The following is a 72,089-nucleotide window of genomic DNA, read 5'->3' as shown; positions in this document are numbered from 1 at the left end:
ATTGTCTGCAAGAAAAATATAACCTGTAACGAAAGCTTGCAGAGAAAGGAATTCCAGCCCAAAATGTCCTTCTCTAAAATAATTTTGTACACTTATGCAATAGCTGGCAATTGGAAGGACACCAGATCTGGGCTGCTAAAATCCAGAGAATCACTAGATAGCAGTAAAGAACATCCATTTGCATCCACCTGGTAGAGGTAGTCCCCAGTTGACAATTGTAGTTAGGATGAGCAGCTTCATCGGTAAGTGACATCCTCATAAAGCAAAAAAAGTCAGATGACCACACCAACTTACAATGGCAGTTCTGATTGCAGCTTCCCCATTGTTGGAAATTGTCAGTGAAGGTTGCCAACGATGATGACCATAGAATCAGGGGTGGGATTCAGCCAGTTTGGGCCAATTTGGGCGAACTGGATGTTAACTTTACATCCAGTTCAGTGAACTGGTAGTTCCAAAAGACCAGCTGCCCCTGCCCCACACCTCTCAGGAGTCCCCGTGCGCCTGGTTCTGGCTCCCAGGTAAGTGCAGGGAGGCTTGCTAGGCCCAAAATGGGGCACGGGATGTGTGGTGTGCCCCCCCATGTCCCGTTTTGGCTCTCCTAAGGCTCCAGGCAGGCTTACTAGGCCCAAAATGGGGTGTGGGGTGGAAAAAAAGAAAGAAGGAAGGAAGGAAGGAAGGAAGGAAGGAAGGAAGGAAGGAAGGAAGGAAGGAAGGAAGAAAGAAAGAAAGAAAGAAAGAAAGAAAGAAAGAAAGAAAGAAAGAAAGAAAGAAAGAAAGAAAGAAAGAAAGAGATGGGAGAAAGAAAGGGGGGAGGGAGAAAGAAAGAGAAAGAAAGAGAGATGGAGGGAAGGGAGAAAGAAAGAGAAAGGGAGAGGGAGGGGAGAAAGAAAAAGAAAGAAAAAAGGGAGGGAAGGAGGGAAGGGAGAAAGAAAGGGAAGAAAGGGAGAAAAAGAGGGAGGGAGGGGAGGAAAGAAAGGAGGAAGGAGAGAGGGGAAAAAGAAAGGGAAGGAAGGAAGAACGAAAGAAAGAGGGAGAGAGGGGGAAAGAAAGAGAAAAAAGAAAGAAAGAGGGAGTGGAGAAAGAAAGACAGACAGACAGAAAGAAAGAGGAAGGAAAGGGAGAAAGAAAGAAAGGGGGAAGGTAGAAAGAGGGAAGTGTTGTGGCCCAGCAGAGCTGGCAGCAGAGTTGGACAGTGAGGAGGTTGGGGAGTAACATGGGCAAAGCCCTTGTCTGAGGAAGGCTTGTCTGAGGGCTCTTCATCAGAGGCAGAGATTGGGCCAGGGCAGTCTGGCAGTTATCAGCTGCCTTCGGAGTTGGACAGCAGTGAGGCGGGGGAGCAGCTGGAGCCTGTTCCCAGCCTGCGCATGAGCAGAGCTGCCAAAAGAAAAGAACAATTACGAACTAAGGGTCGATGTGGGACTAAAGCCACAGGTGGACAGTGAAGGACCCCTCCCATAGGGATTAAAAGAGGATCAAAAGGGGAGGGGGCTTTTGCAGGAAACAATTCATTCATTGCAGCAGTGTGAAGATCTGTCTGTGCATCTCAGAGACTCTGTGCAGAGTCCTTCCTTGTCAGCACTGCATTTGAAAATATTTACTTGGCAGCTCTCCAAGCTACTTAAGGTCTGTGCTCCTAATTACACTTCGAAAGACTGTTTGTCAGGCCTTTGGCTGAAGGTGAATGCAAGAAATTCACCTTTTTTTTTTTAATAAAAGGGGCTTTGCTGGGATAAAGAGTCTGCTTAGTGCTTTTTGGGGAAGCCTAGGTCAGAAAAGGAAGGGAAAATGAACAAGGTATGTATGTATGTATGTATGTATGTATGTATGTATGTATGTATGTATGTATGTATGTATAGGGAGGGAGGGAGGGGGAGAGAGAAAAAGGAGAAGAAGGAAGCACTACAAACCCTGGCACTAGACGCAGCTTCAGGGTTGCTTTGAAACAGCACAGCAATCCAGGGCTTGAAGGGACCTCAGAGGTCATCTAGTCCAACCCAGCTTCAAGAGCATTGTTAAAGTGAGTTTCTTTTTTGACCCACTCAGTCGCATGACCACCAAGCCACACCCACAGAACCAGTTGTTAAAAAATTTGAATCCCACCCCTGCATAGAATGTTGTAACTACTGTAATTATCAGTTGCCTAATACCCAAATCACAATCATGGTTTTTTTTCCCCCCTTGAGGAAGAGCTTTTGATTTTCGGATGACCGAAAATCTCTACAGACTTCTCATCCAAAAAGCTTCAGCGGTTCTGGCAGGATGGTGGAAGTGATATACAGATTAATTCTGACAGAACGGAGCTGGAAAGCAGGTTAGTGGGGTGGGGAGGGAATGGAGATTTTACAAAATCCTTCCCCTGCCATGCCCATCAATCCACGCCATGCCCACAAGCCACACCCTCAGAACCGGTAGTAAATTTGTTCGAATCCCACCACTATCCAGAACTAATTCTGAACCAAAGATCTAGTGTGTGCATCATTTCTATTTTGCCCAGAAAAATATATAAAAACAAGACCATCTTTACCTGATTCTGATTCTTTGGGGGAAAGGCAGACCAATTTTTTTTTTTTCTAATCACTTTGAAAGGAGCATGTAACTTTCACAATGCAATGTGTTAATGCTTATGTAGTACCACTTAAATCCCAGTTATAACTTAAACTACCTTAAAGGGTGGAATAGGTTTATGCTTTCTGTGTGTAAATGAATATTACTGAGGGCTAATCTGCTTTTAGGAGATGTTCAGTGTTTTGTAAGATCAACTTTCAAAAGATTCCTGCTAATCTCCCCTCCTACGGGAGTGAAGTACATTCAAGCAACCTTGCCTTTCTATGCAAAATGGCTGGCTTTCTGATTTGTAATTAATGCTTCCTGCGCTTGCTGCTTCGGGGGGAAAGGAATTATAGAGGGTAATGTCATTAATGTAACTGAGGCAGTCCTGAAATGACAGATTGGGTGCTGCCCCCTTTTGGTTATAACAAAAAAGACACTAATCATAATATAGTATTGCTTGGCTTATGCCGGGCTTTCAGAAAAAGAGGGAAACTCTTATTTCATTAAATAGATCTGGACAATTCCCATTTATTTCTTTATAGAGAAAATTATGGGATTTGAGATATTATAATCTGTCAAAGTTCTAAAAATGAATTAATCAAACCTGTCTTTCCTCCCCCTCCCCAGAAATCCAAGCTAATTTAATTTGAATAATTTTTTTTTCCAGGACCTTTGCTCTTTGTAGGAACCATTATGTAAATCAGTTTCAAATAAAAGAGCCGCTGCCTCTTCTCTCCAGCATGAATCGGAGACTTTCCCCTCCCCGATATATATATATATTTTTCTATTTACACCCACACTGCTGCTGCAGAATTGCATTACAGGTTTGTTAGATGAAATTGCTCAATGCAGAAAATCAAGTCCATTTATGTCAAATGCTTCAGTGCTGCCATTAAATTATATATTGCATATTTCTCAATAGTATACTATTTGCCCCTTCCAGCTGAGAACCAGATACTAACAATAAGACAAAATAAAATAGGTGAATATGTTGGACATGAATACCCTAAGAGGGAATCAACAGAATTCAGACTGCTGGTGAACCGTGAGAGTCCACTCTGTCAAAATGCGTGGTTTGGTGTTTCTTTTTTTTTTTTTTCCAAGGGAGCAGGAAGAATTACTGGGGAGGGGTGGTTTGTGGCACCACAGAAATAGTACAAGAGAGAATTAATGCTCCAACTGGCATTGAATTGTGCTCTCAATGACATTCATCGCGCAGATTAAGCAACTAAATTGATCACAGTGAACAAAATGTGGTTGACTTTCAGAAGAAAGGAAATGGTGTGACAACCTCCCCCCCATCCTTCAGTCTGTAAAAGAGCAGGCAGCATGGTTTGAATATTTATCCTTTATTTTAATTTTTAAAAAGGCTACAAACTTGGGGGACAGATGCAGCACGCAGAATGAACCAGATGTGGTATTCAGCAGGTTCTGACCAGTTCTGGAGAACCAGTAGCAGAAATTCTGAGCAGTTCGGAGAACCGGCAAATGCCAGCTCTGACTGGCCCCGCCCCCATCTATTCTCTGCCTCCCGAGTCCCAGCTGATTGGCTGGGTCTTCTTTTGTTGCCCTGCACAGGAGAACAGAGCTGGAAAGCAGGTTAGTGGGGTGGGGAGGGAATGGGGTTTTGCAGCATTCTTCCCCTGCCACACCCACCCAACCACAACACGCCCACGAAACCATGCCCACAGAACCAGTAGTAAAAAAAATTGAATCCCACCACTGGAACGAACCATCAATTTGTTAAATAACATTCTCTTCCTTGTCAACCAGTGTCCCACAATCTTCTCCAGCTGATGGGGGATGCTTATTGAAACCTGGAAAGGCCTAGGTTTCACGGGAGATGAAGGATTTACAAATACAGTTGTTGTACAGTTTTTGAAGTGTATTTAACAGAATTAGGAAGCAACCCTGTTTAGGTTTTGTAAATAATAGAGTTGCAGATATGAAAAGAAGAAGATCAACATTCACAAAGTTTGGTCACAAATTTTTCATGGAACAATATTTTAATATCAACAACAATTCTCAGACTGAAAGGCAGTCACATTCCCCACAGAGCAGTTTCTTCAGCTTGACAGTGAAGTTGCTTCTACAGGTCTACTATAAAGGGAAGACATTCAATCAATCAATCAGATTAAAGCTGGAAGGAACCTTAGAGATCTTCTAGTCCAGCCCTTGCTCAAGCAGGAGACCCTACACCATTCCAGACAAGTGGCTGTCCCGTCTCTTCTTTAAAACCTCCAGTGATGAAGCACCCACAACTTCTGATGGCAAACTGTTCCACTAGTTAATTGTTATAAAGTTTCTCCTTAATTCCAGGTTGCTTCTCTCCTTGATTAGTTTCCATCCAATGTTTCTTGTTTTGCCTTCTGGCGCTTTGGAAAATAAATTGATCCCCTTCTCTTTGTGGCACCCTCTCAAATACTGGAACACTGCTATAATGTCCATCCGTGCATCTGTCCGTCCCCCGAGACCTTCTTTTCTCTAAACTAGCCAAACCCAAATGCTGCAACCGTTCTTCATATGTTTTAATCTCCAGGCCTTTAATCATCTCAGTTGCTTTTCTTTGTACTTTTTGCAAAGTAAAAAGTAGTATTTAATAATATTTTAAATCACTTTAACATATTATTTATTATTAATTAAATTATTAAAATAATATTTAATAATATTTTAAATCACCTAAAAGGAAACTGAAGGCTTACACAGTTAAGACCAGAGCACAGGTGTATGTTTAGTTGGAGACAATGTAAAACATTATTTTATCCTTTCCCTTCATTCTACCATATGAATCAGTAGCTCTGGATTCAAGTAGGAGAATAGAGAGTAACTCATGGGGCCTGTTTTATTTTTATTTCTTTATTGTTATTTACTTAAAACCATTAGAAGCGGCACGTGTGACCATCTAAGCACAAACATTGTCAAATGGAGTTCGAAAAGACTTTTCCATGACATGCAACCTAATCGGTATCATTATTGGCTCATTACGGAGGAGGAGGAGGAGGGGAGGGGAGGGGAGGAGGAGGGGGAGGAGGAGGGGAGGGGAGGAGGAGGGGAGGAGGAGGGGAGGAGGAGGAGGAGGAGGAGGAGGAGGAGGAGGAGGGAGGAAAATTGCATCTTGGCATTCCAATATTCTGCATAGCCCCAAAGTTGGTTGTTTTTTCAAACTTTCCCTCAAATTACAATTTTTCCCTGCTTATATGAGAAAATAAAAGGGCACTATATATTTAGATCTACTCAATGTTTTCAGGAAAATCTCTCTTAAAGTTCATTTGCAGAAAAAAGACTTCCAAGAATCAATATATCTACAAGACACTCATATCTAAAACTGGTCATGGCCAAAGTCCTGGTCAGTCTATACTTTTACTATTTCATTCCATGATGCATTTATATTATGACAGTTATAAAAGAGCATCAGTTATAGAGAGGCCAAAAATAAAGATCAAGCTATATATTGTTTTATTATCAACTATTGATATTGTCTGCCAGAAGGACTCCATGAGCCATTTTTTTTTAATTAAATCCACAAAGATCTGTGATAAAGAAAAACACACACACAAAAAAGAAGTTGGATATCCTACTGTTTAGAAGGCTGTGAGTGTGTGTTAAGGGCAACCCTATTCTGGGAAGGGGGAATAATCATCTCCTCTCATCATATTCTTGCCTTTGAATCAAGTGAGAGAAATCCCAATGGGGCACTGAATGCCCAGACCTGGAAGGACAATGTAAATGACCCCACAAGTAAGGTGACAGGCTTTGCACTACCAGGTCAGTCAGTAATGGTCAATCCTGAATAGGAGTCACACCTCACATGGTGTCTGCTGAGACTCTCTGTATAAATGGGGCCTGTTATCCTCCCCTCAGTGTGACTGTGGGGGTCCCATGTCAAACTGTAGATCACATCATGACCGGTTGTAAGCTGAGGACATATACCAGTCCAGTATCTGTTGTTGTTTTTTAAATATAAACAAAGCTGCATTTCACCAGGGGTCTTCAAACTTGGCAGCTTTAAGACTTGTGGACTTCAACTCCCAGAATTCCTCCTCTAGTCATGTTAGCTCAGGATTTCTGGGAATTGAAGTCCACAAGTCTTAAAGCTGCCAAGTTTGAAGACCGTTGGCCTAGACATCGATGTCTGAATATAGATCTTTTTGACATTTATATTTTATTGAGTTCTACTAATGTAGCTGAAGTGTTAATTTATATTGCTAGTCCAGGTATAATATGCCATACATTAAATAAATAATAAATAAATCAAGTGAGAAATTCCAGCTTAGACTAAACCAACCCCTGTTAGCCTTTCCTGAGTGGAAAGTGGATCCAAGGTGGTTCTCATCCCCATTTCTGAAGCCAACCAGAATGAAATGCACACATACAACTTTCCCACACATACACTTTCCAAATGAGCAAATTTTGCCTACTACCAAACTTTTGCCTATCAAAGCTAAATGGGGTCAAAAGTAATCTGTCCTTAATAAAAAGTGTTTTTTTTTTTTGGGGGGGGGTGCCACCAAATTCAACCAGGAAACACAATAATTCCTACTCAGTTACAACCATGGACATCTGGTTAATCCCTTATGACCACAAATAGCACTTGTGCCATAAAGGGCACAAATCTGTCTCACTATTCCTGACTCACTATTGGATAAGTACACCCATAGATGGGATGTAGGCTGTTTCATCCCTCCTCTGAGAAAAGGGAAATGGCAAAAGGAAGCCGCACCATAACGTTACTGGGGCCATATCTGCAATTTTGACTTGGCCATAGACATTTTCTCCTTTAGCGAAGGAGAGGGTGCCCGCAATCTTCATTCCACAGATAGAAAGAGCCAGGACTGATTAGGGAATTGGGCCTTGCTTGTAATTCAGGCAATGAGCTAGCCTCTTCAGCTATCTTCAATGGCTCCTACAGTCTCTCCCCAGCATTTTCTGCCCCATAGCATCTTCTGCTCAAGACAGCAATTTAACAGTAGGACCAGGGGTAGGACGCTACCGGTTCTGCCTGGTTCTATGGAACTGGTAGCTCTGAAGAGCGGCAGACACTGAACTGGTTCAGTGTCTGCTGCTCTGTTTGGCCCACCTGCCTGCCTGGCCTCTTGGCTGTCCTTTATTTCCTGCTTTTTCAACCTCAGTTGCTTTGCTTGGCACAGCTAAGGTTGAAAAAGCAGGAAAGAGGAGGATTTTCAAATGCTGTGCACCCATGTGCAGCTGTCTTGTCAGCTGTCTGGGCGGCACAGTTGAGGTTTTTAGGAAATGATCTACATGCATGCGCAAAACACACTCTCACCAGGGGTGGGATTCTACCTGCCAGAGAACTGGCAAATTGCACCACTGGCTGGCCCTGCCCCGCCCCATCCTGCCCACTCACTCCTTACCTGGCATGTGCACCATCAAGCTTGCCTGCTTTGCTACTATTTTTCCTTTTTTCCCCCTGACCATCAGCTGTTCTGCTGTGGTGGGAGATTTAGATTAGCTAGAAAACAGGAAATCATTGGATTTCTTGCTTTCTAACTAATCTAAAAGCAAAGCTGAGCCTGAAGCTTCTATTATTCAGTGCAGACTCAGGTAGCAGATGGCAGAAACACAGATCTCTGAATGAATCTGTGATTCTGTGAGCAACTCAATCTGCCTATCTGCTCTGCCTGATTTTGGGTAAAAGTTGCTTTTTAAAAAAATAAAAAATTCAATATTTACATAGTGTGTTGCAAGTTAATTTGTGAGTTTGCTTGCTAGCAAATTTTATGAGTTTGCTTGCAAGCAAATTTTATTTGACAGACTCAGGTAGCCATTTGCAGAAAGATAGATCTCTGAATGAATCTGTGATTCTGTGAGCAACTCAATCTGCCTGCCTGCTTTGCCTGATTTTGGGTAAAAGTTGCTCTTTTTTATAAAAAATTCAATATTTACATAAATATTTATAATATTTACATACAAGCCATGCCCACCCAGTCACATGACCACCAAGCCATGCCCAATCAGCAAGCCACACCCAGCCAGTCACATGACCACCAAGCTACACCCAAATTAGGTCACACCCACAGAACCGGTTGTTAAGAAATTTGAATCCCACCCCTAAGTAGGGCAGGTTGGTTGCTGTTGGCTTAAGAAAAAGTGTTCTCAAAATATAGAGCTTTTCAAGGTGAGGCTATCTGCTATTTAGAGACCATGTTTGCAAGGGTTTGCATTTGAGACTATAATATCTTTTGTATTAGTTTTTCTGCAAGTACATAATTGACCTGTCAGCTCACCCTGCAATAATAACTGTGATAGACAGGAAATATATTAAGAAGGACCTTTAGTGTCAGAGATGCTGTTAGATCCTTTGCTGTCCTTCAACTTGCTTTCTTTTTAATTAGGATTCAAGCATTTGCAGATTGTAATGCATTGTCATATTATTATTATCATCATCAATACATTTTTCTCTTCTCAAAGATTAATTCGGCAGCAGTACAAAAGACAACTTTGGGGTCCTTGAGGAGATTAGAGTTTAAAATAAGAATGCAATTTACGCTTAGAGAAATAATATTTGTGAACATCCACTTATTAAATATAAGAACTGTCTGAAAGATCATAGAAGTCACAAAAAGAAATTTCTGAGGGAAATGTTATAATTGGAATCAGACAGAAGTATATACTCAGTAAACCAGGGGTGGGTTTCTACCATTTCTGTCCACCTCTGTAGAACTGGTAGCTCTGAAGAGCAGCAGACATAGAACCGGTTCTATGTCTGCTGATGTTTTTGCCTACCCACCCACCCGGGCTTTTGCCTGACCTTTATTTCCTGATTTTTTTTCAACTTCAGCTGCCGTGCGAGGCCCAGCTGCAGTTAAAGAAGCAGGGAAAAAGGGCTTTTTGAAAGGCTGCTTCTCTGCACGCAGCATGCTGATGACGATTTACAGGCGCGCGCTGGCAGCATGCTGGGAAGTACATCATAAATCACCGAACCTTGTAAATGACCGAACTGGTAGTTAATCCTGTCACATCCCTGCAGTAAAGTATTTATGTCCATTACTATTATGTACTATAATCTACTATAGTAATGTAGTGAGAGTTAATGTATGGATGTTTTTTAGCTTCCCAATCTAAAGAAAGAATGACTGGCCCAACATCACTTATTAGTTTCTATGCCTAAAAGAGGATTAGAAACTCGATCTTTCCACTTCTAGTCCAACACCTTAACCATTACATTACAGGGAGTTTTAGTGTGCATGTATATATGTGTATGTATATATGTGTAAATCTACATGTCACAGAATAATAGATCTAGTATATAACTAATACACACTGTAAATCCTGGAATCCAGAAAAACACAAAATGTCAACAGTGTAGCATATATAGCACCCCTAAATCTCAAAACATGACAAAATAAAAGATTTCTTACAAATGAAGGCAAAATGTTATTTCTATGTGGTTATCTTCTACACAAATGGATTTCAGCTCGCAAAAGTTCCTTGCTGTAATAGTCATTGTTGAAAATTCTTGGTGCTAAACACCCCATATCTGGAGGACTGCAGCAATAGTGAAAATGGTAATCTGCCTGTCTTAAAAAATCATAAATTCCTAAGATATCAGAACGGCTCCAACAGAACAGAATATATAGAGTTTAGTGTTGAACTAAGGAGTCTTCATTGTTCTCTGGGTTTCTCTGTTTGCTTACAGATGTTTCATTATCAGATTAGATAACACCTTCAGCGCATCACCGATTATGCCATTTTAGATAACTACTGCATCTTTTCATGCAGAAGTGTGCTATATAAGATGCCAGGCCAATATCAGCAAATCATTACCACCAACCAAAATGGACATATCTGCTAATGCCGTTTGCTTGTTATATATTGCTTGTTCCATGCAGCTCTCTACTTGCCTGCTACTTGTCACCTGATCCCCATTCTCTCAATTACATCCAGTCATCTCTTCAAGACTTACCTATTTTGTCCTTTTCATGATTATTTCTCTTTTATTTTTTAGTGTCCATGTAACGCTTGTAAGGATGAGGGTATGTTTTGTGTATATTTTTATTCATAAGTTGGGAAATAATATACAACATCAATGAATGTACTACTTAAAACTCTAAAAGGCCAAGCTGAAGGTAGATCATTGTGGGGACTCACTAAGAGTTGATACTGACTTGATGGCATTTAATCCATAAATCCTTACATTGCTTACAGATCTTATAGTTTCCAGAACTTATTGAAATTAAAATTCTTTTGTTAGCCATGATGAAAGTCACAACAACTACCACTGTTTACATCTTAGAAGGACTATGTGTGGATTTAATTCAGGCTCCTTAAATGTAGCAGAATCATTGGGATGCCTTTTCCTTCCTTTCCATCACTTAACCAAACATAAATGCTATAATATTAGACATTTTCTGTCTTCTACACCAGGGGTCCCCCCAACCCCTGGGCCACAACCCACTATTGGGCCGTGGCCTATTCGAAAGCAGGCCATGGGAGAAATGGGCAAGTGTGAGCATGTAAAACTCCACTTGTGTGAGCAGAGGGCACTTGTGTTTGCACACGAAGCTCCACATGTACGAACAGAAGGCACTCGCATTCATGCAAATGGAGCTTTGTATGTGAGCACAAGTGCCTTCAGCTCATGCGAGTGGAGTTTTGTGCAGAAGTGCAAGCACCCTCCACTCACGCGTGAGGCTCCATACATGTGCATGAACGGTACGCGGATACATCGCTAGCACAAATGGAGCTGTGCATCTGCCACTCACACAACCCACCCCCATGCCAGGCCATCAACCTGGAAAGGTTGGGGACCACTATTCTCCACAACAATCCAATTTGTGGATATAGGGATTTAGAAAGCAAAACAAAATAAGAAGCTGGATGGCAGGAGTTCTCTCTCCAACTTCCACATTGCATAGTTTACATAATCCATTTACCTGAAAAAAAGCTCTGGGTTTGGAAAAGAAGAACATAAGATATAATATTTATCTTCATAGCTGTCAATAACAACTGCAGTCTTCGTGAGTTTGGTAAATAAAGAATGTGAGTGCCTTGAAAACATGATGTTTAACAAAAATCATGGACTTTTCAAACTAAATATTTTGTGATACTGGCAATCTCTGCATTGCATTTTTATATTAAACATGATGTCAATCTTCCACACGGTATTTTGCATAGTCATTATAGCTAGAAACTTTCTTTGTTGTTTAAGTATTTGTTTTATTGGGTAAATTGAGTTCCATTTATTGCAAATAAAATAAATAACTCACAGTTTCAGGTTATTTTGTTTTATGGTAGGTCTATTTATAATTCAGCAGTAGTAAACATTCAAATAAATCTCACCCACTAAAGCAGTGAGTGTGAATGTGACAGTTATGATAAAAAGTACATCAGACTGAATGATCAACAGTGTGCTTTAATGTGTTCATTGTATGTGTGTCTGTGTATTTCTCTTAGGTAAATTACAGTTGGAAAAGACCAGTTTAGTTGATATTTGTGTCTCATAAGTAATAAAGTATATTTTGCTCACTCCAAAGTAACAAATTTAAAAAAATTACCATTGTCTTTATTGAATTGATATAGTCATTTGTTTTAACAATGGCTGTATATAGCGGTAATATTTTAGGGAAGACTTAAACATTTCTAATGTTGAAATCAATAAACCAAATTACTATTTAAGAAAAGAGAATCCAGAGAATAAAAATGATATTTGAGGTGATTTAGGATTAGTGATAATGATAGGGATTTGGTTTATTTGGAGATTTTATAATTCTTCTAAAAAGGCTTTTCTTACTTTTCCTAATCAACTTAGTTGGCAAATTAATTTGGCAAATTGACAGCTGCTAAATGTTGCATATTAGACACAAAAGTTCTACCTTTCTATGACTTTTCCCATTAGATCAGTGGTGGGATTCAAATTTTTTTACTGTTGGTTCTGTGAGCGTGGCTTGGTGGACGTGGTGGGGGAAGGATAGTGTAAAATCTCCATTCAGGTGATATTTACTGGCTCTCCAAACTACTCAAAATTTCAACTACTGGTTCTCCAGAACTGGTCAGAACTTCCTGAATACCACCTCTGCATTAGATGCCAACAAACCTGTTGATATAGTGAAATAATACTTTACAAGAGTCAGCATCGGAAGCAAGATAATGGAAATAATTTTATCCATGGATTGTATCAATTATGTGTCCTTACTTTGGTCAAATTCAAAGTGTATTGATAGGATACAGGATTCCATTTGGTTTTGGTACATCCATGAAGCAAAGATATCCATTGACTTTTCTTCTTGTGGTCTTTGCTATTCGGTCCCCAGCTAATATAATGCATTCAGATAATAGAATTCATGGTATTAAAACTAAATTTGAGAGCAGATTGGATTTTTTTCCCCAAATGATATAATACCCTCATTTGTAAAACCAGTTGAGCATTTCTATAGAACCCTGATATACAGAATTACCATATGTATAAATCTGTATAAATCAGAAATAATGTGTTTTTATGTGCCTGAATGCACCTGAAACAACAGTTTGACTGTATATGAAAAATATATTTTAAAAAATTAAGCAATATTGGTCATCTACTAACAAATAACTGATAATGTATTTGAAGGTTAAATGAATAGAATAAGTATAAATCTGGAAAAGAACTGGGTAGAGTTACAGTTGACTTGCTTAGGAAGAATAACTGTTCCTAAAAATGGATATTTTACCTAGATTGATTTACCTATATCAAATTCTTCCAGTAAATTACTTAGAATATAGATTTAATAGTTGGCAACAGCTATTGAAACTGTTTATCTATGGAGCAAATATGCTAGATTGAAAAGTAGTATAAATCTGCCAAGGAAGATAGTTTAGGAGTACCCTTCTTATTTCAGTATTTTAAAACTTTTCAAATTAAACAAATTATTTGGTATTTTTACTACCAGTTTTTACTACCAAATGTTTTTTACTACCTAAGCGTGGCTTGGTGGGCGTGGCAGGGAAAGGATACTGCAAAATCTCCATACCCTTGCCACTCCTGGGGAGTTACCGCCAGTTCTCCGAACTACTCAAAATTTCCGCTACCGGTTCTCCAGAACTGGTCAGAACCTGCTAAATACCACCTCTGCCCTAGTCCTTCTTTTCTCCAGAGACAAGCCACACCCAAATCTGTCTTCATATGTTTTTGTCTCCAGGCCTTTAATCATCTTAGTTGTTCTTCTTTGACCTTTTCCTGAAGTCTGAACATCTTGTTTTTGTAATGGGGTGACCAAACCCAAGAAAAGGGGTGGGCCTTTATTTGCATTTTAAAGCAAGAATGCTGGATAAAGTATCTTTTTCCTCCTTCAAATTTGAAGTGCTTCATTGTAAAATATAAAGTGTCTTGCAAGGTGACTTTAAAGAAATAATAATCTGTAAAACACACAACATGCTGTATAATTGCTTGTTGCTATTAACACAGCTGCAGTGCATGACAGACATAGCTTGCTTAAGAGATTTTGGGCAGACTAAGATCAATGAAGTTTGAACCAGATGACTGCACCTTGCAGGCTTCCTTCAAGGTATGGGATGCTTCCCTATTCCTTGGCCTTCAGAAGACTTAATAATAACCCTCCTGCAGTTTGTCTTGTTTTGCCTATGGTTGCCTGGAGTATTTTGGGGCTCACCTTGAAATTAATTTACTAAAAAATATTCCACAAGTCTGGTGATCAATTCATGGTCAATCTTGAAGCAGCCAAGCAGCTCCCACTCATATCATTATTTCTTTACTTGTTCCATTAAAAGAAGAGATGAAACATAGGCAGACATATGGCTAAAAAAAAAGTATTCTGAAGCATGAAGGAAAATCAATACAATTATCATAGAGTAGAAGATACTTTTGGGCTATGTGTTATGTTTTATATTTAATTTTTATTCTTCTTCATTTAATTATTTTTGATTAACATTAAAGGAGTAAAACAGGAAGGGGAAAGGGAAAGCCTTCCCTTTTCTGGAGTGTATAAATGGTATAGCTAATCATTTTCAACAGTTTTGATAAAGCAGCATTGACATTTCCAGCCTCTTTAAAATTATGCAAATCATTGAGTGGTAAAGCACTGGAGCTCTCTTCTCAAACAGAACACTGCTGTTTAAAGTAGTGTTGTATGTCAAGTAGGCTAAGGTGTGGGTACTTTGATTAGAATATTCCTCTCTTCCACCCCCATCTTTTCTGCAGCACAAATCTGTGTGCCATCTGGTCTCCCCCAGTCCTTCTTATAATTCAAAATGACATGCATTCAAGTTCCTCAAGATAGGGCTGCATTTTAATTGGCGGGAGATAAAAAAAAGAAAATGCACTTCCTATGGCCTTCCCTTTTAATCTGACAGTTGTGTTTTGAGAACTCAGCCCTCTCTACAACTCACAATCATGTTTGGTTTTTTTTTTTTATTATTATTATATGAGTTTCCTGAGCTTCTAGAGTTGGTTGGTTGGGTCAGTGGTGGAATGCCCCAGGCTTTTGGTACTGAGAAATTGTAACCTCCATTCTCAGGGAATAGGTTCCAGATAAACTCAAGGGTTTGTGGTCTTGATCTTCTCCCTATAAAGCTCTCACCAAAACATTAATATAGTCCTATGCTTGACCTGGCCTTCACACTAGAGCAGTTATGACATCATCTGAACATGATTTTTTTTTTTTTACCAGTACAATTACTTTCTAATCTATCTTCTTTGACCTTCCAGATCTCTGCAGGGCTGTTGAATAGTTTAAGATGATCTAGCCCAGGGGTCGCCAACCTTTTGGACCTCAGGGGCTACCAAACTCATAATTTTAAATCCCGTGGACCACTAATATGAATTTTGACTGATGGTGGCTGCAGGAAAAAAATCCTGTGGGAAAATCCCCCATCCTGTTTTCCTACCAATCGATCATTCTTTATTTGGGATTGCAGGATACCAGCTCCAGCTCCATTCTCGGGGAGGGGGGGGAGGGAGAGGGAGAGAGAGAGAGACTTTTGGCTGCACACAAGGAAAGCAGCAGAAGCCCTCATGCCCCAATTTATACCTTCCCTTTCACCTTAATAAGTTCCCTCCCTTCAACTAAGAGTTCTGAAGGTGAAATATAATGGTGTTCACTTATAAGTGTGAACAATTAACCAGGTGAACATAACAATATAGAAAATTACGCTTGTATTAGGCAAGCAAACAAGTTCAACTCAGCTTTGCATCTTCCAGCTAAAAACACTGCCAAGCCCCTGAACAGCCATGCACATAGGGGGGGAAGCATGATTCAGATGGTCTTTTATTAATCATGCTTAATGCAAGGGAAAAAGGAGGGTGCTTAATTAGCAAAACTCCCTCGTTTATAGTGAAGTCAATAAGGTGGAGTCTCTGAGACTTGTTTGAAATTATCTCTCCTGAATAAATAAATATGTTATTTATTAATCAAATTCATACCCTTCTTACCTTAGGTGACTCTATTGAAAGGTTAACGGCTCTTTATCAAATAAGACTGAACTCTCCATCTGTTCTTTGTTTTTCGTGCTTTGAAATACTCCACTTTCTTTTCCAGCTTCTGAGAATGATCTTACAGTGCATGAAAGAGGAGGATAAGTGGGAATAGGCATAACCAACACGTATAGCCCCGTCCCCTGACATATTTAAACCTCATCAGTGGTGGAATTCAAAATATTTTACTACCGGTTCTGTGGGCGTGCGCAAAGCAGTCTAAAACGGGCAATTTTAAGCATGAAAACTTACCTTACTGTCCACTCTGCCACTCCTATCAGCTGAGCTACAAACAAAGGAAATATAGGGCAGGAAAGGGTAGGCGCAGGTCAAATGCTGACCAGCACTATCTGATCACTAGAACTGTTGCGAACCGGAAGCATACCACCACTGATCCTCCTGTTAGATAAGATCAGAGGTGGGCAACTATGGCCCTTTTATGAATTATGGACTTCAACTCCCAGAATTCCTGAGCAAGCCATGCTAGCTCAGGAATTTTGGGAGTTGAAGTCCACAAGTCATAAAGGGGCCATAGTTGCCCACCTCTGGATAAGATTAATGTCAATAGCTTGACATAGTTTGGGGAGAGTTTAGTTAGTAGAAACAACTTAGTATTTCACTTCCCTTATTTCCAAGAGTTTTAAAAGTGAGCTAGACAAACTCACAATCACCACATACACAACCGATACTTTTGCTTGCTTTGCTCCACAAATAGACTTGTTTTGGCCACCTTTGTTAGAGTACTTACTCGTTAATACACTGACCAGGTAGTAAGAACTAAAGAGCTAGTAGGAAAAGATAATATGCCATTCAATATTTGACAGTTTTCTTGGAGCATTTCAACTACTCTTAGAAATGTTGATCCCTGCCACAGGGAAACGATAGGCTGTATGAGTCTCCAGAAGGCTCATGAAACATGATTATTGAAATTATCTTGGAGGGGGAAAGCTTTTGCTAAGCCATTAAAAAAAAACATGGTTAAAGCTAACCATAAAGTTTAATATATTTAGTGGGTGCTGTCACAAAGCCTTTGTATCATGCAAACTTAGCAAACCCACAGTTTATGGGTAAGTCATTTTACAGTTTTGGAAGAGATCAGCAGCAGAGAACTGAAAGCATCTTGAAGTCTCTGTGTATGTGGGTTACAGATATAAAGTGGCAGATTGACTGTCTCATAGCAATTCCTGTTTCCTGCCTTCACTTACTTATTTTGCAGATAAGGCAAATATTAGTGAAAAGCCTCCAGAACTACCTGTCCAAAGCGACTCAGATAATACTGTCCCCCAGCATCTCACCCCCTTGTAGAAATGGAGTGTGTAAGCACAATCACGGATTGGGGGAAAATATAAACACTTTTTGCTATTTCTGTTTGGAAAAAAAAATACTAGAGTGACAGGGTGATCAGATGCTGCTTTGTGCTAAGTACAGATGTCACCCAATTAAAGAATTTTAGCTGATTAAGAAGATGCCTCTTTAATCACAATTAATTTTGATTAACTTTGCATAGGGGAGGGAGCTTTTTCAAAACGGTGGAAATAGTAAAGCAAGAGTTTGGGCAATTGCGCTGGCCACATAGAAAATCTTGTTGTGTCCACTTTTACTTTTCTCTTGTGCCAAGAGCGTTTCTTGAGAGGCAAATAGATTTGGAGTTGAAAGGTGAGAATATGGAGCTAGACCCATATTGACTGTTTCAGACCCCTAGCAGGCAGTGAAACAAAACAGGTATTTTAAGCGTCTGATGGGCTGAAGACACACTTTACAAAAAATAAAATTCACTTGACATTTCCCCAAATGAGAAGAAATGGCTGCCCTTCACCTCAGGTAATATTCTGCCCTTCACCTCAGGTAATATGAAGTTACTCAGCTGCAGAATACATGTAGTATGTCTTTATTACAGTCATATCCCTCTGTTGTTTTATACCAGTATCTCAGTATTGGCAATACCAAACTGGATCTTCAGCTCACAAATGAGCAATTACAAAATTGCTCTACTGACTCCAGATATAATGACTCCCAGTTTAACAACCACTGGACTAGAGGACCAGAGTCCTAGCCTCAGAACACTTCCATTTGTTGGAAAGAGAGGGTTAGAAATGGATTTAATCCAAGAAGATAATTGATTGTAGAATCCAGTTAATCTGTTTATAACTCATTTCAGCTAGTTAATTATGTTACTGTATTTGTTTCAATATTAATCAGGCGACTATGCTATAGTATATTTTCCCTTCATTCCTTGTGATGCTAGCTCACATAAAAGACATAAAAAGATAAGAATTTCTAAACCAGAAAAGATTTATTGATGGCCATGAGATAAATATACCCTGTAGCTATCTCCCAGACCTTATGGGATTTCACTTAATTTTTAGGAATAACGTAATAGGAAAAAGACACCACAATAAGGAGAATCAGTGACTTTGTCACCTTAAAGGAAAAATAATCTTTTAATGCATTCTAGACAGACTTATCTAGCAAGGGGGGGGGGGGAATCATGAAAATAAACACTGAAGTTAGGAGTCTAACTCCTAGGGGAGTTAGGGCTGGTGCTTGTTTGGGGGGGGGAGAGCTTTTCGTAGGAAATGATTAAATGTGATAGAAAAGCCTGCATTACTTCGATCCATTGATAGCTTGGACCTAGTAATATGCTGTACTCCATTACAGTATGAACAGAAAATGAAGCAGTTTTAAGTCTTAAACTCTATAAAAGAAAGCGAGCTCAACTGAAGAGACGGGATGAAAATCCTGAGAATATCAAGGCTACACAAGAGCCTTGCTACACAAAGACATATAATTCAGTAGCATAGAAACTTTGAGATGTAGATTTCATTTCCCAGAAATCCCCAGCTGTGTTGATTGAGGAATTCTGGAAGTTCAAATTCACACCTCTTAAAGTTGAGAAACACTGCTGTAATGCCCCAAAGAAAACCATGCAATATTAATTTATCAACTGGAAGTGATTCAGCTAACTTCTCAGATTTTTAAAAAGTGGGAATTTTTTGCATTCCGTGCAAAGTGAAAATGCACATGGTTTCTTGAGCCTGGAGATACTGTAGCATCTTTGACCAAAACTTTGATGGAATATTTCTATCAATTCCGCATGACAATTTATCCCACTTGTTGGGATCCCTTAATCTGAACGTGCATCTCAGATGGGAAGGCTGCTTTATTTTGTGCTGACTCTTTCTGCCTACCAGCTTTTAAGATCTTCAATTATATCAGTTTCAATCACCTTGAATACTCACTTAAGTAGAAAGATGAGATATAAGTTTAATAAATGGTTTACATAATTTGTACTTATTAAAACAAAAAGCAAAAGTAATTCCATGTCATATATCCTGGTTTGGACACCATATTAATAGAAGAGAAGAGAATTCTTTATTGGCTAAGTGTGATTGGACACACGAGGAATTTGGTGCAAATGTTCTTTATTATCAGACAGATTTTAAAAAATTGAAAGACAGATATATTAATCTGAACAGGAGATAAATAAAATAAAATCTTAAAAAAAAGACATGTTGATACAAATGTGCTAGCCCTCTCAAATATATGAAGAGTGCCTTACAGAAAAAGGCATAAACTATTGTCTTATTGTCTCAGAGTGCAGAAGATCAAAATAATCTTAAATTATAAGAAGGCAGATTCAGGTTGAATGTTAAGAAACCCTTGCTTAATTGTAGGTCATATAAATGGTTGATAACAATAACTTTGAGCTCATGCTTTTAATTATATTTATTCATCCTTCATGATCAACTGAAACAAACTCTAATAGAAGATAAAAAGGAAAGTTAGTTTGGTACTAGTGGTTAAGGCACCAGGCTAGACTGTGAGTTCTGGTCCTGCCTTAGTCATGAAAGGTGACTTTGGGCCAGTCCCTTTCTCTCAGACCAACTTACCTCACAGGTAGAAAAAGTAGGAGGAGAACCTACTTTGAGTTTTTGTTAAAAAAAAAAAAAAGTTGCTTAAAGTGAGAAAAAATTATAATAAATAAAATAAATAATAATAAAGGTGATATACAAATAAGCAAATAAAGTAATAAAATGCCTGTTTCTCATGTTGCCCTTTTATTTTAAAAAAATCATATTGATATGGACATTTCATTAAACAGTTATATGAATGAATACATGTAGAAATAAACTGGACAAATGGTAGGCTGAGTATTACCAGGTTACACTTTACATTGTTGTTCAAACCAAACCACTTTCATGAGAGGTTTTTCACTCATCCAGATGTAATGCCCACACACATAAAAAGTATCTGTTTCCCTGTCATCTCAACTTCAGATGGTCAGATAGCATTATATAAAAACTACCAACTCTTGAAAGACATGCTGTGTCTTGCTTTTCAATATCACTTTTGGGGACTCTGACAAATAAAGCCTATTTGCTTCCTTCCTTTGCTGGGTACAGAAATCCTCTCCCCTGGTGACCTTATTTATTTCAACCATTTTTCATTTCAGGCTGAACCTGCCTAGGCTGTGATTGAAACTTGAACATTAATCAAATTTAAAAAGAAAAAAAAACCCTAAGGCAGGAAAAATAAAATTAAATAAATGCCTTTATCAGGTTACTTCAATTCTCTTTAGCTTCTTTTTTGTAATTTCCCCCCTTCTCTCTCAGGTACGCATGACAAAATTGGATTAAAACACACACACACTACTCCTTTGAGTTTTTTCATATCCAGCTGCATTCCATTCCAGCAGTGTTAACTTCAGTTCATCTGGGGTTGTATATTATTTATTTTTTATCAAGACTCAGTGGGATCCTGATTGAAAAGCTTAGGTGAAAAATGTCAGGACAAATATTGAAGCAAAAAGTGTTTATCCCATGTGCTATAAGTCTGGGGTCTGCTTAACAACTTTTTCCACCTCCTATTTTTTTTCTCTGACTCCAAGCTGTCACCTGAGTAAATTGATTTAAAAGAAGGGGGTAGAAGGGAAAATACAATCTCTATTCCATTAACATGTCACCACACAGAACAGTGAAGTGCAGAATTGTTTTCTTCAAATAAAGACCAGAAAGGTGGATTTGATTCTCAGCTGAGCTTTCCAGCACTTGTGCTTGATTACTCATTTGGTTTCAACATATGTGAGCAATCTCAAAAAAAAATTAAGTGTGCTTAAAACTAAGTTAGTTAGAAAGCAAGGTGTGCTTCGTTGCTTGACATTACACTTGATTTCAATGGGACCTAAATAACTCTGGATAAATGCTGTTTAGCAATTGACAGTGACACCAAATGTCTGAAGGTGTCTTTATTTACTCAATAGATACTGGGCTTGCCATAAAGATTGGGATTGAAGTGCTTGTTCTATGTATACATTGGAATTCTGACTGTCCAAAGGTTCTAGAAACATCCCCAATATAAGTTCTAGAAAGGTTCTAGAAACATCCCCAATATAACCTGCACCTTGTATTGAATCATATCAAGGATATGTCTTTGTTGAGCCTATGTGATATAGAAGTGACTAAGAATATAAAAGATGGCATTTAGACCACATCATATAGGGATGTCTTATCTCTCATTGTATCTGCCTAGTCAATTTGACTTGATATAATTGGTGCACTCTGAGTTCTTTCAATTAAACAGTATCATCTATCTGGACTAGAGTTATCTAAATAGATAACTAAACAGGAAAAGGATGACATGGGCAATTGGAAAGGAAGACAAATGGGGGAAATGGAGAACACACCAGCTGTTTACTATTTGTACTTATATTCCCCGAGAAGAAATTACAAGTGAATATACAAGGACACAATGGGGATTACACACCAAGAGGAATGAACTATTGCTAGTTGTTCACCTAATTGGGTTAGGAGACAAAAGCCTTCAGTGCATAACTGATTAAAGTCTTGTCAAATTCAGGCAGCAGGGCAAGCCAGCCAGAGATAGCTAATCAGCTAAGTAAGGTTACGGAACAAAGCTTGCAGTCAACACTTATTAGGGTAATATTGTGTTGCAGTGAAAAGCTGCTCAGGGAGAGCTAGCTTGTTAAATACTTAAAAAGGCACCCAATCAGAGGTGGTATTCAGCAGGTTCTGACCAGTTCTGGAGAATTGGTAGTAGAAATTTTGAGTAGTTTGGAGAAGCAGTAGTGGAAATTTTGAGTAGTTCGGAATACCACCTCTGACTGGCCCCACCCCCATCTATTCTCTGCCTCCTGAGTCCCAGCTGATTATCTGGGTCTTCTTTTATTGCCGTGCACAGGAGACTGGAGCTGGAAAGCAGGTTAGTGGGGTAGGGAGGGAATGGGATTTTGCAGTAACCTTGTCCGGGAATGGAGATTTTACAGTATCCTTCCTCTGCCGTACCCACCAAGCCACACCATGCCATGCCCACCAAGCCACGCCCACAGAACTGGTAGTAAATTTTTTGAATCTCACCACTGCACCCAATATTTGATTTTAATGGTATGCTTGTCAAAGGAAGGACATGTAGGCTATGTCCTCCTTTTGCCAGATGTTTGGTAGCTCTAATCAGGATCTTGAAAGTGTGCCTTCTCTGTACTGCTCCTGCCTTCTGGAATGAGAATCCCTTAAGACCAGGTGGCCCCCATCTTGCTGGTATTTCAAAAATGCTTGAAGACCTGAATGACCCCCACACACACACACTTCAGTTTTTTCCCCATTCCTGTCCAATTCTTGTCATTTTCCCCATCTTTTACTCTTTACTTTTGTTCCTTATTGTATTTTTTAAACATTGTGACTTGGAAACCATCCAGAAATATTGGGAGTCAAATGGCATGCAAATCTAATAATTAAACATATAAACAACCTGATCTCTTACCTGAGGCTGGGGGTCAAGGGGAGAAAACGTAGATTTAGCCTTCAAAGGAACATAGTCTTCAGAATTGTACATGAATGTATCTATGTATTTAGTCATTTAATTATGCCTTCAGGACCAAAAAGCAGCATGGTTACTGTTGATGTAATTCCCCGTTAGGAGAATGAGCGCATACAGGGAGACGTATTTGAGAGAAGTGTTTGAATAATACACACACAGTACACAGATACACTGTACAGTAAATGTAGGTTTTTACTTCCAGAAAGGTTTAAGCAAAGTCCAAAATAAGCAGTCCAAAAGTCATTCACAGGTAAATCAGTCAGTTTTTCAATCCAGGGATAATTCAATAACAAATTCCAGTGTCAAAAACAGTTCAGTATCAGACTTACATTAAACCCAGTAATATCAGTCAATTAGAAGAAATGAAGCAATGGCAATACTTTCCAACAGAAGGAAACAGTGATACACTCACACTCTCTTCTTAGACTCAGACTAAACAACCCAGGTTTCTGGCTCCATCTTATGGTTGTTTGAGAAACCACACCCAATTGCATTATCTTGCATTCCCTTAAAGATATAGTTCTAAAATGTTTATCCTGGTTTATATATTTCTAACCCAAATAGCTGTTAGGTGACTTATATTCCTAACAGTTACTACTTCCTCCTTTAATTTATTTTCTCCAAAAACTATCCTTTCAGGTCAAGAGAAAATAATTGTCCCAAACTAAATATGGAAATTTCAGCCACCAAGTGTGACCTCTGTCACTGAGCTGTACTCCTTTGAAAAAGCCAAATTACTTTGCTCATATTAATATCATAGATGGTTCATGTCCAGTTGTACCAATCCCAAGCAGGAGTGTGGCAACTGAAGAATTTCCTTGTTTTAGTTGAGTGTTGAAACTGAGGGTGGTGTAATGGCCCAGCGGTTAAAAACACTGAGCTTATCAGCTGGAGAGCTGAGAGTTCGGGTTTGAGACCCGAGCTCTGCACAATGGGATGAGCTTTTCTTACTTACCCCAGCTCCTGCCTATCTAGCAGTTGAAAGCATGCAAATGCAGGTAGATTAATAGGTACCACTTTGGTGGGAAGGCAACAGCATTCTATGCACCTTTGGCATATAGTCATACTGGCCACATGATCATGGAAAATGTTTTTGGACAAATGCTAACTCACTTGGTCCAAGAAATGGAGATGAACACCATGCCCTAGAGTTGGATACAACTGACAGAGAAACCTTTACTGAATTGAATCTAGAATCTAGGGAATCTAGAAATTGCCTCCTAATTTTTTTCCATGCTTTTGGGATAAAATCTCACCTATTGATGATTTCAACAATTTAGAGGGAGTGCAAGGCAAGAGGAAACATTTTTCTGTAATTTCTTAAGGAGGAATCATCACATCACATCCACCTTTGTTCACAAATATCTGCTGCTAAAATTTGATTATTTATTATCCAAAAAGTTCTTGCTCCAGCATTATTGGTTTTCGGAGAATAAAACAATAGCCAACACAAAATAAATAAACTTGTAGAATGAGTGGGGGGAAATATGCTTTTTGTATGGAGCTAAAAAAGTGTTAGAAAGTTTGTTAGGGGGAAAAATAGTCTACGAAATTTCTGCTGCCTCTAGTTCTAAGGAACTGTTCAATTGTTTAATGAAATTAAGTGTTTAATGAAGCAATCTGTTTCACAGTATTTTAGTGACTAGTTTATAATTATAATTATCATAATGTATAAATGGATTTTAAAATTCATTTACAGTATGGAGCAGCCGCTAAATAAGAAAATGTTTCAACCAAAGTTATACTTTTTAAAAAGACTAATTGAACTGATGGGTTAGCGTTGAGTATCAAAGGGCAGGCTCTTCCATCAAGATTTAAGGTTTCTTTATTTCATTATTTCATTTCATCTCCATCAGAGCAATATAATTAGAATCATGCATGGGGGAAACAGAGATGCAAGTCTTGGCCATGCTTACTTCTGTGCTTCATCATCAACTTTTGCAACCTCTGTTGTGCATTAGATAAACTTTGTATTGCTGATACTTTTTAACCACTCCTCATGTACTTTTGACTCATTTATCACCATTGTTTGTGACTTTTGATGGCAGTCCTAATTGTTTTTGTCCCTTAAATAAGTCTTGTATATGGACATGTACAGGTTGTCAGGATTCCGGCAGTTACTCCAATTAAATCATGAGTCTCGAGCCACACTCCCAAAACTAAAAAGGATTTATTTGAACTTAACATTCTATGTCCGGCATTAACCTGGGCATAGCCGACTCTGAGATATGTAATTCACTGTCACCCTTGATCCTGCTTTTCTCCCCGCACCCCTCTGGGTGTATCATCCAATGAAACACGTCCATAGCCAAGAGTCATCAATCATGCTCTCCAATTAGATTTTTTTCACGGCAGAAGCTTCAGTCATCTAATCAGTCTCTGAAGAAAATATGAATGGAATGTACTTTCAATTCCACACTGCTGCCTGCTCTTTGAAACTCCCCCCTTCTTTCTTTGTCAACTATAAAATGTGTATACAAAATGTTTTATGAGTTGACATAGGTAGTAGTCCTCCACTTCCAACCACAATTGAGCCCATAATTTCCTAAGCAAGACATTCATTAAGTGAATGTTATCCCGTTGTACGACCTTTCTTGCCACAGTTGTTAAGTAAATCATTGCAGTTGTTAAGTTAGTGACATGGTTGTTAAGTGAATCTGGCTTCCCCATTGACTTTCCTTGTCAGAAGGTCACAAAAGGGGAACACATGACCCCTGGGGCACTGCAGCTGTCATAAATATGAACCAGTTGCCAAGTATCTGAATTTTGATCCCATGACCACTGGAATGCTACAACAGTCATAAGTGTGAAAAGCAGTCATGAGTCACTTTTTTCAGTGCTGTTGTAAATTCAAACACTCACAAAATGAACTGCTGTAAGTCGAGGACTGCCTGTATTTTTGTATCTTTCTTTACTGGCATCCAGGATGGAATTTATCGAGATCTGGAGATCATCAGACAGGTAGTTAGTGGACTATTCAGATACTCTGATAAGCCATCACAATTAATCCCTAATTGGAAACCTAAGCAGGTTGTAGCTTTTATTGTGTTTTTTTTAAATGGCTAATTTGAAGAGTTTGATATTCATCAGCCAGTTTCTATTCATTGATATGCAGAGATTTTCCTTTAATCTTGGAGTGAAAAACATGAGAAATGAGAAATTCTATTGATTGTCTTAGGGTCTGACATGTGCTATGGCTTAAAAAAAACCACGTTTCTCCACTGGAGTTCCTTCTATAATTATGCATTTTCTACCTGCACTTAGTCACTTACTGAGATTTAAATTTCACAAATGAGTTGAATGAACTGGGGAAGTCATTGCTGCTTATATAACAGTGATCCATAGCGCATCCCAATTTTGCAAGTTTAGAGATGTTTTAGAAGACATGGGAAGGGATCATCTTATATTCTATATAAATGACCTTTGTGATCACCTTATTAGCAACTGCGTCCTCTTCGCGGATGATGTAAAACTATTCAACACCACCGACAATGCTACTGTTCTTCAGAGTGACCTTGATTATGTGTCTGAATGGTCAAACATTTGGCAACTCCAAATCTTGACCAACAAATGCTCTGTCCTACACATTGGTTAAAAAAAAAATTCAGTTCACCAAATACAAGCTAGGCAGATATGGCCTCGTTGATGACCCTCACTCTGTCAAGGACCTCGGAGTACTCATATCTAATGACCTAAGCACTAGATCTCACTGTAACAGCATTGCCAAAAAGGCATTAAGAGTTGTAAATCTAATCTTATGAAGCTTCTCCTCTGGAAATATTGAATTGCTAACTAGGGCATTCAAAACCTTTGTTAGACCAATACTCGAATACAGCTCATCTGCCTAGAATCCGCACTGTATATCGGGCATTAATACAATTGAGCGAGTCCAGAAGTATTTCACAAGAAGAGTACTACATTCCTCTGCTCACAACAGAATACCCCATACCACCAGGCTTGAAATTTTGGGCTTGGACAATCTTGAACTATGCCGCCTATGGTCGGGGCTTAACTGTAGTACATAACTACTTCAGCTTCAACCGCAACAATACAAGAGCACACAACAGATACAAACTCAAGGTAAACCACTTCAAACTTGATTGCAGAAAGTACGACTTCAGCAACAGAGTGGTCAATGCCTGGAATGCACTACCTGACTCTGTTGTTCCATCCTCAAACCCCCACTCCTTTAACCTCCAACTATCCACTATTGACCTCACCCCATTCCTAAGAGGTCTGTAAGGGTCGTGCATAAGTGCACCATCATGTCTCCCGTCCCTGTCCTATTGTCTCCATTTATTTGTACCTATTTCCTGTATTCTTACTCATGTTTATATTTTTACCTATTATCTTGTAAGCGATTGACAAATCAAATCAAATAAAAATATATGTGGTTTACAAAGAAATAGTCCAACAAAAGTTCTTATCTGAACCAAATTTGACATTTACAGTGACTCACACAGAGGTATTGCTCACTGAAATTGCATCACTACAAATCATAGAACTCAGCAGGATGTAGATTGGATTTTGATATTAAATTTGTGGAAGAAGTCTACTTAAAAGTAGGCGTAAGAGGTTCTGTTGAAAAATATGTTTTTTCTCGAAGAGGTTTAGCTTCTCATCCAAGAAGCTTCTTCTGAACTGAAAAACTGAAGAAGCTTCTTGAATTAGAAGTGAAACCTCTTCATGGAAAAACAAAGAAAGTCCAGTTGCCTTTTGAAAAAGTACATTTGGGACAACCATTATCTGGATGACTGAGAATCTCCATAAACATGAGATGCTCTGTTTTTTATGGAGCCTGCTGTTGAAATCAAATATAGTTGATAGCTATACAAGAAACATTTAAATATCATTAAAGTTGAAATTTCCTACGTTTAAATGTAGGAAATTTCAACTTTAAAGATATTTAAATGTTTCTTGTATAGCTATCAAATAGATTTGATTCCAAAAGCAACTCTATTATAAAATAGAATTAAAGTATCCAATAATGGAACATCAATGGATGGAAGTCTTAAAACTGCAGTATTTTTTAAAAAAATTTAACATTGGAATTAATCCATGAAAAATGTTTTTATTATTTCAGGTTTATTGGACATTTCAAAAATGCATCAGAAAGGATAAACTATAGATGTTCTCTGTTTGCAGATTTTAAAAAAATTGAGAGTTAACACAGATATTTGGCCTTGGATGTTATTAGTTTCCTTTTCAAATATCTCATATAAATAGATTCAAATCTGTTCTTATTAATTTTGTGTATAGTGTCTTAAATTATATCAAAAGATTCTAGAATTTTATTATTTTTAAGGAACTTTTGTTATATCAGGCATGGAGACTATCTAAAGAGAATAATATTGCGAGACTGGAAAGATACAGCTACACTGAAAAATCAAGGATTGGATTGAAGACATATAATTTTTCAATTTCTCAGAAGGCCTTTTTCCTGCTAATATCTGTTTATTTGGGTAATATAATTTAGCAATTAGATTCTATGCTGATTGGTATACATTTCTGCTTTTTAAATTTGTTTCTGTTTTCTGTGTAGTTTTTTTTTTAAACTATAATGAAATATTCTTTTAAAAAGTATTTAGGTGATATAAATGAGAAGGTTCATTTTCTAGAAATGATTATTACAAACTTCCTAATCAGTGAATTGTGATACAAATAATTAAGCTGAGTCTTCCTGATCTCTAATTTACAAACAAAATAATAATAAATCATGCCTTAAAATTCACGATAAAAAGTTCAGTTAATATAGGAAACATTTTGCTACAATAGTTGCAGATCAGCTTAGACTCACAATCCTTGCCCAGACTTCAGGGTAGAATAAGAATTTGGTGTACAAATTCAAGACTGTGGAATACAGGATTTGTAAGAAAGAAAGTACCATTGAGCAAGCATACCATTCAAGGTGCAATAGTATGGAACCAAAGAAGTGAAACAAAGAAATGGCATCACTAACTTTCACACCAATTTCTCATTGCATCATTATAAATACTGTTTAACTCAGGATAATGCATATGATTCCAATGGAAACTTCCAATCAGCAGAAAGAAATTTAAAAAAAAAAAACATTGTAAGAAAGAACGGATTCTCACCACTAAGAATCCGTGTCTGAGGAGTGCCCATTATTGTTATTAGTCATACCACAAAAATAATTTATAAATTTTGAAAAGCTTTCTTTGAGGAACTGAGAGTTTATAAAATGAGGGTTGTGATCATTCCATTATTTCAGTTTGCATGAATCCCAGAAATGTTCTTAAACAAGGACTTCTTGAACAAAGGCTCACTGAAATTCACCCATCATTTATTTAATTTTTATGTCAATTTATATAGCCAGCCATCTCACTGGGTAGTGAACGTAGGATTAAAAACAAATACCACAATGGTATTTAAGACCTAATGGAAAGATGAGGCTGTGGAGAGATCATCAATATACTATAAATAAGGCATTTTAATAGCATTTACACCTAGTGCATGCAATCAATCAACTGCTTTATGTTCTTCCAGGGGAAAAGTCTTTGAAAAGTTGGATCCAGCCCGATCATAACAGCAACTATCATCACTCACCCTTGATTGAACATGCTGAACTAAATGTCTCCAGTGGTCAAATCTACATGGCTCCTGGATTATTCTAATACTCCATGAAAGTTCTAATTTCTGGAATCTCAGGAGTTTGATGATCTTCTGATTATGATGTCAACAATGGAGGAACTTGCTATTATACTTAGAAAACTTTGAGTCATCCATTCAGGAAGTTCTCCCTTAACCTACAGAAGACCTATAAGAAATCCACATATATCAACTGGGGTATATGGGGAACAAATCATTTGTATACCTGTTTTTAAGCCCTAATATTAAATAACTGCAACCACCAACAAACCTCTTTGTGATTTCATACACTTAATGCGTCATACTGCTAATGCATAGTACCAAACATAATTCTTTGTCACCCATAGCTGTACATCAACAATACAGTTCAGTGATGTTTTTTTAGGAGAAAAAAAACCAAGTACATCTTTGGCTGGAAGAAGTTGATTGCAACATGTCAATGTGTGTGTCCCCCCTTGCCCCATCACTACCCAAGGACTGTTTCTGTCAGCAACTTTTCTTGATTCACAGCGAAGATGCTGAACCTCTCAAGGAATAGCCAAAAACACCAGGTAAGCAACAACCACTATTTTGGAATCCATCAGTTTCCATTGTCAGTTGGTCTGCACTTTGTTTCTCCCTAATGAGAACAGGATGCAAATCAGTGGTGGGATTCAAAATGTTTTACTGCCGGTTCTGTTGGGTGTGGCTTGGTGGGCGTGGCAGGAGAAGGTTGATGCAAAATCCCCATTTCCTCCCCACCCCACTAACCTGTTTTCTAGCTCCATTCTCCTATGTAGGGCAACAAAAGAAGATGCAGCCAATCAGTTAAAACTTGGGAGGCAGAGAATAGATGGGGTGAGGCCGGTCAGAGGCGGTATTTGGTGGTTCTCTGAACTACTCAAAATTTCTTCGGAAATGGTCAGAACCTGCTGAATACCACCTCTGATGCAAATGACAATTGGACAAAACCCATCTGATGGAAAATCCATTTGAAAGGTGAAATTCAGCTTCCAGGTAAAAAGGTGCCATTTAGCAGTGTGAAAGCTGTGGGCTTAGAATAACCCTACAGCTGAGACCAGTGGGGAAAGGACAGATAAGTTAGGCATTCCCAAGTGCATGCGTTTTTAAGAATGGATTCCTGCAGCTATCAGGCAGCCAATGAGGGAGAAACTTGTGGCCTGTAGAAGCAGCTATTCAAAACTCAAAGAGGGGGGGGGAAAGCCACACAGACAGCCTACTTTTTTTTCCAGTTGGAGTACATGAATGTTCTCCAAACCCTGTTTCCTTGGCAGTCTTCTGCTATCCACTCTTTTTTGGCACCACATAAGTCTATACTGATACTCTGAGCAAGTTGGGTCTTTAATGCACAAAGGAGCGTGAATGGGAATGGGAAGTGAGCAAAGATGGGAAGTAGGTAGGATTCCTCTGCTGCTTAGGAGCTGGGGGGGCTTGAATTTGTGATCCTTCTAGCAGTGAAGAATTTTCAGGCTGAGTGGCCATAATCCCAGCTTTCTGAGGTCCTGAAGTTTTGCCAGCAACTTTGGTTGGCATCTTCAGGGGCAGAGTCAGCTGCTAAGGAACGTACTTCTCAGTAACTCACAAACAATTAACAGGAACTATATGGACTCTAGTGAAGAGAAAGACCAGGGGAGACATGATAGCACTGTTCCAATATTTGAGGGGCTGCCACAGAGAGTAGGGGGTTAAACTATTTTCCAAAGCACCTGAAGGTCAGACAAGGAATAATGGATAGAAACTGAGCAAGGAGAGATTCAACCTGGAAATAAGGAGGGATTTTCTGACAGTGAGAACAATCAACCCATGGAACAGAAGTTGCCTTCAGACATTGTGGGAACTTCATCACTGGAAGATTTCAAGAAGAGACTGGACTGCCATCTCTCAGAAATGGTGTTGGGTCTCCTGCTTGGGTGGGTGGGTGGGGGTTGGACTAGATGACCTACAAGGTCCTTTACAACTCTGTTAATCTGTATTTGAATTTAATATTTGGGAGGGCAGGTTCAGTCTAAATCTCCACTGGATAATTTTATCTTGTCTGGTTGTGTCTTCTTTATGTTACTGAAAATAAGCCTTTAAATAACAGTTCCGCATTATTGCCATAACTCCCTTTCCTCCCAAGTTATACATTTTCCTTAATGGCTTAACAAAAATTATTCTAATATATGCATTTTAATAAGCATACATTTTCATTGACTTATGTCAGCCAAGGATAAAATAATGAAATGCAAAGACCCAAAGACATCTGTATTCTGGTCCACCCCTCCATTCAGGTATTTCTTAGTCAGACTCATAATTCTTAATCTGCTGTCTTTGTTCCATGAGCCATACCCACAAAGATGGATTGATATGTAAATAAGGCAGCAGCCTAGTTCAATGCCCTTTCCTGCAGAATTAGAAGTGTTTAGTGGCCTTGGGAATCAGATGTGCATGAACTTCTGGAAGCCAGGCTACTTTAAGATTGGCAATGGTTTAAAGCCATCATTATTGTAAAGTGACAGATGGTCTGGTAGCTTCTCAATGTCTTAAACTCTCTCTCTCACCACCCGTGATAATTAACCAGACTAGCTGGGGCTGATGAATGTTCTAGATCAGCATTTCTAAAACTTTTTTGGATTACTGCCTGCTTAGTTGTACCAACTTTTTCATAACATCCCCTGTCCTGCATATATATGAAATACACTGCTCAAAAAATAAAATAAACGGAACACTTAAACAACACAATGTAACTCCAAGTCAATCACACTTCTGTGAAATCAAACTGTCCACTTAGGTAGCAACACTGATTGACAATCAATTTCACATGCTGTTGTGCAAATGGAATAGACAAGAGGTAGAAAGCATAGGCAGTTAGAAAGACATCCCCAATAAAGGAGTGGTTCTGTAGGTGGTGACCACAGACCACTTCTCAGGTCCTATGCTTTCTGGCTGATGGTTTGGTCACTTTTGAATGCTGGTGGTGCTTTCACTCTAGTGGTAGCATGAGACGGAGTCTACAACCCACACAAGTGGTTCAGGTAGTGCAGCTCATCCAGGATGGCACATCAATGCGAGCTGTGGCAAGAAGATTTGCTGTGTCTGTCAGAGTAGTGTCCAGAGCATGGAGGCGCTACCAGGAGACAGGCCAGTACATCAGGAGACGTGGTGGAGGCTGTAGGAGGGCAACAACCAAGCATCAGGACCACTACCTCCACCTTTGTGCAAGGAGGGACAGGAGGAGCACTGCCAGAGCCCTGCCAAATGACCTCCAGCGGGCCACAAATGTGCATGTGGCTGCTCAAACGGTCAGAAACAGACTCCATGAGGGTGGTATGAGGGCCCGACGTCCACAGGTGGGGGTTGTGCTTACAGCCCAACACCGTGCAGGACGTTTGGCATTTGCCAGAGAACACCAAGATTGGCAAATTCGCCACTGGTGCCCTGTGCTCTTCACAGATGAAAGCAGGTTCACACTGAGCACATGTGACAGATGTGACAGGGTCTGGAGACGCTGTGGAGAACTTTCTGCTGCCTGCAACATCCTCCAGCATGACCGTTTTGGCAGTGGGTCAGTAATGGTGTGGGGTGGCATTTCTTTAGGGGGACGCACAGCCCTCCATGTGCTCACCAGAGGTAGCCTGACTGCCATTAGGTACCGAGATGAGCTCCTCAGACCCCTTGTGAGACCATGTGCTGGTGCGGTTGGCCCTGGGTTCCTCCTAATGCAAGACAATGCTAGATCTCATGTGGCTGGAGTGTGTCAGCAGTTTCTGCAAGACGAAGGAATTGATGCTGTGGACTGGCCCACCCGTTCCCCAGACCTGAATCCAATTGAGCACATCTGGGACATTATGTCTCGCTCCATCCACCAACACCACGTTGCACCACAGACTGTCCAGGAGTTGGGGGATGCTTTAGTCCAGGTGTGGGAGGAGATCTCTCAGGAGACCATCCGCCACCTCATCAGGAGCATCCCCAGGTGTTGTAGGGAAGTCATACAGGCACGTGGAGGCAACACACACTACTGAGCCTCATTTTGACTTGTTTTAAGGACATTACATCACAGTTGGATCAGCCTGTAGTGTTTTTTCCACTTTAATTTTGAGTGTAACTCCAAATTCAGACCTCTGTGAGTTGCTAAATTTGATTTCCATTGATAATTTTTGTGTGATTTTGTTGTCAGCACAGTCAACTATGTAATGAAAAAAGTATTTAATAAGAATATTTCATTCATTCAGATCTAGGATGTCTTATTTTTGTGTTCCCTTTATTTTTTTGAGCAGTGTATATTGCACACATATCATTTCTTTGCAAACAATTACAAGTACATGCAATTAAGTCACCGTTATAGTTACACATATAGTTATCATGATAGTAACTTAGTTTGTTAATATTTAATATGGTGGATAGGCTTGGTGGAGATATTAATATATCAAACCTAGTGGATTAGGTTTAATCTCCATAAGCAAAAGTCATAAATTGCCATATTCAACAATTTACAGACAATTACTTTGTTTTATTAAAAGTTGAGATACAGTTCAAAATTATATCAAAATTCTGATATCAATTTTGAGATGTTGGCTTCATTTCAACATCATTTTGCAATTCAGTAAGTGCGACTTCTACAAAACATCTATCAATATTTTTCATTTCAAAATGGATTTCATTTATCTAACTTTCAAATTTAGATGATCCTCAATTTTTTTTTCTTTATATCTTTATGCAACATTTATAAATGATTACAAAAAAATTAATTTAACTTAAATTTCATATATTTTTCAGAATATTGTCTACATTTTTTATTTTTTTTTATTTTGCCATTAAATAAATAAATATTAATAAGTAAATGTATTTTTTTAAAAAATAATAAGCGCTAAGTACTATTGAGAAAGATGGCTGAATAAATTTTCTCTTCAGCATAATTTCTCCTGTGAGCTACTTAATATTAAAATAAGGTAAGATAACCTTTATTTTCACTTTTTCTGTGTACACATTGGCATACATTAAAATTAATTTATGATGCATGCTATCAAAAGAATATCTATCTAGCTACCTATCTATCCTCATACATATACTTACCAGAGGTGATATTCAGCAGGTTCTGAACCAGTTCTGGAGAACCGGTAGCGGAAATTTTGAATAGTTTGGAGAACTGGAAAATACCACCTCTGACTGGAGATTTTACAGTATTCTTCCCCTGCCGTGACCACCAAGCCACGTCCACAGAACCGGTAGTAAAAAAAAAAAAAAATTGAATCCCACCACTGCTTTCTTTCTTTCGGTCTCCATATCTTTTCCGTCTTCTTCTCTTGCCTTTGATATGCACAGAAAGAACAACTATGCTCAGAAACCTCTTCAAGAAAATACTCTCTGGGCAATTTGAATCCCATCACTGATACATACACACACATGTGATATATATCTTGATATTTCTCTGATATTAGGGAGAAATGTGAATGAACATACGATTTCACCCTAAAAATCAAATCAATGAAGAATCTATTCCAGGTTTGCTCTCAACATGATGAATTCCAAAGCCTTTGACATGAAAAGGAATGTCTTTCTAAGTAATTTGGGCAATAGGGCAAATCAAGAACAATATTGTCAAATTCTTTGTAGCAGGAACTTGCCATTGTTTGAAAATTCTAGTTACATTTATTTCTGTGGAGTAGATTATATCATGCGAACATTTCCCCCCAAGACAGCAAAGAAAAGAAGAAGAAAAAAACCCTAAAGAACAAATTACATGCTGATTATCTTGTTTTTAATTCAAAGTGAAAAGAAAAAGGAATTTAGATATGATTGATTTCCTCTGCTACCATTAACACCTCTGCCTATCAGTAGAGCATTTGATGATACATGTGTTTAGCCCTCACAATTCCAAAGATGCTAAATTGTAGACAGACATGCGAAGGAGTGCAACATAATAATTTATAGAATTTTTGGTCCATTGAGCATTGGATAATTTTGATGACTTCTAAAACCCTTCAGCCTAGAAGTGCTTTACTTCAGATCCCACTATAATTAGCTACAAAGGTTATTTGAGTAAGACGTGAAGGGAGGCTGGAAGGTTATTGTTAAATGAAATCAATTTCACCTACCCTGCTTTCTAGCTGCAATATTTTCTTCTTAATCTCAGTTGGGGTGGATAAGTCATTTCCCCACAAACAATAACATCTGACAGTTTAGCAATATCTTCAGTGATTTCTAAATCTTTTTTTAAGTAGAATTGGGTTGTTGTTTCTCTTCAAGACAAGATAGCTTAGAGATTCATTGCAATTTTGTATGTGCCAACTGAGAAAAGCCTCATGCAAGCTGCATAGCTATGCCCATGCACCCAGGGAGTAAGGGCCATTTACTTGTTTGTCAAAACATTTTAACTTCATTTTCAAGACAATATGCCCTCCCAAAGCAGTTTACAAGGTTATAAATCAACGAGACTCATGAATATGCATATCTTTGTCTGTACCTGTATAAATTTGTACTGTAAATAGGCACACGGTTTTTTTTTTCTTCTCTCAAATTATCTTTCTCTCCCCCCATTTTGTGGGGTTTTTTTTTTATGATCCAGCTAAAGATAAAGCTGCTTTATCTCTTTTTAAAATGAGAGTTACTCACACTTTGGTGATTCAAAGTAGAAAGGCCGTAATTTACAATTTTGGGACCATTAACAAGTACCCCTGTACTTTTAATAATTTCTGCATTGCATTGTTGAAAGGCTGTCAAAATGCCTTTCTTCTGAGGATTCGATTTTCCTGCTGGGAGAGCTCTGGTGCAAGGATACAGACAACTGCTTGAAAGCTGGATCTTTTTATTTTTCAGGAAGGCGAGAGATAGCAAGAAGTCTGCGTTCCTCGGCTAGCTAGCTTTGTATGATAAGTCCCTGGTTTTTAATACCTTTTCTCCTTTTGTGTGTGTGTGCTTGTGTTTGTATTTCTTAATGTTTTAAATCCTGTCAGGGGTTGTCTTCATTTCCGCCGGAGGGTAAACTCCGCGGGGTGCAGAAGGCAAACTTTGCGGGGTGGTTTGATTGGATTATTGGTTTCATCCTAATTGTTGTTTTGCTTAATGGTTTCTTATATTTGTTTTGTGGCAATCTCCTGTCTGTCTCCTTTGCAATATATTTTGTGTCTTTTGTCTGTTTGTTTTGCTGATTTGGCATGTCTTGTGTTTGTAAGGGTTTTCTTTTCCTGTTTCCCTAGTTTACTTAATTATTTGGGCTTTTGTCTAAGGGGCTTCTTTAATACCTTTTATTTGATTTCTTTTCCTATGCAAGTTTGTTTTATGGCTGGCTTGATGTTCCCTTTGGGCTTTTCCTGCTTGGGTGACACCACTGTCCTCGTGAAGTTCCCTTTCCACAGCATTTAAAACATAAACAAACACACTCATGGAATATGGGTGGCATACCTCCTGAAAGTAATTCTGTTTGCTCATACATAATACATAATACAATAAATACATAAACTATGATATTCCCTCCCATACTACCACCTCCCCCTCCCATACTACCACCTCTTACAATACTAGACAACACAGTATCAACAGTAGAGACCTTCACATTTCTAGGTTCTACTATATCACATGACCTAAAATGGACACCTAACATCAAAAATATCATCAAAAAAGCACAACAAAGAATGTTCTTTCTGCGCCAACTCAGAAAGCTCAAACTGCCCCAGGAGCTGCTGATCCAGTTCTACAGAGGAGTTATTGAGTCTGTCATCTCCACCTCTATAACTCTGGTTTGGTTCTGCAACCCAACAAGACAGACACAAACTTCAGAGGATAATTAGGACTGCAGAAAAAACAATTACTACCAACTTGCCTTCAATCGAGGACCTGTATACTGCACGAGTCAAAAAGAGGGCTGTGAAAATATTTACAGACCCCTCACATCCCAGACATAAACTGTTTCAACTCCTTCCCTCAAAACGACACTATAGAGCACTGCACACCAGAACAACTAGACACAAGAACAGTTTTTTTCCCTGAAAGCCATCACTCTGCTAAACAAATAATTCCCTCAACACTGTTCAACTATTACAAAGTCTGCACTACTATTACTGTTAATCTTCTCATCACTCCTTATCACCCATCCCCTCCCACTTGTGACTGTATGACTGTAGCTTTATCGCTTGTAGCCTTACAATTTATATTGACTGTTTCCTAGTATGATTTGTTTGCTTAGTGTACCCTATAACTATCATTTAGTGCTGTACCTTATGATTCTTGACGAATATATCTTTTCTTTTATGTAGTCTGAAAGTATTTGCACCAAGACAAATTCCTTGTGTGTCCAACCATACATGGCCAATAAAGAATTCTATTCTATTCTATTCTATATATGACAACAATAACCAAGTATTGGGACATCACCCTTCTCCTATGTGGTTTTCAAATGTCTAAAATCACTCTTGTATTAATTTTCAGAAAAAGAGTCACACAGAAAAAGAAAACATACACTGAAACCTGAATTCAGAGGACCAAATGAGTAAAAAACAAGTCAAACAAATACTAAATTATTAAATATGTAAATAAAACCAAAAGGTCCAACAATCCTGGTCCTATTAAGAATAAATTTGAAAACCGGACTTTTTAAATATATCATTATCCTTTTCTGAACCAGATCTGGCTGGAACAAAAAAAACTGTGTTGAAAGAAATTCAGAAAGTAGCTGCTTCACCTTTCCACTACAGATAGTTCTCGACTTACAACAGTTCATTTAGTGACTGTTCAAAGTTACCACGGCACTGAAAAAAGTGACTTATGACCGTTTTTCACACTTATGATCATTGCAGCATCCCCATGGTCATGTGATTTATATATCCCAGAGTCATGTGATCCCTTTTTGTGAACTAGAAAACATGTCCAGGAGAAAAAGATGGGCGTATGGTAACTACAAAACACCAATTTTTCCCCAATTCCATCCTAATTCTTCTTCTGCAGCTTTTGTGGAGTTAACAGTATTCTGGAAGTAACAAAGCACAATTTCCTATTCTGTGCTTGTCTAGCATTGGCCCTGAAGAAAATTCGGAGGAAGCCGAGTCGAAGACATTTATGGATGATGTTTGTCCTTTGTTGTCATTATTGAACCATTCATAGCACGTAGTGCAACAGATCACCCTGGCAAACAGTTGTATTTTTGATGAGGTGTGCAGCCAAGGTCATTAAAGCCTGTGACCATTTAAGGCCTCATTATAATGATTGAAAGAGTAAGAGGTTACTCCTAGAGAGGTTTGCTCTGTTAATGATGTAGTTCCACCATCTATTTTATTAGTTTCTCGATCTTGTAACCTGGCTGCAGCAATGCAAGCTACGTAAGCAAACATTCCTATTATTTTTAATGTGGTGATCATTATTATCAAAAGTTATTTACATGTTTACATTCTTATTTATATAGCTTTCCTAACCGAGTGCATAAAAAATACCTCGGACATTTGTATTGATTTATTTATTATTATTTTAAAATTTTAATAATTGTTTTACTTTCAAAAATAATTGGATATGTCCAATCCATTGATCTGTATTCTTAAAATACTAAAACAAAACAGAATTGTTGAAAAAAAATTGCCCTATCATTTTCAGGAGCAGGAGGTAGTTGACCTTAGCAGCTCTAATCTTCTGTTTAAAACTGGTAAAATCATTGGAGTTGTCCCTCCTCTACTTCCTGGAATAAACTTGCATCAGAAGCTGAGCATCAAAGAACATGAAACTCTGGAGCCTAATGATTGTTCCCAGTGATGTAGATGTTTTAGCAAAGGGGACAGAATCGAAACCTGGAACATCCCACTATAAAAAACACTGGCAACCATTGAGTAGTCTCTCAATACTAATCCTTGAAAGCAAACCATAATAAAGTTATACCCAGACTCTCAACACTCTACAGTAGTCCATGAGGATACCAAGGGCAACGATGCCAAAAGCTGCCTAGATATCCAGAGGCATCCATAGGAATACATAGGCCAATCCTACTCACTCAATAGTTTGCCCATTGGGGTGACTAAAACCATCTCTTTGCCTAAAACTTACCGAAAAGGAACCTAATAAATAGGGGTGGGATTCATTTTTTTTAACTACCAGTTTTGTGGGCATGGCTTAGTTGGTGGGTGTGGCTTGGTGGTCATGTGACTGGGTAGGCAGGGCCAACTCGACATCACTCATGTCAAGGGGCGCTTCTCCTCGCCTGGCCTCTCATGACAGTGGGGATGCTGCAACGGTCATAAGTGCAAAAAATGGTCATAATTGTCGCTTTTCAGTGCCGTTGTAACTTTGAATGGTCACTAAATGAACTGTTGTAAGTCAAGGATTACCTGTACAAAAATACAAAAAGCTTCTTTGCTTGCAAAAAGCTGCCCTAAATACCAATCATTAGATTAAAAATATCTGCAAGCCGGAGTTACAGATCAGGCAGGGTGCCAGAGTACTTTGAGGAATGAAAATCGTTAAAATGCATTGATAACTATCAAGCAGCCATCTCTTGCTCATAAAGTGAAACCCTTTAGCAGAGAGGTCATTTAAGCTTTCCAGAAAAAGCACACCTAGGAAAAGCAACACTTAAAAATACCAGCTGGTCTCACTCACCTCACAAGATATCCTAAGGAAATCATCCAGATTTAAGGAAAGGACACATGCCTGCCAGAAAGACAGTAAAAAAAAATCAGTGCCAAGCTTGCATCCTGCCTCTTGGAATTATACCCAAAAAGGACAGTGCCAGATAGTACTAAAGCAGTAAGGAAGAACCCCCTCCCCAGACAGAAAAAGAAACCATGAGGCAGGAAAAAAATTCAACACAATACAAATAATTAAATCACAACAGTAGCTGTTGCTTGTTGAAGCTGAATAGGGAAAATTATCCCATCAGTAAACACAGGATTAAACTTCACCAAGCACAGAATTAACCTTCTCCAAAAACCAGTTTTAGACCAAAACTCAGAAAGGGTATGTAAACTCAGGTTTGAATGTCAATCTTTCTAGCTAGCCAAGAAGCCTTGCTGAATGTCACTCATCTTGGTTCCCTGTCACTAAAAGCTTTGCTTCATTAGTCAATTATTTCTTCAAAGTGCTGATTGTCCAGGGAAGTATTTCCTCTCAAAAGCAGCGTAAAAAATCTTAAAACAACCCTTCCCCTTTAAGAAAGCCAAGCCCCAAAAGCTCCGAGACAGTAAGTCTAGGCTGTCTGCCAAGAATGTAATAAGGGTGGAAAAAAACAAAAGGAGATTGCTTCTAACTGGGTTCTCCGAACTGCTTAGAAAGTTAACAAGGGGTTCTATAGAACCGGATAGAACCGGTAGAATCCTACCCCTGCTAATAAAGTAGAATATTTGTAGCTCAGCATTGAAATGACGGACCCTTGGTGCTCTCTGAGCCTGGTTGTTTGCTTGCAGACATTTCATCACCCAAACTAGGTAACATCATCAGCATTGATGGTGTTATCTAGCTTGAGTAATGAAATGTCTCCAAGAAAACAACCAAGCTCAGAGAGCATCAAGGATCCTTCATAAAAAGAACCCAAATAATCCATATTAATCAGAAGCACTCAAAGTTGTTCCACCATCCCCATCTCAACCATCTGGCCAGAAATGGCAAGTTTGATCTTGCCCTATAATTTTTTTTAAAAAAGAAGATATATAAGCATGGTCTCCTTAGGAAAGTATATACTTGCCTCCTTCAGCGTAGCCAGCACTTCTCATTCATCAAGAGAAGCCTTGATAATCAACCATAACACTTCGTATAATTCTTAGCCATGTGACATGTCTGTTGATGCACCTCTTATGGCCTAGTTCATCTTTTTCCAGCACCAGGTGTCCTGTCCACCCCAATCTAGTTACACTACAAATCTTGCAGTCCTGTTTCTCGTCACTAATATTTCACTCAACTTGAAAACATGCTTGAAAGCATCTTTATGCTACATCACACATCTGACAATGTGCACCCACATGCATGAATAAAGTCTATTAATAATTCCAGAGGGGACCATTACTTAGGGAAGACTAGAGAGCATATACTTTTAAATCAGGTTCTCAGATATTTTCCAGCCCAATGTGTTCAGGGCTGAAACAACATTATCTTTCTGAGCTAAGCCACACAGGATTGGTGAGCTTTGCGGCTTACATTGGCTGCTTGCAGTTTGTACAAGCAAATGAAATATTCCCAGCACATTACGCATAATCAAAAATTAAGCTCAGTACTCTATATTCCACCTCATTAATTGCAACTCCTAAAATATAACAGATGTGATTGCTGTGGGCCATGAGTTAAACACAAATTTTTCAGTTACGCACTTACAATGCAACCTAAAAGTTACATGAAGATTTAATTATTACTTTCATTTTCATGACTTCCTGTAAAAGCTCGTTTTTTACTTAACCGAAGTAGTGTTCGACCACAACCCTTTGCAAAGAGTTTAGTGTTGCATGCTGCAGTAAAAAAAAACTGTATGTATATGTATATGTATATGTATATGTATATGCATATGTATATGCATATGATATGCATGACATTATAAAAAGCAAGAGTATTCAGGAAATTCACAGTAATTTTCTACAGACTGCATGGGGAGCCATTTTACCATTGCTTCAAATTCCATTATCAATGAAGGAACACCGGACGTTATCTGGTGTACTTGAAGACCGGTATGATTCAATGAAATTCCATGGAGGGTCAGGTCGCCATGAGTCAAAGGACAATGCACAATCTGATGACAACCTTCTAGGTTTTTTTCTAAAAAAGCTTCTGTCTAAAAAAACTATTCCAATCCAAGAGAAGAATCCGCATCTTTGAAGTTGCCCATTAATAGTATCATGACAACAGATTAAACAGATTTCGGAAACTCTCTTTTCCCATTATTTCTACTTTAGTTATTGCAACTGTTTTTGACATTAATTATAAGTACAAGTTATCTCACATACATGTTTCGGCTTGCACAGCTTTTGAAATTTGGATCCTATGATGCCCTTTTGCTGGGATAGTGGGACTACTGTAGGGATGGAGCTTCTGGATGTACATTTTTTATGTGAAAACTTTTATATATTACAGTTTAGACAACCTGATAACCTCCCAATATTTTGAACTAGTGATCTTGCCTTTGTCACTTCCCCTGCTGACTGGTTCTAATAGGAATTGAATTGAAGCCACACTGGATATTTTTCTGTAGCCTAGAGTATACAGGTAGTCCTCAACATATGACTGCAATTGAGCCCAAAATTTCTGTTAAGTGAGACATTAGTTAAATGAGTTTTGCCCCATTTTACAATCTTTCTTGCTTCAGTTATTCAGTGAATTGTATTGCAGTTTAACCCACAATTTTCACTGAAGGAATCCACAGCAAACCACTCTGATGTGACATTTCCCTACCTCAGTAAGACTGTAGTACAAAATCAAATGAAAATAGACAAGCAACTATACTGACGGTGTTTATTACTGAACAACCACAGCTGGTTCTTACTCTTTTCAGTTGACAAGTTAGTAACCCAGTTGTTAAGTGCAGTGTTGGGATTAAAAAATTTTTACTACTGGTTCTGTGGGCATAGCTTGGTGGGCATGGCAGGGGAAGGATACTGTAAAATCTCCAAACTACTCAAAATTTCTGCTACCGGTTCTCCAGAACTGGTCAGAACCTGCTGAATACCACCTCTGATTAAATGAATCTGGCTACCCCATTGATTTTGCTTGCCAGAAGGCCACAAAAGATTTTATGATTTTTTATTTTTATTTATTTATTTTGTCAAAAGCTTACAATACAATAGGAACAAGAATAAACATAAGTTTAAATATAAGAAATAGGAACTAATAATTGGGGACAATAAGACAGGGATGGTAGGCATGATTGTGCGCTTATGATCACGTATGATGATCACATATGATGATCACATATGATGATCACATGACCCCAGGACACTGCAACTGTCATAAAGATGAGTCAGTTGCTGAGCATTTGAATTTTGATCACATGATCCTGAGGATGCTGGAAAGGTCATAACTGTGGGGAAAAAAGGTCATAAGTCACTTTTTTCAGTGCCATTGTAACTTTGATCAGTCACTAAACAAACTGTTGTAAGACAAGGACTGTCGACTTCACTTTGGAATTCCCCTTTGCTCACTTTCATTTGTGGCATAAATGAACTCCAGAAACTGTCTCTTCCTATTCACTCATCACATGACCAGGAGAAGTGAGAAAATGTTTAAGTGCTTTTGTTTCCATGACATTGGAACCTTGAGCATCTTTTTTTTTTTGGAAGGGGGGGAGTTCAAGGGAGATAAATGATGAAGCGTGAGGGATGATATCATTAATAAATGCTTTCACTTAAAATACTTGCTTCAGAAATTTGGACTTAAGTAACCAATGGCAAATATTTGTGATTGCAACTTTCAATTACAGGTAGTCTTTGACTTGCAAGATTTCATATAGTGACTGTTTGCAGTTACAATGGGATTGAAAAAAGTGACTTTTGACCATTGCAGCAACCCCATGGTCCTACGATCAAAATTTAGATGCTTGGCAACCAGTGATGGGATTCAATTCTTTTTACTATCGGTTCTGTGGGCAGGGCTAGGTGGGCGTGGCCAGGTGGTCATATGACTGGGTAGGCATGGCTATGTGGTCACCTGACTTGGGGGGGGATCAAAAGTCTTTTTTTCTTTTTCACCACACCCCCTCCCGTGCCCCATTTTTGGCCTAGTGGGCCTGAGGGAAGCCTCCTGAACGCTGAAAAAAGAAGCATTTTGAAGCTTTCTGAGGTAAGTACAACAGCGAGGAGGGTGAATCAGCTGTTCCGCGCGATTTAGATTAGCTAGAAAGCAAGAAATCTGATTATTTCCTGTTTTCTAGTTAATCTAAATCGCGCAGCACAGCTGATTGTCGCCCAGCTGATCGGTGGAAATACCAGTTCGGCTGAACTGGTAGCATTTTTTACTACCAGTTCATGTGAACCAGGCTGAACTGGCAGCATTTCATCTCTGTTGGCAACTGACTCATATTTATGACAATTGCGATGTCCTGAGATCATGTGATCACCTTTTGTGACCTTCTGATAAGCAAAGTCAATGGGGAAACCAGATTCAAATTAACATTAGGGTTACTAACTTAACAGTTTCAGTGATTCACTTAACAATGGTGGCAAGAACATTTGTAAAGTGGGGCAAAGCTCATTTAACAAAGGTTTCACCTAACAACAGAAAAGTTGGGCACAATTGTGATAGTTTAGTCGAGGACCGCCTGTATTTGGCAGCAATGAAGAATCATAAGACAATACATTCGATGCTCTTTCAAATGATCCATGATATTTGTTTGGAATTAATGCTAAGTACTGGTTGGATTTAACATTTTGTACAGAATATCGTCATGTTTGCCAAATTCATGTTAAAGCTAGACACACACCTAGCTGTTTCAGCACGCATTTCTAGCCAAATCCGGACAGAATTGGGAAATAGGGCAAGACATTAATTATAGGTATAACTTGTGTTGCAGTTTAACCCACAACTTTCACTGAAGGAATCTACAGCAAACCACTGTGATACGACATTTCCCTACCTTAGGAAGATGGCAGTAGAAAATCAAATGAAAATAGACAAGCAAACATGCTGATGATGTTTATTACTGAACAACCGCAGCTGGTTCTTGATATTTTCAACAGTATATCTGGGGTTCTTTGAATAGTTGTAAATTTTTCTTGTTGTTTCTTTTGTATCATGTCATTTAAGATTCATCAAGAGGATAAGCGTGTTTCTATTTTGAACTGTGATGAATAAAACACTTGTCCTGTTTGTAGATATTGAGAGCAGAGATAAATAATGAAGACCCTTGTGATTAGCTTTTGAAGTCTTTGTTTTGGAATTGTTAATTTATATTTTGCTTTTTTATGGTGCTGTTTTAATTTCTGGGAACTGTGCAGACTTACATGTGTGTGATGGATGACTATATAAGTTAAATAAATAATCATATTTTTGCATTACTAGCATTAGTACAACAATACTATGTCACTATACCAAATATATAAATATTAGCAATTATGATAAGAATCATTGTCTCTCTCTCTCTCTCTCTCTCTCTCTTGCTCTCTCCCTCTCCCTCTCATCTGTCTCTGACTTCTAATCAATTCCATTTATTCATTAATAATGAAAAATACTGGCTTGCTGTCTCAAATGTTTTCTTGTTCTATATTGTTTCCATAATTATTATTTTTTCAATGACTGCTGCTGAAGTCAGAGTTGATATTCAACTTTACTCCAACATAGAATATTATTGGAAAAAGGACTGGAGTTATCAGAACCGAATTGATCTTAAGTACCTGTTAAAATTCTGGGGCCACAGGGGATTATTGGATAGCCTGACACTTTTGCTGCCATTAAAAATTTAGCAAGCCAGGAGAATGGTGTATTCCTTTCTTTTCTTAGCAATATGATGCAGGCAACCAGGAACGAAATATTTCTTTTGAATTCTTGGAAGAGAATGTTTCGTGAATGATTATTTCTCCTTAACCTGACAGCATAAGCAGCATCAAAAACAGACCATTCAAAAGAGGGGAAGCAAGTAAGGTTTCATCTGAATCATGTGAGTATGGGCAGTTCTCGACTTACGACCGCAGCTGAGCCCAAAATTTCTGTTGCTAAGTGAGACATTTGTGAAGGGAGTTTTGCCCCCATTTTATACCACCTTTCTTGCTGCAATTGTTAAGAGAATCACTGCAGCTGTGTCAGTTAATATCACGGTTGTTAAGCAACTCTGGCTACCCCATCGACTTTATTTGACAGAAGGTCACAAAAGGTGACCCAGTGACACTGCATCCGTCACAGATATGAGTCAGTTGCCGAGCATCTGAATTTTGATCATGGGGATGCTGCAATGTGTGAAAAACAGTCATAGTTCACTTTTTCCAGGGCCGTTCAAACGGCCACTAAATGACCTGTTATATGTCAAGGACTATCTGTGCCATGAGGAATAACCCTTCTAATAGAATTACATGTCTATTCAGTAAGTTTCAGTTGTGTTATTAATACATTGGAAAACATATTAGAGTTATGATAAGAAGGGAGATAAAAGAAGAGTAGAGTAGAGTAGAGTAGAGTAGAGTAGAGTAGAGTAGAGTAGAGTAGAGTAGAGTAGAGTAGAATAGAATAGAATAGAATAGAATAGAATAGAATAGAATAGAATAGAATAGAATAGCTTTATTGGCCAAGTGTGATTGGACACACAAGGAATTTGTGTTGATGCAAATGCTCTCAGTGTACATAAAAAAAGTTACATTTGTTAAGAATCAAGAATCATAAGGTACAACACTTAATGATAGCCATAGGGTACAATAAACAATAAAATCATACCAGGAAACAGTCAATATAAATTGTAAGGATATAAGCAACAAGGTTACAGTCATAAAGTCATAAGTGGGAGGAGATGGGTGAAAGGAAGAATGGGAGGATTAATAGTAATAGTAATGCAGACTTAGTAAATAGTTTGACAGTGTTGAGGGAAGGGAGATAGATTTCCAGGCTTGTTGAATATAAGTATCAATTTGGCAAAATAACATTGATTATCAAATTAGTCAAATTAGTGTTAACTCTCAGTAATCACATAGCTATTTTTTTCCCCGATGATCTATCTTGGAACTTATTTTTCAAGTCATCCAGGGGTGGGATGCTACTGGTTCGGCCCGGTTCTATAGAATCTGTAGCTGTGAAGAGCAGCTGACACCAAACCAGTTTGTGTTTGGCCCACCCGCCTGCCCGGGCTCTAGCCTGTCTTTTATTCCCTGCTTTTCCCTCCTCAGCTTCTTTGCGCAGCTGAGGTTGAAAAAGCAGGAAATAAGAGAATTTTCAAATGCTGCGCACCTGAGCGCAGCGCTTGTCAGCTGTCTGGGAGGCACAGCTGATGATTTCCTGCAAATGCTGCACACACGATTGTCCGCAGTTCAGAGAACCGGCAAATCGCTCCACTGGCCAGCCACGCTCCTCCCCGCCCACTCACTCCTTACCTGGCATGCAAGCAATCCAACATGCCTGGTTTCATAAGTTGCTATTTTTCCATTTTTTCCCCGACCATCAGCTGTTCTGCTCTGCCAGGAGATTTAGATTAGCTAGAAAGCAGGAAATCCTTGGATTTCTTGCTTTCTAAGCTAATCTAAAAGCAGAGCCGAACCTTCCTTAGGACTGAAGCTTTTCAGTGCAGACTCAGGTAGCCGACTACAGATAGATAGATCTCTAAATTAATCTGTGATTCTGTGAGCAATTCAATCTGCCTGTCTGCTTTGCCTGATTTTGGGTAAAAGTTGCTCTTTTTTTTTATAAAAAAATCAATATTTACATATTGTGTTGTGTGTTAATTTTGTGAGTTTGCTTTCAAGCAAATTTTATGTGACAGACTCTGATAACCGAGTGCAGATAGATAGATCTGTAAGTGAATCTGTGATTCTGTGAGCAACTCAATCAGCCTGCTTTTGGGTAAAAGTTGCTCTTTTTTATAAAAAAAAATCAATATTTACATAAATATTTATAATATTTACATACAAGCCATGCCCACTCAGTCACATGACCACCAAGCCATGCCCAGTCAGCAAGCCACACCTACCCAGTCATATGACCACCAAGCCACACCCACAAATTAGGCCACACCCACAGAACCGGTTGTTAAGAAAATTGAATCCCACCCCGAAGTCATCCAATGCTGTTGCTATTACCGCTGCAACTGAATTCATCTACATTGCTGCTTGTCATCCTCTTTTTCTTCTTTTTCTTCTCTCTTTCCTAGGATTAGAACCTTTTCCAGAGAACTGAGTCTTCCTATACTCTGTCTAAAGTTAGATCATTTGAGTCTGATCATTTGTGCCTTGAGTGAGAACTCTTGAATGACTTTTTCAATGACCAATGTTGTTTTCTTGAACATCCATGGTATTCTCCGGAGAGAATCTCAATATTCTTTTTATCCTGCTTGTGTTCTAAAATAAAATAAAAAATAAATCTGAGCTTTAAAAAGTGGGGAAGCTCAGCATCTTAGCAGGGGTAAGTTGGAAATTGGCTTTCTGAGAGGTCTGTTCTTAGAAGTATTTTCATATAATCACTGTTTGTCCAGGGAAGAAAATCAAAAGTGGAGAGCTAGTGTGAAATGATTGCAGTTGCACTATCTCACTGCAATAAGTTTTCACTCCAGGATCCATCTCAAGCTACACCTCAGCCAAAGCTTTAGGAGCAGGACAAAAAATGGAGAAATTGTCCACAGGAGACCACAGAACCTTTTGTCCAATTTTAAATCAACCTCTCTATGGTTTGTTACACTTTTGCAAATTGTTTGGGAAAGGTCATTGCTAAGTGGCAGAGCAGTGATTTGAGGGAAATCTCAACTCTTTTCTTTCAAATTCTTCCTTTGCTATCTCAATTGGACTGCAGCAGAAATAGGTAAACAATGCATTTCTTATATCTGTTGTATAATTTATTAGATATGGTCAAATAAAAACCAGCATTTCAAATAAACAGCAATAAGTATGCAATTAAATAAAAACTCTAACAGGAACAGCTATTTAAAAACCATGCAACAATTTTAAAAAAAATATCTTAAGGAAATAGCTTTAAATTAAACGTAGGGGAAAATAAAGCTTAGAGGCAAAAAAAAAAAGACACTAATAAAAAGTCCAAATGGATCTCTATTACCAAAAACAATAGAGTGTCCAATATGTTTTAGGGTCAAATCTAATTACCATGATTCTTCAGCACCTCTATAGGTAGTCCTCGACTTACGACCACAATTGAACCCAAACTTTCTGTTGCTAAGTGAGACATTTTTGACACATTTGTTAAGGGAGTTTTGCCCCCATTTTATGAGTTTTCTTGCCACCATTGTTAAATGAATCACTGCTGTTGTTAAGTTAGTAACAGGGTTGTTAAACGGCTTCCCCGGTGACTTTGCTTGTCAGAAAGTCACAAAAGCAGATCACATGACTCCAGGACACCGTCAACTGAGCCAAGCTATTCTCTAAAGCACCTGAGGACAGGACAAGAAGCAATGGGTGGAAACTAATCCAGGAGAGAAGCAACTTAGAATTAAGGAGATATTTCCTGACAGTGAGAACAATTAATCAGTGGAACAACTTGCCTCTAGAAGTTGTGAATGCTCCAACACTGGAAGTTTTTAAAAAGATGTTGGATAACCATTTGTCTGAAGTGGTGTCGGGTTTCCTGCCTAAGCAGGGGGTTGGACTAGAAGACCTCCAAGGTCCCTTCCAACTCTGTTATTCTATTCTAAATACGAGTCAGTTGCCAGGCATCCAAATTTTGATTATGTGACTGTGGGGATGCTGGAATAGTCATAAGTGTAAAAAATGGTCATAAGTCACTTATTTTCAGTGCTGCTGCAACTTCAAAAAGTCACTAAATGAATTGCTGTAAGCTGAGGACTACCTGTATTAGCGATGAGAGAAAGCCAGGAGTAGCCAGAGAGTTAAATATTTTCTGCTGATCCTTCATAGTCTATTCCTCTGTCTATGAGCCTGCTAAGATAGGGCTGCTTCCTTGTATCCTTTCCCCCCATTGAACATACATGGAACACTTGATCTTGCACTCTCTTGCTGTTGGGATGCTGTTGGGTTTTGCCTCTGGTAATCATGTATTTCCTTTTGTTATAGTTATGGAACATGCTTCACTAATCGTTGCTCAAGTGAGATTCCCACTCTACTCACAAACGGAGCAATTGAGCATGGAATTTCCATTGCTATGGGATGTGGTAATAAAGCACAACATCATGTGATCACCCTGCTTAGTGACAGATATCCTGGCAGCCCCCATTACCTTTATTAAGTGAGGACCTTATGTGGAACCACGACTTGGGAAGAGGCACTGAAATGGTGTCCCAGGCAAACAAGCCAACATGTGAGAGCTATAAACAGGCATTTGATGTTGGGGTGGACACTATGGAGTATAAACTGAATGCTGGAGGACGAGTGCTGGAGGAAGATGTTATGCAATACAGGCAGACATTATGAAGTACAAGATCCCCATGTCATAAAATTGGATTCAAGCTGCTCAAAATAGAGTTTTCCAATCATTCTTTTATTCTTGTGTTATTCAGACAAAAAGCAAAGTGTCAACTCATAAAACATTTTGTGTACATGTTTTATAGTTGACAACAGAAAGAAGGGGGGAGTTTCAAAGAGCAGGCAGCAGTATGGAATTGAAAGTACATTTCATTCATATTTTCTTCAAACATTGATTAGATGACTGAAGCTTCTGCCGCACAAAAATCTAATTGGAGAGCATGATTGATGACTCTTGGCTATGGACGTTTTTTGTTGCATGATACACCCAGAGGGGTGGAGGGAAAAGCAGGATCAAGGGTGACAGTGAATTACATATCTCAGAGTTGGCTACGCCCAGGTAAATGCCGGACGTAGAATGTTATCCTCAAATAAATCTTTTTTAGTTTTTGGATGTGGCTCGAGGCTCATGATTTAATTGGAGTAACTGCCGGAATCCTGAGACAAAGCAAGTGTGCCATTAAGCTTAATTGGTTCCTTTATATTTTTACATGTAGTTATCTAATTTCAAAGTTATCTTACTACAATAAGCTATGCCCTGCAAGGCTATTCAGGCTACTATGTTCAACAAGGCTACTCAAGTTGTTGTAAGAATTGTTGCCCAACTAGGCTACACATTCACACACACTCTCAACACATCTTCTGGCTGCATTAGAGTGATCTGGGAAGCAGACTCAATGTCAGCCCTGAAGCTGACTAGGCCAAAGCCACCTGGGGGCTTCAGTGCTACCACATTAGAGCTGAGGGATAGGGGGGGGGGAATTAGAGACAGCTGGGGCTGTGTGGTCAAAATAAAATGCTTTCTGTTGGGAATCAAGGATGTTCTCACACCTGGCCAGAGGAAGGACGAGTTATGTCACAAGACCAACCAGTGCTGCCTTGACTGGGCCATGTGACTGATTGTTTGGGATTGGGGGAAAAACTTTTAATTAGATGAAAACCAAGGGACCCTTCAGAGTTAGTTTTCACCAGATATTTGCCAATATGATATTTCCAATAAAGCTATTCTTTGGGAAACCTACCTGCCTTGGATCTTTTGCTTGCAATGGATCGATTACTTGGAACCCTGGCACTCGGGGTTCCAACTCTTGCTTTAGCAAGAGTTGTCTCAAACTTTGGGGATCTGGGTTCATAACAGTCTTCTTTTTATATCCATCTTGTTTACTCTGAATCCATGTGTATGGTACATATTGTCCTTGTCTTGTCAGGAACTTCACATTCTTATTCTGTGTTTCATGAATCCACTACATTCCTTATGCCACTAATGTTCTCCCTGGTAATCACCAACAATAAATCGTTCATACGCGCACTCAGAATCTTTTCTTATCAGTAGTACACAAACTCCAGCAATGGGAGTTCATGAAAAGGCTAACTATGGTTCTATTACAGGCCCTCTACATTCATAACTTATATTTGTGATATATGCATAGCATATAATAGAAAATATGTAACACCCAGTGGTGCGTTTCAAATATTTTTACCACCAGTTCGGTGGGTGTGGCTTGATGGGCACAGTTTGCCTGTGCACACACCCTTTGCGCACACCCACATGCCAAACACGCAATTTGCATGCGCGTGCATGCCAAATGTACACTTTGTGCACATGTGCATGCCAAACGTGCACTTTGCGCAGGCACAGAGGCTTGCTGACTCACCTCCTGCAATCCTGCACTCTCCCTGTCACTTCAGCAGCTGTTGTGCAGCAATCTGCTGTGCTACGCAAAGAAGTTGAGCTTCAAAAGCAGGGAATAAAGGTTACTATGGGAGCCCAGGCGAGTGGGTGGGCCGAACAGCAAAGCGTTGTAGAGAACCAGTTCAGTCTCCACTGCTCACCTTGGTAGAACTGGGCCAAACCGGTAGAATACCCACCACTGGTAACACCCATGCTGCCCCAGGAACTCCGGGGGGGGGGGGAAATGGTGGGAGTGGGAATGATCTGGGACTTCCTGCCAGCTTCCCCATTGATTCTGATTGTGAGAATCTAGCAAGGAAGGTTGCAAATGGCAACCATGACCATGGGACACTGCAACCATTTTATTTACAAGCTGCTTGCTAAGCACTTGAATTGCAATCGGATGTTGCTGCAAGAGGTGCACCTTCAAGGACTGGTTGTAAGTCCCCCTTGTTCAGGGTCGATGTTGAAAAGGAACCATCCCAGTCCGAAGGAGGACTCAAGGGGGGAATTAGCCTAGTCTTGCTACGTAAACACAAGAGAGTGGGGTCTGATTTCCCCAGGAACACCAATGCATTTGAATCTTACCTAAAAGCTGGGGAGATTCCTGTATTATAGGCAGAGAACAATAAAGTAGCTAGTTTGAACTCTAAACATGTGGATTTGGTTGATTGCACCTAGTAGTCACCCTGACTTTGAATGGCTGCTGAACAGGTCATGGTAACTGAGGATTATCTGTACTATCCACAAAATCACTTTTGTCTGCCTCCATTAATCTGCTTAACCAAGTTTTGTTACTCAAATTCCATGAGCAAAATAACTTTTCAGCAACACCATTGCCTTCCATTCCTAGCTCTGGGTGAGAAAGCTTGCAGGGTACCTTTTTATAAAAAAAAAGTCACAGTTTTATTTATTTAAATATTTATCCAGATAATGGGTGGGTCACATACAACATAAACACACAATCAATCAAAAGAAGAAAAAGCAAAGCAAACCACCTTACACACACACACACACACACACACACAAATGATGACCAAACACACAATAAAAATGTCACAGGAGAGATTCCCACATAACCAACCTGCAATGCCAGGGGGAAAAGCAACTAGTACTTTCCTTTCTGGGATCATGGAAACAAGACTAACTCTATAATCAATGAACAGGGTTTCTACCTATAACCTGGAGTGTTAAATTTCTCAAACTGATCCTGATTTAAGGTACTGAGAGATTTAAAAATGGTAATCAGTCCTAGAGAATCTGTGAAATAAATCCAAGATTGCAAATGCATGAGAAAGAAAGAGAAAATGTTTTATCAAGAACAACACAGGAGTTCAGTAAAATGCTCCACTTGCTGACACAATTTTCCCCTCCCTCCCACAGGATACACCCAGTTTCCCTCCATCAACTTCCCACATTGTCTTCGGGCAACACTGTAGTTAGATCAGAAGAAGACTATCTGTCTGGAATACTGAAGACCCATTCTCCAGTCAGGATACATGGAGGACCCAAATGTCCATTTTCTCCCATGAAATAGCCAACATCAAAAGCTAAAGGGGAAACCACTCTAGACTCTTGGGTATACCACCACTGTATCCATCTGCAGTGCCCTGAAGTCCAAAAGCTAGCCACCAGCCAAGGAAGTTTAGATTTTATGATGATGTTATGGTTCCTTCCAAAAAGCAGTCTCGTTAACCTGACAGCAAGGCAAGATTATGATAAATGTTTCTCATAATGCCAAGAAACTTAAGACCTTGTCAGCTCATGGTCCTAAACTTTCTCACAGATTCAGTTAATAAATCTGCCACTCATTGTAATCACCCAAGTTTTGCCAACTCTATTATTAGATGAGGTCAATAGAACCTGTGCAAAAATGTTCCATTTGGAACTCCTATGGAGCAATTTAGTTCATTATTTCTTCCTTTAAAAAAAAAAGATTCAATTTTGTACATGATTTATTTTTATCTTATAGTTATATGGGTAATAATTAAAATTCACTTGAAGGCAGCCTTCTTTGATAAAGTGGTGTACAATATAATCTATTGAATCTCAAATCCACTGAGATTTGCAAAAATTCTGAGATTAAGTGGTTTATCTTCCAGTATGGCTCTTCTTAAAATTCTGAAAATGATTTGGTGATTTGGAGGCCCCATTGGAAAGACAGGAATATAAAGAAAGAGGGGACATTTACATGAGGGGACATTTATTTAGCCAACTGGTAGAGCTTTGATTCCTTTGCGCTTTGCAATTCTATTTTTATGAATATTTTATTTCATATTATAAATCAACATTGATCTGCTGGCCTCTCTTCTGTTATGTTTGATTCTGGATGTTGCTCTAACTGCTGAATTGTTTTGAGATATTCCTTTCTTATTGGAGATGATTTGTAATAGCACATCATTATTTCCTTATTTTCAGTCTTTGCATGTTTGTGATAGGTAAGCAACTTTTCTTCCAGTAGACCCAGGGGTGGGCCGATGGGGGTTTGGGAGATCCTCTAGCTCGGGGGTCTCCAATCTTGGCAACTTTAAGACTTCTGGACTTCAACTCCCAGAGTTCCTCAGCCAGCTTTGCTGGCTGAGGAACTCTGGGAGTTGAAGTCCAGAAGTCTTAAAGTTGTCAAGGTTGGAGTCCCCTGCTCTAGCTAAGATTCTGCACAGTTCAGAGAACCCCCAAATCCCACTCCTGGCTGGCCCCTCCCACCCTGCCCCTCCTAGGAGTCCCCACATGGCCCATTTTGGATGCAGGTATGTACAAGGCACCTGCGGAGGCTCGGGGAGGGAGAAAAACAGGCCTCCTGGAAGTTTGGGAAGGCTGGAAACAGGCCCGTTTTTGGCTTCCAGAGAGCCTCTGGAGCCCGGGGAGGCTGTTTTCACCCTCCCAGAGACTCAAGGAAAACCTTCAGAGCCCAGGAAGCGCAAAAATGCCCACCCCCTGTCGTGGTGTGGGAGGCCGACTGGGGCACGCCCACCATGGGCACGCTCACCCAGCAACTGGGCAGATAACCCTTTGCTAAAATTTTTGAAGCCTACCCCTGAGTAGACCTGTAGTTGCTGACCCTGGTTGGTGAGCTAATAATCCTAAATCCTGTAGCTCACTTGTCATCAGATGTCCAGGAACTCCAGCACCTGGTGCAGTCCTTATTGACCTGAGTGATGAACAATCCAGAACAAATTTCGGTAAGTTACTTCTCACCATATTATTTAAGGCAGGGGTCCCCAACCACTGGGCCCCAGACCGGTCCCGGTCCGTGGAACATTTTCTACCGGGCCGCCGGTTTGCTGGGCGCCGCCATCTTGTTTTGATGAGAAAGTGCTTCCGGTGAGCTTTTCTGGTTGGAAAGCGGCGTTTGGGTCCTGAAGGAATCCTCGCGCCTTAGTTTCATCGATGGGGGGGCCAGCTTTGAACAAAACTAAGGCGCAAGGTTTCTTTCAGCACCCAAGGCAAGGCGAGCCTAACGAACGTCCCGAAGTCGTCCCGAAGCCCATCTATAAAGGTACAAAGGAGGAGTTGAAGGTGGCGGGGAGAAGCGGGGGACAGCTGGCTGGCCGGTCGCTCGGCTCGGCTCGCCTTGCCATGTGTGCTGATGCCGGTACCGGGCCGTGGCACAAAAAAGGTTGGGGGCCACTGGTTTAAGGGAAAGAAACTCTTTATCTGGCTCTCTGATGAGATCTTTCCAGTATGGTTGAACCTCTGACATAGCTCTCACTTTTCTCAGAGTGTGCAAACCCCACAACCACATCAAGATAGTATCTCACTGGATTACTATTATCTATACTATTGGTAGCAATATTTTGGAGATGGAGAGAAAGAGAGGGGGGGAGACTAAGCACAAGGCTGCAAACATACCCAATAACCCTGCATACAACAACAACCCTGTGGGTTGTGAGGGTGATTGACTCTAAGACATCCAGAAGTTTTCACGCCTATGAGAGACCTAGAACTCACAGTATTCTGGTTTCCATGCCAACACCTTCACCATAACACCAAATATGCTTGCGCTGTAATATTCTTCATGGAGAGAGAGAGAGAGAGAGAGAAAGAGAGATCGATACAATAAAATAAATAATTTAAATAAATGATTCAACATAGCAAATGTGTACATTTTGTCCATTGTAAAAGGTGTGGCATATATGTGCTGATAGGATCCCTCCTCTGATGCTTCACTGTCTTTATAAAAACAGTATTTATCTGACAATTGCATGTTTCAGCCACTTCCAAAGTTATACTCCACTCCCAAATTTCATTCAATTCTCTAAAAAGCTAACAGCTAATAACTGTTTGTTGACTTTCTCATGATAGCCAATTGAAAGACATTTCTTGCTTCCTAGATTTGAAGCAAGGTCCTAATTTTTGACCTAAGACAAAATGGATTGCTTATGCAGTAATCTAAATTAAACTAGAGTCATTTATGACATGTACCCTGAGTCCAAAAAGAATCTTGCCTCTCATTCCTTAAATTAAAGAGCCATTCTGCTTCCAAATTTTCTATCTTATCCTACAAAATATTGTAGCAATAATAGATCAAAAATATCAAAAGAGATTGGGTTTGAAATATTTGTTATGTTGATTAAAGGTTCTCTAAAATCAATGTTGTTTTCTTTGCTACTGATGATTCATGATTGCCAGTAGAAGTATTCCAACAACTAGTATGGCTAAGATGGTTTATATCTAGCCACATTTGCTTTGCTGAAGGAAGGCCCCCCAGTGTACAAATATATCATCCACAAATGCAATTTGGTCATAGTTATTCAACCATAGCCTATCCCTATAACATAATGATAAATGCTAGCATTTACTAAAAATCATAATATGTCAAATGTTCCAATCTGTGCTGTTTAGATCATCACAGTAACACTGTTTCACCTCCCTGTCACTGAAGTAGGCATTAACCATCTGCTCCTGCCCAGATCTGTAGAATCTTTTGCTCAATATGTGATCGTGTGTCAAAAGGGCATCAGCAACAATTTATTTCACATACATAGAACAGGAATTCTAAGCTTTAGCTTCGGCTATAAAGGTCAGGATAAGTTAATGGAAAGGGAACTTGTCTTTCCTAAGTACTTAGGATATTTCAGAACCCATCAAATTTGGTGGACATTGAAACCCAAGTATTTAGTCGGTGCAGAAATTACTATTATACCATCCAAAGTTCAATTTCTCAGGTGAGTTTTGGCAAATGACAGTGCAGGGAATTTTATTCGGAAGCTTTTGCCCGTAGAAGAAGCTTAAATAATCTTAGTAAAATGATAATATGATCTATGATTACCAGAATATCATATCAAACCTGCCACCAAAAAGTCACCTAAAAAGTTCAACTGGTTGTGACTAAGGGATGTGTCATTTTTTTTTCAAAATATTCCTTTTCTTCCAGCGGGAGGAGCATGATTGGATTTTTCATCTATTCTTTTTTTTTATTATTGATCCATGGCTTTTGGGAGCAGGTGGGGAAAAGGCATATTCAAAATGTTGAAAACCCATTTCCTACAGTTCCAGAGATATTGTACAGATGTGTAATTGGAAGAGGAAATAGCATCTTCAGAGATGCCAAAAATCAGAAGAAACCTGTTAGCACTTTTTGTGATTAACAAATTTTTATTAAAGGCATATATTTGTGTCAGCTACAGCTCACTTCATCAGAAGCAGTGGAGTGGTTAGAAAAATGTACAGTTTCAATTCAGATGAAGCAATAAGGGAGGAGAGGAAGACAGAAGGCAGGATGTTTATGTAAATGTAGGTTACCTATGAATCAGATTATAAGTACTGTTATGAACTAACAAAACTATTTAATAAAACTTATCAACCTCATGATAAGCAGGTTTGTAATCCTGCACCTTTGATTGGCCCTTGGATAGCGAACAGGGATTGGTCCTTACGGAGCAACCTGATTGGCTATTAGTTTAACATCTCTCATTGGGCAAAAGTTAAGCATTGGGACACAAGTCATTGGTTAACGGGTCAGCAGCCAGCTCTATAAAAGGGCTGCTGCTGCCCAAGGGTTTTCGCTCTGTTTTGATCCTTAATAAAGAGTTGAAGTTCACTAATTCTCTGACTTGTCTCAGTTCCTTGCACCCATGCCCAGAATATAACAAGTACCTTATCGACTAGTTAAAAATCTATTGTGTTTGTTGGGAGTTTTAGATGTATGAGTTCAGCATTTTTTTAGTCAATTGTGCTGGCAGTTTTGTTTCTTTCCAAGATGGCTGCTTTGAGAGCAACATGAGAATTGAAATGCTCTGATATTACTTTATCCTTAAGAACATAAGTAGTACCTGCTAGATTGGGCCCCAGTCCATACAGCCCAGCAAACTGTTCTCAGATTGGCCAAACAACTGAACAAGGAAGCATAAAACAAGTCTTAGCAGTTTATCAAAGTTTATCATAGTGCCATCAAAGCAGGCAATTGATACTCATTGTTTTGAGTCTTGAACTATAACTTGTGCCCAGTAACTGTTTGGGGTAAAAATTGACCTGTTTCTTCAACATGGAACCCAAAGAGGCATTTCTGGAGATGACAACATATATCACCATACAGGAAAACCACATACTAACATATCTAATCTTATTATCTTGTTGGAGTTTATTATGATGCTTTTGATGTAAATGTGATGGCCAAAGTATACATCTGGGTTTGCTGCAGTACCAGTTCCCATTTTCTGTTGTTTCTTGTTCCTTGTGAGAATCTGTTTCAGTTTGAATGATCGCCTGTTGTCATGCCCCTGGTGGAGACTGACTCTGAGGGAGAGGAGGAACAGCCGACAGGGAGTGGAAGGGTGGCTGCAGAGGTTGTGGAGAAGGCTGGGGAAGGGCAGAGGTTGGCTGGGCAGTCAGAGGAGGACCCAGGCCAATCCCCTCTCCATCTTAGGGCACGCAGGGAGGAGAGGATAAGGGAGAAATGTGGTCTACTCGGGAGGAGAGAGCCTTGATCCTCTTCATGGGCTGCAGCTGTGACAACTGAATAAGAGGACGGACATGCGTATGGGCGAGTGCTGGAAACAAAGTTTGGAAATATCTCTAGTTTATGGTTCCTCTCTGAGTTTGGCATTCTTCCCAGTGTGTGTTCTGTTATCTGTGGACGTCCTCCAGCCCTTATCTTGCCTGGTTTGTGTTGCTTTTTTCCTCCTTCTTGTAAGCATGTAGGAGTTTTTTGTCTTCAGTCAAGGATATTTGGAGCTTGGAAGCAAAGTGAAGGAATAAAAGGGGCTTCACCTATTTTTTGTGACTATGTTTATTTTGTATCCCCCCCGGGTCATCACACCTGTACTATATGCAAGTATGGGCCTGCAATCACAAGTGCCAGAGAAAATGCAGTTTCATTGTCAAGAATTGTAGATTATTAATAATGGGTTAATTACTGAACTAATTAATGGGAGAACCAATAGAATGGAAAACCAGCTTGAGAACCCTGAGAACCAATGGCATTCTTCTGTCCCATATTTTAATAAGTACACCCTGGTTCTGGCTTTGTTGATTTGTTTAATCATCTCATTGGGTGGGCAGTTCAGTTCCCTGAATATCTTGTTTGAGCCTATCCTTTGAGCATCTCTGTCAAGTGGGTCAGAACAAATGCAACTGTAGCGCATACAATAGATAGATTTCATGGTGGGTCATGAAAAAGGCACTTTTTTCATGCATACTTACATGAAAACATCTAGGCTTTTTGTAGGTTTCCTATATAATGTGTTATAAAGGCAGAGATCAGAGGCAAAATAAAAAGATGGCTGCCAGACAACTTGGTTTCAGTAAGGAAGTCAGAATTGGAGACTTCTATTACATATACTTTCATTTTATATATAATTTACACACACACAAACACACACACACACAATTTTTATTAATTTTATTAAAGAAATTGTTTACAAAATTAAAATATAAACATGAACAAATATAAAGGGGGGAGGGAGGGCTTCCAAAAGTTTTGATTTTTCATTTTGTATTTACCTAGAGCTGAGGTGAGGTGAGAATTTCCCCTTTACTCTTCTCCTGATTCCCCAGAGGACTGGCGGAGAAGGGAGAAATTGGTTATCGACTATTGAAGCATTTTCCTATCCTATAATATACAAGAAGGAACAAACAGTTAGATATGGGGAAATTTTGAATGAAAAGGGTGAACTTAAATCTATGCAAAAACTAGAGGAACAAGGTATAAAGATGAATTGGTTCTCATATGCGCAAATACACTCAAGGTATGATAAGGATTTTAAAACAGAAGGTTTTTATTATAAATTGACTGACTTAGATAAGATTTTGACAGGTACTGATGAAAAGGTGATTAAAAAACTGTATGGATATCTATTAGAAATTAAACTAGAAGAAGAACAAGTTAAAGAAACTATGACTGGTTGAGGGAAGAATTTTGGATATGGGATTGATTTAGAGAAATGGCAAAAATTGTGGTCTCAAAATTATAAAATGACAATGTCAACAGCATTTAAAGAAAATTTGTACAAGATGTTTTACAGGTGGCATTTCCCCCCAACACAAATTCACTTGTTTTTTAAGTCTTTAAAAGGGGAAACTCTTTCAATGTTTCCCAAGGACATTGCCCCATATCCGAATCCCATAAGTCAGAGGCATGCTTAGCAACCTTGTTTAAACTGAGCAGGATACCTCCTGAAGCGATTCTGCTGGGGAGTGTCTGGAAGTGTCCATTCCTTGAACCCAGAACAATTTTGGCACTAAAACAAGACTACACAAGTATTCCATCTGAGGCTATCTATGTGCAAAGCAACTTCTACTCTTCCTGTTGAGCTCTGGCGCTTTCAAAGGAAAATGAAGGCAGATCTAATTTTACAAGACAGATTGAAACACCACTGACAGTTCTGGATCTGTATCAGACCTGCAGAAAAAAATAAGTTTAAATGTAATAACAATACACTGACATAAGAGAAAAAGTTATAAGGTAACCTCAAAAGAGGTTTAAGAAGATGAAGATTTGTGTCTAGACTAGATTGATGGAGACAAGTGCAGAAAATTACATTTTACTTTCTTGCCTTTTTAGCAGTTTTCAGAGCCTTACTTTGGCAGCTTCATAAGATTCCTTAGTGAATAATAAGAATAAAAATGATGTATCAAAAAGAAACTCCTGCGGTATTAAAAGCTCAGATTCATAAAAGATGAAAAATCTGTTGACTCCATCAAGTTTTAAAAGAGAATGAGTTCAACCCAGCCTTAACCATGATTAGAGTAAATACATCAAAATCCATGGGACATATTAATTTATATTAACTAATTTAACTCCCAGTGATGTGACTTAAATTAGTAATGATTAATATCAGCCTTATTAATTTCAGTGGGTTTTCTTGAAACATGACTGAGACTAGATTCTATCATTGCTACTCCCTTTTCATTCTTTTTTCCACAATCAACGCTGCAAATTTAGAATGATACAGTCTGATGCTCAGATTACAATGGAGTAAATATCAATAAACACAGGATTTATATACAGATATAGGTCCACTTTGATTAAAATTTTGAAAGATATGTGGGATCAGTCCACCAGAAAATCCCAAGACTGTAGAACAGATTGGGAAGTTGTGCGAGGGAGGATTCTGATAACAGAACAAGGGAAGCATCACTTGCATATCATTGCCCAGGAAACAGCATCAACTGGAAAGAAGACCATGTTCACTAGAAAGTTTTCCCAAAATGTTTTTCATTTATGTTCAGTAGTTGTTTCTCTGTCTTTTTTTAATTCTTGTAGACTTTCGTCCTTTGTATTTCGCTACTCTAATAATGATTTTTTTAAAAAAAAAACTTCAAAAAGGAAATAATATAAATGTATCCATGTAGTTATGGGATGCAGTGGCTCAGTGACTAAGATGCTGAGCTTGTCAATCAGAAAGGTCGGCACTTCGGCAGTTCGAATCCCTAGCACTGTGTAATGGAGTCAGCTCCCATTACTTGTCCCAGCTTCTGCCAACCTAGCAATTCAAAAGCATATAAAAATGCGAGTAGAAAAATAGGGACCACTTTGGTGGGAAGGTAACAGTGTTCTGTGTGCCTTCGGCATTTAGTTATGCTGGCCACATGACCACGGAGACATCTTCAGACAGCGCTGGCTTTGTAACGGAGATGAGAACTACTCCCTAAAGCCGGAAATGACTAGCACATATGTGTGAGGGGAACCTTTACCTTTACCTTTTTATGCATGTACCGTGTTTCTCATATAATAAGGCTGGGTCTTAGTTTTTTTGAGCCCAAAAATGGCTAGGCCGTCTTTTCAGGGTGACTTAATTCCCCCCCTTGCATCTTCAGGCGGGCGGGTGGCGATGGCTTGGATGTTGACCTCGGCGTTGGTGGGGCACTTCGTATCAGGGTCAACACAGGCAGCACCATATCCGGGTGTGCAACAAAAGTACTTCCTAATGGCAAGCCCCCCATTTTGCATGTTTTAATATAGGCCTTAATCTGGGGGAGGGGCTTAATTTCATTTCATGCCTATAAAACATGCTGGGACTTCCTATTGGGGGAGGCCGTATTGTTAGAGAAACAGGGTAGTTATCAGGATTATTTAAATAAGGCTTTAGATTACACTTTTTATGCAATTATAACTCTATCATCCTTGTAATGTATATGTTGCTAATTCACTTATTTATTTAAGCATTGAATGATCAAGGGGTGGAATAACTTCCTTTCTTGTGCAGTCAAGTAATTTATTCTCTCCAGCAAAATGACTGATTATTTTAGCACTCATAATTGCTGAATTATTGCCGACAGATGTATCCTACACTTCGAAAAGAAATCTATCTTCCAACATTCACTTCAACATCTCCTGTGGGAGTTCCTTCTTTCCAACTTGTACGCTATGAAGAGTGTTTCATTTAGAGTTGTATATACACCTAATTTATTAGCTGAGTCAACATTGCATCATGTTGATAGATCAGAAAGCAACCATTTTTTCCTGCTGTTTTTTAAGGTCAAGGATATTAAGCATTAATGGCAATATTGTTAATTATGATAGAAGCATAGTTTTCTATTAGAGATTTATGTTATTGTTTTAAAATATTCATAAAGGAGAGCTGTACTTTGCACAAAAACATAACTTTGTTATATTAAGTTCCCAATTCCAAATAAGATAGGGTAAAAAATATATTTCTGAAACTCAGGAGAATCGTTGTTAATCCTTATTACAGGTAATGCTGAATTGCAATTTCCAGAAGCCACTTCCAGCAGAATAAATGGTACAGAAGGTTGACAGATGTAGTTTAGCAACATTTCGATCATCCCAGGATTCCTATCTCATTTTAGGCAATATTGAGATAGTTGAACCAACATGCTTGCTTCTGAAAGGTTAGCTTCTAGGAAAGTGCAGAAACTATCCAATAACATTCTTGTGGCTCCTCTAGAGTTTTAAAAAGGGCCCCATCCACCTTGTGTTACTCTTGGACAAACACACTGATACCTGAATTTGGAGTGGGGTTTTTTTTTTTTTGAACAAATAAGTACATATTTTATTTCCCCATCATTCATTATAATAAAAGTATCAGTGGTTGCAAACCTTTTGTTGATTTGCAAGCAGTCTAAAACTTATGTAGGAATGAACCCACATTTCATAGATACCAGTATGACAGAAAAGCTACATTCCTTTAGAATCTGTATTTTTAAAATGCCTTTAACTGTGGTTTAAGACACAATGCAGTGATAGTAGTTCATTATATTGTGTCAAATTTCAGGCAAAAAGGCTGAGAAAGAGATTTCTTAAGGAACAAATGATGACCCTTCCTGAATACGACATATTTTTCTACGTGGGAATGAGGTAAAAGAAAGATTCACTTCTTCTGAATATGATAGTTTGAGAATGATGAATGGTACCTCCAGGATATAGCATGTATAGTCCCACTGAGAAAATTATTGACTTTATCATTCATTCATTCATCCTTCAAGTCAATCTTGACTTTGGGTGAATGCCTAGAGAAATCTATAGGAGGGAGGGAAGGAGGGAGGGAAGGAGAGAAACTGGATCAAAGTTATCCAGATTACATTTTGCCTAAAATGGGACTAGGATCCCAGCTGTCCCAATTTCTAATCTGATGCCTTAACTACTAAACCAGCCTGGCTTTTGTGTGACCAATTACAAAACATCATATACCTGAAGATAGTTAAAGCTCTGAACTGCAGCCACCCACTATCTCCTTTTGTAAGGATGATCCTGTGCTCTATGTAACCCAGCAACATTATGATGCAAATTATCTTTGAAACTACTGTTTTGCTTTGCATCATGCTTATTTTCTTTCAGTCAGCATTTTCATAGCTTAATATTTCTTCATCCTTTTTGTGAGCTTCTGTAAAGATTTTACTAAGGCACACAAATTCATTTACTTATTCTTGGTTTTGATCGTATATGTATAATTTGCAATCATTCATTTTATTTTCTCTGCCAGACATAAGTACCTTGACCTGTGATACAGTAATATGAAGTTTCATACTTCTTTTTGCATTATACAATCTATCTAATATTTGTCTCAAATCATTTTGATTCATTGATGACAAGGTATTATTTGCATACACAAAAGTACATATCCATAAAGCTTCCAATCAACACATTATATATTTTCCTATAAATACACTGAACAAATAATTAGGATCACATATCCTTGCCTCCCCCTCCATTCAGTCCAAGCTACCACCCTTTAGCCCTATATTATTAATACAAAACTTTGCATAATTGAAGCCTCCGGACCTTATCTTATGCTTTTTTCTAAACCAATAAGCCTATAGCAATATTTGTTTCTCTCATATACATGGATACATTTTTCAGTGATATCTTGAGTAAAACAATTATCTGTACTTACCCTGCCAGGTATAAGATGTCACTTCCTGAATTATGGTTGATTTTCATCTCTTGGACCCTTTCAAGTAGAATTCTGCCAAAGACTTTCCAAACATTCTTAACCAACAAATGTCCTTGTATTCTCTATTGATGTCTTTTTTTCTTTGAATTAGAGTGAAATAGAAGTATTTACAACATCAACATTATTCCCAGTTACAGATACAATCTTCACCCACATCTTAACTCATGCAGAATGAAACTTATCTATATTTTAACATTTCTGTAGTTATGTCATTTATAACTGGGTATTTTTAATTATTGTTCAACTTTTACAGCTTGTTTCTTACTTTTCTTTTTCTCTTGGACATTAACTTTCACAATCTACATTTGAGTTTAGCAGTTTTTTTATCCATTTTCCCCAACATCCACTTTTAACATCACCAAAAAAGATTTTGTTCCACGTTCAATATCTTCCACCATCCTTGTAGTAATATTTCATCATAAAAAATCAAATCAATATGCTGTTAGTTATAAATTCATTCGTTTGTGATGTGAATGTGTCAATAGACCATTGTTTGAAAACAAACCAACCTTCTAATCATTTTCATTCATTTTGCATCTTCACATTGCTCAATAACTTTTCTACCCTTTTGTTTCATTCCCACTCATTTATTCATGGCATAGAAAAAAACTTCTTTTCCAGAGGGTCACATTTATACAGAATGTTGAACATTTTGAAATGAACAATGTCATTTCATTTATGCATCCATGCGGTCACTAATCTTCCACATGTCATGATTATCTCCAGATGTGCTCGTATATCATGACTTCTGCTACCCACTATGGCTATGGTCAATGTAAGCTTTCCTAGTTTAGATCAGTTACTATCCTCAGCCATATCCTTACTACCTGCAGCATTCCCTGCTAATGTTAAGGACAGTATCGGTCAGGTCTCACACATTTTGGCCAGTCTGTCAGAAATGCAACCAACAACTGAGCATCAACTGCATACTGTTCTATGTGATCTGAGATCTCTAATCAAAAGACAACTTTTCAAAGCAATGTATTGTTGCCTGTATCTCACCGTAATACAATAATAAATTGATATAGATATAAAAAATAATAGAATAACATTACAAAAAGATAAAGGAAAGAAAAAAGATATTCTCCTACAAAAAAAAAAATACAGCTACATTTTTCTGTAGATTACTACAATCTTTTTTTTTTTTCTTTCCTGGGCAGCAAAGTGAACTTTTATGATATAGAAACATATTATCTGATCTTTGTTTACTAATTTACATATTATCTAAACTTTGTTTACAATATAAAGCATTTTTAATTAATTTTAGCAATAGGAATAACAGGAATAGGAATAGGCTTACATACTGCTCCATCATGCTTTACAGCACTCTCTGGGTAGTTTACAGAGTCAGCCTATTGCCCCCAGTAATCTTGGGCCTCATTTTACTGGCCTTGGAAGGATGGAAGACTGAGTCAACCTTGAGATCCATCAGAACTGGAAAGCTGTGGACAGAGTTTGCCTGCAGTACAGCATTCTAACCACTGCATCACCAGAGCTCCTAATTTTTAATGTTATTTTTTATTAAAAGTTTGTAGATAGCTAAAAAAGATTATAAAGAAGAGAAAAAGAAAAGAAAAAGTGCAGAAAAAGTACAAAAAAGTTAAAGAAGGTGAATATATATATTTAAATAAGCAATTTCTGCCCTCTTCACAACATTACAAATTCATTATTTCACCTCCCTCCTTAATGTTACAATAATCCCTGCAGTCCTGTATTCATTTTTTTTTTTCAGTCATCATATCCAGAAAATCACCATATGATTTCCCCCCCCATTTTCAGCAAAATTCTATAAAAGATTCCCACTCTTTTATGAAAGTACTTATTGCTTTGTTGCTGATCAAACCTCTCATTTTGTTATCTCGGCTAATTCTGCCATCTTCACAATCTACTCCTCTGCTATGGGTATTTCGGTATTCTCTATCCTTTTGCAACAATCTTATTGCAGTTACCATATGTAAAACAAGTCTCCTTTTCTAATTAACTATCCGCAAGTTCCAATAAAAAGTATTCTCATTTCAGCCCGATATTAATCTCCAAAAGTCTTTGTATTATCATATGTGTTTATTTTATTTTATTTTTTTCTGTTTCAAAAAGCCACCGTACATAGTAAAATGTCCCTTCATGTTTCTTTATTTCCAACATTAACTAGAAGTATCCTACACATCCTAGGTAACTTATAAGGTTTTTTTTAATGAATTTATAATTCATAAGTTCCGGTGGCCTAGAGGTGGAGCTCTCACCTCACAATCCTAAGTAGAGGCTAATATTTGGAATAGACTCTCCTGCTCAAGCAGGGGGTTGGACTAGATTACCTCCAAGGTCCCTTCCAACTCTGTTATTCTATGATAAGTATCTTGTGTTCTACGTCAATGATACATCATTTTGTAAAACCTCTTAAATTATAAAGTGAATTTCAGTCCCTTTATCCATCTTCCTCCCCACTGATTCATCTGTGTAGTATAACCAAAATTCTTAAACCATTTTATCATGCAACCTTTAACTTGTTTCTCTTCGGTTTCAAATTTCAACAAAAGCTTATACACTTCCGTAATCACGTTTATCCATTGTGCACAATCTTTTTAAAATTTCTGTCCTATGTTGTTCAATCCCCATTATCTTTTTATCCATATTAAATAACAAGTAAATTCTAAGACTGGGAATTGACAGATACTATAAAGCCAACCTATAGATCAATCCATACTTATCCTTCTAGAAGAACAAGATCATTTTTTGGTTCAGCCTAAGCACTATAAATTCAAGTTTTTTATAAATGGACAGAATTGAGACTTGGTGTGGATAATTTAATAACTCATCAGCACCTTTAAAGTTTATCTTCCAATTCCAAAGGAACTGGCCTGCCTTACTAATAATATTTAAGGGGAAAAATCAACAATAGAAATGTCCAAAGAAAATAGGCTAATATACCTTCAATAGACAATTATCAATCTTTTTAAACATTCATTAGGGAATTCCATAAGTCCAAAACTATTTGTATTGCATTATCCTAGTTTTTAAATGATAAGAATTATACTTTATGTTTCTTAAAAGTTGGGATCATTTGATGGTATAGGATTTTTTTTTTATTCTGGGTTTTTCATATATTGCCCAAATTTATGTTGTTATACTTTCTAAATTGCTGATAATATTGAATTGTTGATCAGCCTCTATAAAAAAATCTTCCCAATGCATTCAAAACTGTCAGATTTTCAGAGGTTGCACAAATGTCTAAATCAAATACAGAATGTAGCAAATGCTTTACATCAGCTGTTTGGTGCAGATAATATTGTTTTGCTTTGTTTTCTGGAAGTGTTTAAAAAGCTTCTAAAAGCAGTATACAGTAAATTATACAAAGAACAACATTTAAAGCACAATAAAAATTACTTCAATAGCAGTGCTTGCATATATCCTAAGTACATATATTATATATATCACAGTCCCCAAATCCCTTCTTAAAATAGCCAAGATTTCACTACGTTTCTAAATATTAACCAGTAAGTTGCTCTTATTTCTGATTAAAATCAGAATTTTTAACCAAAGTAGAATTACTTTCAAGTGTAAATTTATCATGAGAATTTGGGTATAGCTTTAATTTCTTACCAAATATAATCATTCATGTCCAACACTTTTATATGCTGAAAATATCATATTATTCCAAATACGAGGGGTCCTTGGTGCTCTCTGAGCTTGCTTGTGGGTTGTTGTGGTTTTTTTTTTGCAGATGTTTCATTACGCAAACTAGGCAACATCATCAGTAAGGAGTGGAGTTTGTTCTTAATTTATATTCTAGTGGCTTGCCCTGTCAGCGTTGACATTCCAACAAATGAAACAAAATGTTAAAAAGTTATGATATCTATGTAGTTACTTTCCAAACACATCTATATTATATTAAAGTAACCAAAATATATTTACAGTCCCCAAGGCATGTCACAATTTTTGAGCACCCCTAATGTTTGGAAATTGGAAGTTGAAAAATTTGATATGTCCTATCACTATAGTTGGAACTAGGTTTTTATCAGGAGGTTCAGATCTATCTAATTGTGTATATAATGGTATATATTCAATATTATTTGCATTACAATACATTACTAATATTAACAAGTAAGTCCAATGGTGGTTTAAAAACAGGAAAAGCTGAAATCACCACTGTTGTGTTGAAGCCATAAATTTAAGAGAAAAATCCTTGGTTTGAGCCTTAAAATGAAAATTAACCATTAAATTGTCTGTTTAAAATATGTGAGTAAAAATCATATAGACATTATTGTCAATGTTTACAATGTAAACCCTAAAGTCATATTAGTTTTCACTACACTTATTTTTCTCCAGAGAATCATACATGGAGTGGAATGAGAGGAAGAGAGAGGTTCAGAGGTAGTACTGTGTACATGTGGTAGTAGTACATGTACTACTGGATCAGAGGTGATATTCAGCAGGTTCTGACCAGTTCTGGAGAACCGGTAGCGGAAATTTTGAGTAGTTCGGAGAACCGGCAAATACCACCTCTGACTGGAGATTTTACAGTATCCTTCCTCTGCCACACCCACCAAGCCATGCCCACAGAACCGGTAGTAAAAAAATTTGAATCCCACCACTGGAGAGGTTGCTAGCTACTATTAAGCAGCACAATGAAAAAAAAAAAACTGATTTGGGTTTCAGGAACATGCTACCTTTTAGATTTGTTTTACTAAATTAAAAAAGAAGAAGATATTTCAGTGTTACCAAAAAGCTAATATATTAACAATAAATAATATAAAACAAAGTTGACACTGGAATGAGACCAAGTTTAGATTGATCTGCTCAATCCTAAACAAAATATGGGAACAAGGATCTTACTTCTGACAACTTGCACGTTAAAGGAATCACTCAGTTCATCCTCCAAATAAACAAAGGAAGGTGAAAGAGGACAGGAAACAATGAAGAATGAAGAAGGATGAGGCAGAGTTGAGCGACTAACAAATCTCTTTTCCTATCACAGGGAATAATATTCTGGGATTCTTCAATTGGTTTGTGGGAAGAAATGTGAGTTAATCCTTTGCTGCACTTTACTCTTTCCTGTCAGTTCAATCTATTTCAACAGAGCAATAATGTTTGTCAAGCTTTGATAGAGTTAGGTTTTACAAAGGGAGCTAAGATGAATGTGGTTTATTTGAATTTGACTTAATGTAATATATGACTCCATTATGTTTTATAATACAAAGTTTATGGATCAACATTGTATCAACCAGGATATGATAGTTTATTCAGCAAACTATAGTTTAAAGAAAATTTGCTCTAGTAAGATGTGTGAATATCTTTAGTAAAATAAGGTATTTATAGCTTGCATACTTAATATTTGTTGATTTCTTATCTTGATTCCCAATAGACCTGATTTCAGTTTCCTAAAATATTTTGTTTTCTATTCGAATACTTTATTTAAAATCCTTTAACTCTGCTCTAGAAATTGGCACATAGAGTTGCTTTGAAGTACAGTGTCACCAATAAAATTAATCATATAATCATATATAATGTATAATATATATTATATAATAAAATAAAATTAATAATAATAAACAAATAGATACATTTCATTTACTTGCATGAAGCTTATAATTCACAGCATAATTGTATTAGATCTAAACAAGCCTTATAGTACTTCAAAGGGTCATAAAATAAGCAATTCCTTCAAAATCTTCAATCTGAATTTATTTTATTTTCTCAGGTTAAAAGAGATTACGTATTGTAACAGAATCTTGCAAGCTTTTTTGCATTTTTTCCTTTTCCTCCTATACCCTAGTAAGTGAGGAAGGAATTAGACTGAAACTCTTCCTATTGCTTTTCCCAGTTTCCCAGGCTCAACACAATGTTTACACATGTCATAGTAACCATCTCTGAATAGTTTCACCAAGCACTGTGCAGCTTACACGTAGCCTCAATGTATGGCTGGTCATGTAACAATTATTCAAAATTACCATGGCCTGGAAAGGGTGCTTGCAGTCCGTAAAACACTTGGGGCCATCATAAACTGTTGCACTGCATGTCCCCCTCCCAGGTCACACACAACTACATTTCAGGCCCTTTGACAACTGGTTTGCATTTTATAACCAGTTGCAGTATCCTGCAGTCACATAACCATGATTTGCAAATTTTCTGTTAATTTCTGGGGTCTAGCAAAAAAAAGAAAAAGAAAAAGAAGAAGAAAGGCTATTGGGGAATATAGATTTGCATGATTTCCTTAACAACAAGGTGATTTGGACTTATATTAAAGACCTATGAAGGCAGCTGCATAGAAGTCATGCAAATACATGAAATGTTTCTCAGAATGTTCCACCATATTCGTCTTGGACAAATTATAAGGAATGAATCATAGGGAGTCTGATCCTAATTAAGTAATTCTCATTCCAACAGTATCCAACAGTTATGCCAAGCAATTGATAATGAGTTCATAGTAAATGGAAACTCCCGGAGCTGGACCTGTTTTTCTGAGAAGCATTTGCATTGCACTGGATGCAAATCTCATTGAAGAGATCCCAGGTTGCAGCAGCTTATTCTAGTTTAAAGTCTGTTGGAGATGCCTCAGCTCTTTGCACTTTTTATTATACTGACTATTAGGGAGAGTAAAGATAACAAGCAATTCACTTCGTCTTTCTTTACTTAATTTTCCATATATTGGAATGCTGGTAATTTTAGGCTCTTCTCTTTAGCCTCTTTTCTGTAAGAAAATTTCCTTCCTTCCTTCCTTCCTTCCTTCCTTCCTTCCTTCCTTCCTTCCTTCCTTCCTTCCTTCCTTCCTTCCTGAAATACAGACTTTCTTCTGGAGCATATAACTTCCTTATTTATTTATTTTTATTTGATCTTTAGGACTTCAAACATTCTCTCTACAGCTACTCTTAACAGGACTTCACAGATTTTTCCTTGTTTTGCTAAATATAGGCTTCAGTGAATAAATTGGAGGATCATAGCCTGTTACCTTAACATTATGTCTACAAAGTCAGCATCTAAATACTTTCTATCTCTTACAATAACTCTATCCGTATTTAAATGGGTAACTTACTTTTTTTTGGTCCCTGCTGATTCTGCTAAATGTGAGCACACACATTCAAGGAGGTAGATGTGGTTTCTTTAATGTTGCTGCTAAAAATGTTCCAGTCTCAGTTGTATTACTTCATTAAATAAATATT

The sequence above is a fragment of the Notechis scutatus genome, chromosome 1 (assembly GCF_049901735.1).
Source record: "Notechis scutatus isolate UNSWTSFEM ecotype Mainland chromosome 1, rNotScu1.2, whole genome shotgun sequence".
Classification (NCBI taxonomy): domain Eukaryota; kingdom Metazoa; phylum Chordata; class Lepidosauria; order Squamata; family Elapidae; genus Notechis; species Notechis scutatus.
The sequence above is the reverse complement of the archived record's forward strand: the minus strand, read 5'-3'. Positions refer to the sequence as shown.